General features: G+C 43.4%; 1 protein-coding gene across 2 annotated transcripts; it reads left to right on the top strand.

Annotated features, from left to right (window-relative positions):
• The first annotated feature begins 33,198 nt into the window (after positions 1–33,198).
• On the top strand, positions 33,199–67,356 carry PTHLH (parathyroid hormone like hormone). Of its 2 annotated transcripts, none has more exons than XM_029599987.1 (6): positions 33,199–33,521; positions 35,625–35,679; positions 35,994–36,089; positions 36,219–36,341; positions 60,356–60,772; positions 67,199–67,356. In XM_029599987.1, exons 4-6 carry the CDS (start codon positions 36,241–36,243, stop codon positions 67,206–67,208), a joined length of 528 nt encoding a protein of 175 aa, XP_029455847.1. In that variant the 5' UTR covers positions 33,199–33,521; positions 35,625–35,679; positions 35,994–36,089; positions 36,219–36,240; the 3' UTR covers positions 67,209–67,356. The 2 variants fall into 2 exon arrangements, with proteins under 2 accessions (XP_029455847.1, XP_029455846.1); XM_029599986.1 differs by having other exon boundaries at positions 33,199–33,544.
• The last annotated feature ends 4,733 nt before the right edge of the window (positions 67,357–72,089 follow it).

Here is a 72,089-nt window from a genome sequence, read left to right as displayed (position 1 = left end):
ATCCAAGATTGAGACAGGCAACAAGCAGATAGGAGCAGTATCTAGAACCAAGCACAGTGCAAACGAAGCGCAAGCCAGGAGCAGGCTGAGAAACCTATTGCCAAGGTAAGGACCAGGCAGGATAAGTAATCTTAAGCATTGACATCACCATCAAGGCAACTACCCGACTCTCTAACCAGAGTGTGCAGAATCGTGCGCACAGATGTGCATGCAGGTCCTATGCATCTTTTTGCCGGGTCCTGGTAATACGCGTGTCAGAGCATGCAATGGCGGCTTTCTGCCTTGGTGTGAGGGTCCAAAGCTGGGGAGTCTGGAAAGGCAGCTGAATTCTAACACAGTGGTCTTTCTCCTGCCTTTTTTATGGTTTTAATTAGGGACCTATAAATTTCAGGCCAGGGAGGGCTGTCCCTGTCCTGGTCCATATTTCTGGGGGATGGAAGAGACCCAGGGAGACACCGTGGAGGCCTAGCTGGATAGGTCTGGGCTGCAGGCTATGTATTTAAGAAATGGGAGCGAGATCATGGGGGTCTGGGGAAGCCCCAGCTGGACCCAGCTTAGCCCAGCCAGATAGACTCAGGACCCAGTGAAATATTGCGGGATGAGAGGTAGAATGGAGGGCCTTTGGGAGGCACTTTATTAAAAAAAAACTTTGGCAAAAATGAAAACACTTGAAAAGCTTTGGGTATTTTTGTGAAAGGCCATTTTCTGAATGGAATGAACCGAAAATAGTCTCATTCATCCCATTTAACATTCTTGTGTTAAATGTAGGCACATCCTTATTAACAGAACCGGAGGTGGAATTAGTCACATATTCAACTTTAACTGTAAATTTTGCCTTGCAGTCAGATGCTGATTCAGTGTTTACGTTTTTTCTAAGACATAAAGATGCCCTGTTTTATAATTCCAAAATTAAGGCTTTTCCTGACTTACTGAAAAAGAAAAAGCAGTCTTTCCTACTATGCAAGCCTACTGTATAGCAGATTGGAGCTTCTTTCTATTTGAAATATCCTTGCAAATGTGTAATTATTTATCAGGGCATGAGATTTGTTTTGATGTACCCTCAGCTCTCTATGTTTCTTTGTGACAAGATTCCAGCTATTAGCCCTCAGGTCTCTTGGTAATGTGATGCACTGTAATTTTAACCTACTTCTTGTTCTGCCTTTTGTTCCCTTTTTCCTTGTTTGATTATCAATTTTTTGTTCCTTCTCTTCTGGATAATGGTGTATTGGATCCTCCCCTCTTTGTAGACTAAACTAGCAATTAATTGTTATAATTTCCTCGTTATGCTTTTTATTATAGTTTTTTGATGTCTTTAACTGCTGATTGCCCTTCAAGATGTATTTCTTATAATTATATTAAAATGAACAAATATAACATTTTAAAATGAGGTTTTCACATTGTCTATGTATTTCAGTATTTAGCATGTAGCCCTCATTTAATCAACTAGTTTATTAAATCGAACCATGTAAGGGGCATTTCATTACCTCTGTTCTCATTCAAGGTCTATTTCAATATTGAAAGCACCTATAATAGTTAACAGCATCTCTGCTGAGATTGATCTAATAGAAATATCATTTTAAAAAGGGATTGACATGCATTTTTGTTAGTAAAATTGTTAACTGCAAATGAACCCTGTAGTCACAGATCACTTATAGCAGGCTGCAATTTTGGGAAAACTTGTTTTAAAAATCAGTCCTCCCTTTTATGTATTTTTCAAAAGAATGCTTTGTCACTGATTTCAATGGTGCTATGACTGTTATTCCTACAGGAACAGAGCTCCATACGAGGCCCTATATTGACATCATTGTGCAAATGTCATCTACATTAATATTAAAAGCCAAGTTTCTAGTATTGCAGTGCTATATTAAAAATGTAAAAAAAAAAATAATCACAGCATCTTATGGTAATTGATTACAGGATTCATTTAAAGTAATATTCTGGGCCACGTGATGTGGTGAGCCGCGGCAGACCTGTTTCTCCAGGCTCCAGGTGTCCCACTCCCAAATCACTCTAAAATTGCTATTTTTGCGATTGCTCCTGCCTATCTTTTTTCTCAATCGTTCCGAGTATATGTCAATCGTCCCGTACATGCAAAGATCACTGCTGGGAAGGCCCATCAAGGGAAATAAGAAAGACAAAGAAAAACCTTGCGTGATGGAGTCCAAAATGGCGCCCCAGCCTGATCCAGCAACAGGGAAAAGCCTGAACGAGGACATTGTGGCAGAAATCAAGGCAGTGAAGCTGCCTTAGATGATAAGCTGTCGGGTCTTTCGGCACAACTCACAAAGGTAAAGTCAGCTTTCACTGACCTCAATCCACGGCTCGAACAAGCTAAAGGCTGTGTCTCTCTTTTGGAGGATGGTTCCTTGGCTTTTACTGCTAAAATTGCGGCCCTAGAAAAGACTGTGGCCGAACAAACGGAGAAAATTGATCTTGAAAACCGTTCTAGGAGATCTAGTCTCCGCTTTCTGGGTCTTACAGAAGCAATTGAAGATACAAATCTAGGGGCCTTTCTAGAAACCTGGCTACTGGATGCCCTGCATGATCCAGAATTGAAATCAAATTTTCAAATTGAAAGAGCGCATCACCTAGGCCCTCGGAAGGAGTGCGACTCTCGGCCACGCATCATCATTGCGAAGCTTTTGAACTTTTCTCACAAACAAGTTCTTCTGCAAGCATATCATAAATCTGGAGCTCTATTATAACTCGTACAGGGTGCAAATATTTCAAGACTATTTTGCTCGAGTCTCTGTGCTGCTTCAGAATTTCTCGACAATCTGTACTAAGCTTTTCCAGAAGCAGATCAGATTCACCCTTCAGTACCCAGCCAAGCTAAAAATTTGGCATGCAGACAGAATTCGTGTTTTTGAATCCATGGAAGAGGCTCAGAAGTTTGTAGATTCGGTGACCCAGTGATACCTGTTGCGTCGAGCAGTGTGGTTCTTGGCCCGAGGTCTCTCTCTCAATTCTGGAAGGCCATTAGAGGGAGGCCAGAACTTGGTGATACAGGGTTGAAGTTTTGTTAATCAACCGGCCTCAGATTCCACGCAGGCCATTGGTTTTATCACTTGTTAATCGGTTTGGAGGGACCCATTGTTAACATGCTTTACTATATTAACTGAGTTTTAAAGCCTGCGAAGTACAGATTGCACTTCTTTCAACCAGGTGATGGTCTTTAGCCTCCGGATGGAAAGGAAGCCTTGACATTGTGAAATCACCTTCAGCCCAGCTGCTGAAGAGAGTTCTTCTTACACATATGTCCCTTGGGCATCACTTTTGAGCAGGGTCGCTGAAGGGACTGAACTCCACTGTTATGTCTTTACAGCTTGATATGAGCGCTAGGACTCCACAGACCATAATTTTGCATATTAGAGCAAGTTTTTCTTGTTATCTGGCTATTGCCTGACTGTCTAAGTATTATTTAAGTTGGAGTTATTTCTGTACTAGTATTGGGATGGGACACCCATCCACATTCATATTCAGACCTCTACTCCCTGTTTTTAGGGAATGCTCGGGGGGTCAGGGGGAGGTGGTGGTGGGGGGGACGGGGACGGACAAATAGGAGTTTGGGAGATCTTGGGTGGTGGGAGTTTTGGTATTTGGTTAGAGTTTTTTCTTGAATCTACTTTGGGAATGGAGCTTTGGATCCTTTTAGGGTGGGGAGAGCCTATATTTGTTCTCTCTTTTCTTTTTACCTTACCGGTGTATACATGGTGTTTTATTACAGAGTCTTTACAGTTACCTTGGGGTGGGAATGTTAGGAACCTCACTTTATTCTCAATTATTATCTTTGCAAAGTGGAATGCAGGGCTAGCTGGGGGCTCTGCATGGTGGTATCATTTCTGCTCAATCCCTTCCTACTTTTCATATATGGTATTGCCAGGTGATATTTCCTGGGTAACCTCTTGGAATGTGAATGGGCTTGGCTCTCCCATTAAAAGGCAAAAGGTGTTACAATATTTGAAAAAGTGCAAAGCTGCTGTTGCTTGCTTCTGAGACTCACTTTACAGATGCTGAAAGTAAGAAGTTGCAGAGGGAATGAGTAGGTGCCTGCTACTATTCCACTGCCAAGGGAAAGAAAGCAGGGGTGGCCATTTTAATTAATAAAGCCACTAATTTTCAGGTGGAAAAGGTTTTTCAAAATTTGGAAGGCTGATTTTTGCTTCTCACAGGAGTCTTAAATGGGAAAGCAGTGCCTAGATGCTGCCTCTATGCCCCAAATAACTAGTATCATGATTTTTTTTCTCTATGTGTTATCTCAGTTAACACTGCACATCAGGGACTCTTAATTGTAATGGGGGATTTTAACTATGTTGCCGACCCATCTAGAGATAGGTGCCCCCTGGACCCACATGGATTATCAAGTAAGGCTAGAGGGGTGACATTTCTCTGCGCTGAATTAGGGGTGCTAGATGTTTGGCGCATCATGCACCTGGAGGAGTGGGATTACACTCACACATCTAGAGCTCACGCATCTCTCTCATGCATAGATTACATTTTGATAGCCCATGATGGCTTTTCTATGGTTTTACAAGTGGAGATTGGTCCACAAGTAATCTCCGATCATGCAGCTGTGTGGGTGGATTTACAGTTTTCAATTCAGGAAAGGGACATTTGTATTTGGAAATTCCCCAGCTTTCTTAAAAATGACATTGATTTTCATTCACTTCTGCAGAAGTGGGAGGCTTTTGTTTCTCATAATCGGCAACATCTGGAAACTCCTCAGCTATTTTGGGAGGCCAGGAAAGCAGTTTTAAAAGGGGAGTTGATCTCTTACATGGCAGCTAGAAACCGTAGGATAAATGATACCATCCTCAAATTAGAATCCCAGCTAATCTCGGCCAAGTGGGAATTTATCACCCATCCTTTAGAACAGACTCGAACTACGTTCTATGCTATCCTGGGAGAGTTAAATGTTTACCTTCACCAGTGGGCACAGAATCCCTGCAGGTTTTGGAGCACATCTTTTTCCGTTTTGGCAACAAGGTGGGAAAATGTTGGGCTCATATGGTTAAATCTCGTAAGGGAAAGACGTTTATAGATAGTATGAGAACCCCTCAGGGACAGATTGTCTCAAAGAAAGCTGATATCTGCAAAGTTTTTCGCACCTTTTATGAAGCCCTTTACACGGATGATATTTTGGGAAGGAAGCCGGAAGAGGAGGCTTTTTTTCAGTCTCCCTCTTCCGTGGTTGACAGAAGTAAAACTATCTTTTCTAAATAAGCCCATTCAGCCTTATGAAGTCTTGAACGTAATTAGTACCAGTAAAGCAAGGACGACGCCAGGCCTCGATGGCTTTTCATACGATTTTTATAAAATACTAAAGACTCAGTGAATCCGTTTGCTTCCTTTTATAAAGATACCCTACAACGTGGCTCCTTCCCAGCTCACTTTAACACAGCCCATATTACTGTGCTCCCCAAACCTGGGAAAGACCTGTTATCCCCCGCTTCATATCGACCCATTTTGCTTCTCAACTGTGACATGAAAATCTTGGCTAAAATAATGGCGGACAGGATGGGGATCATTTTCCCTTCTCTCATATCAGAACATCAAGTAGGATTTGTTAAAGGGAGGGCAGCTAGTTCTCATATTATCAAGCTGATCACAGCCATTTCCACTTGTAGTTATCATCATACCCCTGCTCTTTCTATAGGGTTTGATTTTGAGAAGGCGTTTGATCGAGTATCCTGTCCTTACATTTTTTCACTTTTGTCAAGATTAGGATTTCAGGGAGATATAGTCTCCTACATCTCTGAGTTATATTGTACCCCTTTATCATTTATTTTAGCTAATGGGCACCGGTCAGCTGGGGTTCCCATTCATAGAGGGGTACGGTAGGGCTGTTTGCTCCCCCAGTTGCTTTATATCCTAGCTAATGACCCCCTGTTAAGGAAGATAGCGATGGCACTAGATGTAACAGGTTTTTGTGGATGGCAGTATACTTTTAAAGTTACTGAGGTTGCAGATGATGTCTTGGTTTCCTCACAGAACCCATGAATTCTTTAGCTCTCTTGCTGGAGCTTCAATTAGCTTCTGGCAGCTTTTCAGGATTCTGGATCAACTAGGATAAGTCAGAGGCACTAGATGGGTAACTCAGGAAATGAAATATTTAGGAAACCGGAACCCATTGAACCGCAACGAAATTTATTCTTCCAATAACTGCCCACTATTAGGTAGTACCTCTCAGTTCCTAAAGAGATGGCAGGGGTTGCCAATATTGCTTTTTGGTAAGATACAATTACTGGAAATGATGATTCTGCCTAAATAGCTTTACATTTTTCAGATGTTGCTTATCTGGGTTACAAAACAGGATCACAAGGTGGTAGAGAAAATATTTTTATAAGTCTTTATAAAACGGGAAGAGGGCTAGGATTTCTCTGAAAAATCTTACCCAACCTGTGGCCCAAGGGAGTTTGGGGTTCCCTAATCTGAGACTATACAATTTAGCATGTATGTTGTTCCTTAGGGACTGGATTGTGGGAACCTCTCATTTTGTTCCTTATTCTCATTTTCTTGATTGGTATAATTTACCCTCTCTGAATAGTCTCCTTCAAGTAGCACAAGATTTAGTTGGACTGGAACTCTGCTCCCACATTATGGTATCCATTAGCCGGAGTGCCTGGCTGTATTTCTGTTCTCTATTTACTCCTTCACAACGATTGAGTCCTTTTTAAAGCATCTGTGCTAATGGACCCTTTATTCCAGGGATTGGGAGGTCAGTTTTTCACCGTTTGAAGGATCAAAGTCTGATTTATATCTACCAATTTTTTTCTCAAAGCCTGGGATTGTGTTTTAGTTTTCAAGAGCTGCAATCACAATTTTTCTTGCCAAACCAAGATTTTTATGTGTATTTACAGCTCAGACATTTTATAAAGACCTATGATGTTCCTCTCTGTCTTCTCCTTCTTTCTGGTCATTATATAGTATTCTCTTAGGTTATGGCAAACACAAATCTTCAGTTATCAAGTTTGTTAAGTCTATACAGGTCACCCTTCATTCACAAGGACTTAAGGTTTTGTATGAGAAATGGGGTAAATAAATAGTCATAGTTCAGATTGTCTTTCTAAGAATTTGTGACCTGTTTTACTGAGATCTCCACCTTAACTGAAAATAATCTCCTAAAAGAATTATAATTCAAATTTTTGTGACATATTTATTGGTCCCCAGACAAAGCATATTTGGGCCAATGCAATAAAAGACGTGCAGAGAAAATGTGTTCATTACGACTCACGTGGTTTTAAGAGACAGGTTGTGGTCCCTAAGGAAGAGGACAGTGAGAACAGCTTCAGCAGCTACTGCTGCTTCTGGTGTGGCCTGCAAGGGAAAGGAGTAGGAGAACTGCTGGAGACAGTAAGTAAAGGTGGCTTTTTAAGTTCATTTTTCTTGATTGACTACCATTTTAATTATTGGGTAGTATGTGATGTGTCTGCTGTTTGAAATATTTTATTGGTGTTTGGTAAAGCTTTCAAAATTTGCATGAGTCTTTAATTATTGGATATTCTATTCATCAAATGTTTTGAAATTATTTTATTAGTATGATTTTACTATTAATGATTTATATATCTTGATTTTATTGATTGTTTCATGAGGAATGGTGAATTTTTGGTTTTCCATTGTTGCACTGTATAGAGTCTGGTGTGATGCGTTTTACAGTTCAGTAGTTGTCTGCACATTTCTATTTATACTTTATGTGGCTTTATTCTGTATTTGGTGTGAGTTTGTGTTCTGCATGCAAAGACTGAGATAAAGCATTCTTTTAATATGTGGTTTCTCTGAAGGGATCTGTAGTAGCTTTAGCTTGGCCTGTTCTATTTTCCTGATAGAAGTGTATTGATATTTTAGATTCTGGTGTAATATTTGTGGTATTCTTTTTCATAGGAAGGGTTGTTATTCTTTGAGTGTTGGCAGATAGTACTGTGTTGATACAGGAGGACCATGCCAAAATATATCACAATAAGTATGATGCAATATGAATTCCAAGATGCAAAGTTTTCTTGTTGGCATCACAACAGTGCATGAAATTATCATAATAATGTATAGATTAATTTTACCTCAGAATATCACTTTTCATGTAAAATATGTGTTAAATGCATAATTTAAAATTGTGTATGGGAAGGTGGGGGTAGGGTACCAGGCTGTAAGTTTTGCCTAGGGTGCCTAATACCCTTGCACCGGCCCTGTGCACGGCCCTGTGCACAGCAGCAATGCTCCACCACACCCAGGCATAGTTCATCATGTTTCAAGTCCTAGCACGCGTGTTAGACTCCTTGGTCCGTGTTTCAAGACAGGTCGGGTGGACAGTATGCTCTGGTTGACAATCGTGCCACATGCTGAGCCTCGTCTTGTCTTGCCTCCTTGTCTTTCCCCTATTAACACCACAGCGACCTGACTACCTCCGCTCTGCCAGCCTGTGTTGCCCCTATCAAAACCACAGGGACCAAACTACCTCCGCTCTGCCATCCTATCTTGCACTTATCAACTTTCTGCCACTCTGCCTTGCTGCCATACACCTGATGAGTCTACTCCTTGTGGTGTTCTTGCCACTATCATGGTTCCTCAGTGTGTTGATGCTAGTCTTTCTGCTGCTTTGTCCCTTTATAGGCATCTTGTGGTTTTTTTTCTTACACCCATTCTGTTTGCTATGTTCCCCCTTCATTGTGCTGTAGGGTGTTGATGCCACTTGCTTGCCACTTTGCCTGTCGTGCTGCCTTCGAGGGTTCAAGCAACTGTAATTGGTGCTCTCTTTTGAAGCTGTGCTGTGTTTTTGACACTGTCGCTGCTGCTTTGCACCTCTGTTAAAGCACTCTCCACTCCTGGTACCCCTTTATAGTGCCTTAGGCTATTCATGCCACTTTGGTGCCACTTTGCCACAGTCTAAGTACCTTGGAGCTCTTTTCTTGTTCTGATGATTGCTCCCCAGACGTTTCATCAGAATTGATAAGAAAACCCCAATTCTGCAGCCAAAAATAGGCTGCAAATACTTCCCCCATTGACTTTAATGGGAAAAAGGAAAACGAATAAAACGAATCAAATGAATTGGGTTTTCCCCATGAAATGAATGCAATGCATTTGGGTCCTGGCGAAACAAATACGAATCGAAACACATTTTTTCCTTCTGCACATCCCTAAAATGAACGACCTTGAATAGGACATCCATAAAAAGCATTCTACCGCTCGACATCTGATGATAGAGCTCGTACCATATGGATTGAAGGATCGATGTCCAAGAATACCAGGGGTCCGGGATGCAAGGACATTGAAAAAGTAGATAAGAATGTTTTCCAACTGCCCGGCGGCCACCTGACCACCATTCATTATCTAACTTTTTTCAGTGCCTTTACATTCCGGCTCCTGGAAACTGATTTACCAATGCCCAAGTCTCGAATGCCAATCCCTTAACGAGTTATTGACGCTTTATTATCAGCCATCGATCGGTAGATTGTCCCTATAAATGTTCCGATTCCTGGATGTGCATTTTCATGTTTGCTTTCTGATTATTTAAATGTTTATTTCAGTGTATTTTTTTTCTCGGCATGTAGTAAATGGATATCCTTGAAAGTGTCCACAAATGGTTTATATCGACATCCGATTCCTGCGTGTCTGTCTTCCCACCACTGCTCAGGACTTCCAGTAATCGGATGCCCATAAAAATGCATTCTACTGATCGATGTCTCAGTTTATAATACTGAAGGGCCGATGTCCAAGAATTGGGTGTCGCTAAATCAACATCAGGAGGCTGGGATGCAAGTACATTCTGATTCCGGAATCTAAATCATGGGCAGCCCGCCTCCTGGCGCCAAAATTCTTATTCAGTTTTTGAACATCCTTGCATTCTGGCCCCTGGAAATTGATATAGTGATGCCTTGCTCTTGTACTACAGTAGAATACTAGTTAAGGACATCTGTAAACAAGCCTTTTTCTTAAAGGTTGCCCAATCCTTGTACGCCAGTCATTTTATATTTTGGTGCCATTAAAGTTCACCTTTTTCATGCTTCCAGGGGAGCCTTTTGTTGTGACCGCGGGCTTCGAATCCTGATGCAGGCGCAGCCTATGGCTGGTGATGAGGATATGGAGATGTGGTCGCTAGCTTATGGGAGAGCATGAGCCCCTGAACCACGGCACGACTCAAGGAGGAGCCCCAAGGTACACCGTGGGAGGTGAGAGTATGCAAGCACGGGCGGAGCAGGAACAAACAGAACTGAAACTGAGGCAAGGAACTCAGAACAGGAACCAAGTAGGATCAGACCTTCTCTGGACCTACATGCACCAGTGAGACCCAGTAATGCAATGCTGGACTCAGGAGTAGCCCTCCGGCCACTCGAAAGCCCTTACAGACCTGCTCTGAGGGCAGGAACAAGATGAGGACTTGGAACTTGGAACTTGGAAGGACTCAGATGAGGACTTGGAACATGGAAAGACTCAAACAAGGAGTTGGAACTTGCAAGGACTCAGTCAAGGACTTGGAACTTGGAAGGTTCAGGTGGGTACTGTCCCTCAGGGTGCCATACACAGCCCGTCATAGGCTGGTCACGGACCACCCTGTCCACTTGCATGCCCTACACAACCTAGGAAGGCTGGTTGTGGACCATGCGGGAGTGAGACAAGCACCAGAAGGGGACCCAACCAAACAAGCCTCCAATGACCGGAAACAGGAACTGGATCCATACGGATTAACCCTCAGGGTGACCATCTGGAGGACTCTTAGAGCTGGAAGACTCGGAAGACTCAGAACTTGGAAGACTCCGAACACTCGGAACGTAGAATACTCAGAACTTGGAACTTGGAAGACTCGGAACTTGGAACACTTGGAACTTGGAACACTTGGAAGACTCAGAACACTTGGAAGACACAGAACTTGGAACACTCGGAACACTCGGAACTTGGAACACAGGATCATCAGGACTTCAGAATGACAAGACATCTGGAACATCTGGAACATCTGGAACATCAGGACAAGGCAATGAAGGAGCTCCGATGAGGAATTTATTTATTTATTTATTAGTGGTTTTTATATACCGCTCATCGTTTGGAACATCTGATCGGTTTACATTGAATGAGACCAGGAACAAGAAGACACAGAACAAAGAACCATCTCAGACACATGAAGACCATGGAAGACCTGGACCGGCAAGGAAGAACATGGACAACCATGACGTCTGATCCGAAGGCCTTGAGGAACTGGAAGTGAGCCCTTAAATAAGGCTGAAGCAGGAAATGAAGCAGCTGAAGACTTCCGGTGGGGCTGTGGGCTTTTCCCGCTGCTGGCCCTTTAAATAGAGTGGAGAGGCGCGCGCCGGCGCCTAGAGGAGGGCCAAGGAAGCAAGACAGCACCATGGACAGCGGTGTCCCTGCCACGTGATGAAGAAGCAGGCAGAGGTACTGGCGGTGGTGCACAGGCCGCATAGGAGCTAGCGGCAGCTTCCTGCTGCCTGAAGGCATCCTGGCAGCATCTTCCCCCGCTGAAGGCAGAGTCAGTGATGGCGGCTTGAGCTGCAAAGATGGAGGCCTCCTGGGAGTGGCAGTAGGCCGTTAGGAGGATGTCAGTGGCATCCGTCTGCACAGGCAAGGCCCCAGGGAGTGATGAAGGACAGCAAAGCCGCGGCAGCGGCAAACCGAGGTGGCAGGACGGTCCGGAAGTGACCTAGGCCGCACAGAACAAGGCCCCCAGGTGAGTAGTGGGTGGTGAGTAGTGGAGAGGCCTGCTCATGGGGTGGGCTCTGCGAACAGGATTGTAACACCTTTGTAATTCTGGGAGGCCTTTCTCTCTGGCTATGCTCTCTGGAAGGCCTGTGTTTTTGTCCTTCCTATAGTCTATTCTTCTTTCTCTGGGAGGTCTTTCTCTCTCTGTCCATGTTCTCTAGAAGGCCTGTGTCTTTGTCCTTCCTAGATTTAGTTATTTTTATTTATATTCCACTTTTTGCACTTTTTTCAGCACTTCAAAGTGGATTAAATTCAAGTACTGTAGGTATTTCCCTATCCCCAGAAGGCCTACAATCTAAGTTTGTACCTGATGCAATGGAGGGTAAAGTGACTTGACCAAGGTCACAAGGAGCGATAGTGGGACTTGAACCCAGTCTATTGCACCCAATACATTGGGCATCCCAGCTATGTCAAGGAATACATGCCAGATCTCCTGCAGTTGCCCTGGGTCCACTGGGAAATAAATATACTATTGCATACATTTCCTCATAGCCCTCAGGACTTGTCCAAAGTGCCGCGAGACTGAGGACTGATTCATCCCGCAAACCAGTCCTACTGGTTTCTGGAAACTTCCTGTCGTAAAAAAATGCAGGGTGCACAGAGGATTCACCAGCCCTGGACCTCATGGTTGCGAGAGGTGATGGGATCAATATTATTGCGCAGGTCCTCATACAGGGTCTCAATTGCTCTAGAGCTGAGACAGTATCCTTGTATCACTTCAGATTCAGGTAATCCTAGGAGAGTTGTGCATGGCCGAATTACATGCTGCCTGCAGGCTCTATGGATGGCTCCGGGCTGCATCTGGAAAAATAATAGCATAAGAAATATAAGACATATCATACTGGGTCAGACCAAGTGTCCATCAGGTGTTCTAACAATTAGACCAACCACATCCTCAGCTTATCACAGCTGTGTAGCTGGCGGGATAGAAAAGAACACATTTTTAAACAGACCCAAAACTAAAGGGTTCCAAAAAATGCCCTTTTGATAGTTAAAGAGGCCTGAGGCCTGAGGCCTAGGACTAAGGACTTTGACGTCCATTATTCTAGTAATAATGAACATTCATCTCGCCAACATCCAAGTCCAGGGTATCCTGATGGCCCTGGATTTGGACGTGCAATCGCCAGGTTTTAATAAAAATTTAAAAGGATTAAAGTAATTTGTTAACCTGTGGCTGCGCCGAATGGTCTGCATGGTCCTCTGGTTTTCTGTTGTTGGCAGGGTTATTTGCTATCACCTGTGTAGCTGTCCTAATTCCATTAGAAAAACCAAAAAGCAGGAAACCCTCAGGAACTGCCAGCTACCACTAGCTCCAGTGCAATAATGCCAGTGTAAAGCAGGTGCAAATTTTGAATGCACTAAAATTCACTAAAGAAGCACAACATTTCAGTGCACGTTACAGCATCAGGTACTAATACCTAATTGGTGCATTTAAATATGATTTGCATGCCGTTGGCACTATTCCCTATGCACAGATTTTGCGCGTGCATTATGGACGCGCTAAATCAGATATTGCATTTGCGTTCCCTTTGTGCTCGAAAAATGTGCATCCAACCGCACACTTACCGTTGCACTAAGCAGAATGACCGATATTGCATTGGCCCCCATTATGCTAAACTGTCTGACAGTAACCAGTTCTAAGTGTACGATCGTACCTGGTGACTACTTCCATTGTTTCTGGTCTTGTACCTGTATTCAGGCCTGCTGGGCCCAAGTGCAACAAAGATGTTTGGATATTTTGCAAATGAGCATCCCTCTGGATCCTGTACTGTGGTTGCTTGATCTTATCCTGCCCTTGCTTCAAACAGCCACAGAGGGGAATCATACTTTCCTTAAGAAGGCTGACCTGATTAGGAAAAAGGTCATCTTAACTGCATGGGTCGGGTCAACTAAACCCCAGCATTCCCTGTGGTTTAATCAAGTTGCTCACTTTTGAATTCCTTTCTGCCAAAATGAGCTCCCCTAAAAGATTCCAGGCTATGCTGGACAAATGGGGTAAATTCAGAGACTTTCTTTCTCCAGGTTTCTCACTAGCAAATAGGTGCTTTCGGGACCGAGACATGTTTCACAGCAAGGACCAGATGGACTCTACTACCTGGACTATGGAGGCTCCAAACACTGCAACATTGACATAATGAGTTTGTTTCTCTTGTTTCCTTTTAGCTACATTCCCCAGAGGAAGTGGGTTAGGGTGGGGGGAGGTTGGGGGGAGGTTGGGATGCAACTAATTTGTATGTCATCGTTGTGAATGTTAATTAGATCATGCCTTAGATAGTTGTCAATGCTTGACTTTATTGCTGTTGGGATAAAACACTAATAAACATATTGAACATTAGGGATGTGAATCGTTTTTCTGATGACTGAAAATATTGGAAGATATTTTTAAACTCGTCAGAATTCGGGGGGCCCCCGAACCCGATAGGAAAACTCCACAAAATTTTTCGTGGGGTTCTCTTATCGTTTTGGGGGGGGCGGGCAGAAAGGGCACTTAAAAATAAACCCAAACCCACCCCGACCCTTTAAATTAAATCTTTCGCATCCCCCACCCTCCCGACCCCCCCAAAATTTTTTTTAAAGTACCTGGTGGTCCAGCGGGGGTCCCGGGAGCGATCTCCCGCTCTCGGGCCGTCGGCTGCCACTAATCAAAATGGCACCGATGGCTCTTTGCCCATAGCATGTGACAGGGTATCCATGCCATTGCTCCTACCATGTGACAGGGGCCGGCCAATGGCAAGGATACCCTGTCACATGCTAAGGACAAAGAGCCATCGGCGCCATTTTGATTAGTGGCAGCCGACGGCCCGAGAGTGGGAGATCGCTCCCGGGACCCCCGCTGGACCACCAGGTACTTTAAAAATTTTGGGGAGGGTGGGGGATGCGAAAGAATTAAATTTAAAGGGTCGGGGTGTTTTGGGTTTTTTTTCGGCATAACACAGCCGATTAAAACAGGTAAGAATCGCGGGAACAAAGATTTCCCGCGGTTTTTACCCAAACTCGATACCGGAAACGAGTCCGGTACCGATTCACATCCCTATTGAACATAAGGTAATATTCTGAAAAAAGTTTGAGTAAAAATATGTTACTTTCTGCTCTACTTTGTTTACAAGTGCATCAGTGTAATATAGAATTTATCTTTAAGTTAACTGTTATAATAAACAGGGAACATGTATATGTATTAGGAACCCTGCAGCATGTCTTTGATCTTTTTCTTCTATTTTACACAAAAACACGCGTTGTCATAATGAAATTTGTTTCTCTTAATCTTTCCTGTGAGAAAGATGTCTGACAGAGCAGGGCATTGCTACAGACTCTAGAGAGTTGTACATTTTTTGTGACAGTGAGCCCACAGCAGTTGCTTGCTTATTCTTTCTCATATTTTTTTTTCTGATAAGAGTTTGCAGCACTGTTCCAGGGTCTATTGCTTTGGTTTAGCCATGATTTGGAGCTTGTAGCAAGCCAGCTGGTGGTTTGGATGAAGCTTTGTGGTTCATCATATGTTATTTTTTTCTTTTTTATTTCCCACCAGTCTGACTCTGAAACTGGCTGGAGGCAGCAGTTGAGAGGCCCCAGTGCTTCGAGTTCAGGGCCTTCTCCTGACAACCTAGCAGCTGTTGGCCTGATAGACCAGCTCGCCCTGAGACACCTGAGCAGAAGACGGCACTGGGAAGGTCTGCAGCTTCAAGAGAATAGCAAAATGTGCTGAGTCGGAAAGCTTATTCGTACAGGTGCCTCTTGCTGCTATTGAAACTGCTTTTCTGGAGTGTCTGCTTTGAGGTGGTAAAGAGCAGAAGTGTGGAGGCTACTAGGGATGTGAATCGTTTTCCATATCGTCTTAACGATAGAAATCGTGTGGCAGGAGAAGAAAATCGTGTTTGGCACGATTATTTCATTGAAAAATCGTTAAAAATCGTTTTTTCCGATTAGTGCGCACTAACTCGAGTTAGTGCGCACTAACTCAAAATGATACAAATAGACACTTTCCAGGTCACTGAAGGTCAGTTAGGAATGAATATGTGTTCCTATTGGCTGGCAGCCCTCTTATCTATTGATGTTACCAAGGTTTCCACTGAGGTGATGGTTGGGGGGATGGGAAATGGAACTGGAAACTCATGAACACCAACAGAAAATGAAACAAAGTGTTCACACTTCCCAGGTCAGTAAAGGTCACTTAGGAATGAATATGTATTCTTATTGGCTGGCTGTGCTCTTATCTATTGATGTTACCAAGGTTACCACTGAGGTAATGGTTGGGGGGATGTGAAATGGAAACAGTTGGAAGCTTGACATGTGATGATCAGCACTCACGTGACTAGAACTTCTTTGTTTATTATTTTTGTTAGCAGGCACCTGAAATGCTAGTGCATGTTGAATTTGCCAATCACTGTGCATTTTAGAAAGGTGGTCCTGGCTGGAACTGTACACAGTTCAAATATATGTAATTGATTGTTGGTAAGTGTATTTTTTAAGTAGCCACACTGGCACAAGTATGTTTACATTTCCTCCTACTTAACTCACTAGCTCAGCTTTGTAAGAAGGGCTTCTCTGCTTGAGTGAGGGTCAGGCAGCTCCCCCCTGTCTGTGAAGCCAGCCTCTCACTAGTAATGCAGGGAGGGAGCTGTCTCAGACTTCACCATCCTCCCCCCCCCCCCTCACCCACACACCATTCACTAGCTGGGACATGGGGGAAGTCAGGAGTGAGGGTCAGGCAGCTCCCCCCTGTCTGTGAAGCCAGCCTCTCACTAGTAATGCAGGGAGGGAGCTGTCTCAGACTTCACCATCCTCCCCCCCCCCCCTCACCCACACACCATTCACTAGCTGGGACATGGGGGAAGTCAGGAGTGAGGGTCAGGCAGCTCCCCCCTGTCTGTGAAGCCAGCCTCTCACTAGTAATGCAGGGAGGGAGCTGTCTCAGACTTCACCATCCTCCCCCCCCCCCTCACCCACACACCATTCACTAGCTGGGACATGGGGGAAGTCAGGAGTGAGGGTCAGGCAGCTCCCCCCTGTCTGTGAAGCCAGCCTCTCACTAGTAATGCAGGGAGGGAGCTGTCTCAGACTTCACCATCCTCCCCCCCCCCTCACCCACACACCATTCACTAGCTGGGACATGGGGGAAGTCAGGAGTGAGGGTCAGGCAGCTCCCCCCTGTCTGTGAAGCCAGCCTCTCACTAGTAATGCAGGGAGGGAGCTGTCTCAGACTTCACCATCCTCCCCCCCCCCCCTCACCCACACACCATTCACTAGCTGGGACATGGGGGAAGTCAGGAGTGAGGGTCAGGCAGCTCCCCCTTGTCTGTGAAGCCAGCCTCTCACTAGTAATGCAGGGAGGGAGCTGTCTCAGACTTCACCATCCTCCTCCCCCCCCCCCTCACCCACACACCATTCACTAGCTGGGACATGGGGGAAGTCAGGAGTGAGGGTCAGGCAGCTCCCCCCTGTCTGTGAAGCCAGCCTCTCACTAGTAATGCAGGGAGGGAGCTGTCTCAGACTGGTATCAGGGTTAGGGCACTGTGTGCAGGAAGATCACAACACTCCTGGTATTAATAGGGATAGGGCACTGTAAGAGATGACTGTAGTAGATTGAATAAAGATCTGATGTTTCTGCTCTCCTCACACCAAACAAAAACAACACACAAGCAGAGAAGCCCTTCTTACAAAGCTGAGCTAGTGAGTTAAGTAGGAGGAAAAGTAAACATACTTGTGCCAGTGTGGCTACTTAAAAAATACACTTACCAACAATCAATTACATATATTTGAACTGTGTACAGTTCCAGCCAGGACCACCTTTCTAAAATGCACAGTGATTGGCAAATTCAACATGCACTAGCATTTCAGGTGCCTGCTAACAAAAATAATAAACAAACAAGTTCTAGTCACGTGAGTGCTGATCATTACATTACTTTTTTTGTCAAGCTTCCAACTGTTTCCATTTCACATCCCTCCAACCATTACCTCAGTGTTAGCCTTGGTAACATCAATAGATAAGAGCACAGCCAGCCAATAGGAATACATACATACATATTCATTCCTAAGTGACCTTTACTGACCTGGGAAGTGTGAACACTTTGTTTCATTTTCTGTTGGTGTTCGTTAGTTTCCAGTTCCATTTCCCATCCCCCCAACCATCACCTCAGTGGTAACCTTGGTAACATCAATAGATAAGAGGGCAGCCAGCCAATAGGAACACATATTCATTCCTAACTGACCTTCAGTGACCTGGAAAGTGTTTATTTGTATCATTTTCAGTTAGTGCGCACTAACGGGGAGTTAGTGCGCACTAACTCGATTTAGTGCGCACTAACACGATTTAACGATTTTTAACGATAAATCGTTAGAATTTCTATTGTATCGTGTTCTATAACGATTTAAGACGATATAAACATTATCGGACGATAATTTTAATCGTTGAAAAACGATTCACATCCCTAGAGGCTACTAGCCTCCACACTTCTGCTCTTTCATATACAGGCATATACATTTCATATACAGGCACTCCACGTGCCTGTATATGAAATGTCATCTGATCTGAAATTTCCGCATGTCATTTTCCTTCAGAGATTAATTTGAAAACTGTACTTTGGGCAATGCAGTGATCGAGAAGTCAAGTTAGGTAAAAGGATTGATTCAATGAACAAAAATAATTAAATGGTACATCAGATCAAGTGTTTAGGGCTGGTCAAGCGATTAAGAATATTAAATCAGATATTCAAGAGGTGAGGCAGAATACTCTAATAAACCATTTTCAATCAGCTTTAATAAAAGGAAACTTAAATCTCTAACAGCAGAATCAGGCTCTTATTCTTATTAATATCAGAACAGAGTATAAGGATTTGCGGATAATCAGAAGGTTTGTTACAGTAGGGCAGTAAGTATATCACTCTTCTATTCAAGGTACTGGGTGAAGAATTTTTACTGTTAAAATAAGGTGAACAGAATTAAAGATTTCAGGAAAAATAATTCTTATATCTAATGAAGCTGCTACAAGATCTAAGAATCAGGACTCTCTTCTGGTGCTTAGTCTCCAAATTTTATGTTCCAGAGGCTGAAATGATGATTATTTCATTTGATGCAGAAGGTACGAAGGAGTTCATAATGAAAGTTATTATCTGTGAAAACTACAGGATATATTTTTCATATGATATTTCCCAATTAACTCAGCAGCAGCACAAGAAGTTTTAATCTTTATGCAAAGACTTTCACGTCCAACCATATATGTCATAAATGACGTGATCGGGAGCTTTGGACTCCCATGATAGCATGGCTAATTCAGCCCTGCTATCGACGGGAAAAAGCAAGTTTGCTTACCGTAAATGATGTTTCTGTAGATAGCAGGATGAATTAGCCATGCTGACCCACCCTCCTCCCTGGCAGTCACCAAGTCTTCGACTACACTACAGCTTTATTACAGACTGAGGAGATACCATTACTTTCCTGCGCGGGAACACACGTGCAGCCGCAGAGAGCAAAGCTCTGTTCTCTGCTTTGACAAGCTCCGCCTCCCGGGCCTGATTGACAGATCCCATGACAGCATGGCTAATTCATCCTGCTATCTACGGAAACATCGTTTACGGTAAGCAAACTTGCTTTTTTCCTCCCAACCCACCTCATTTCTGGTTTTCCATCTTACTGTCAAGGCTTGTCTAGGCTTTGAGCTGTTTGGAATTAAGGTACTCTGAGCCTTGGGTGTTTAGTCACCTTTGTGCTGTTCATGATGGACTACACTCTAAGCCTTGGGACTTGAGACAACTTTGTGCTATTTGTGATGAGACTGCACGCTAAACCTTAAGGGTTTATATATCTTATGCTATTTGTTAGGGACCACACTCCATGCCTTGAGGGTTTAGATATATTTGTGATCTTCATGATAGACCATACTTCATGCCTTGTGATTTAGAAATCTTTGTCCTGTTTGTGATGCATCACTCTAATATTTTGAGGTTTAGACGCTTTTGTACTGTTGACATAGTCTTGATGTGTTTTTTGCCTTCAGCCTTCTGATTATATCTATTCATCAATTTCATTAGAAATGATTAGCAAATCTCAATGTGGGAGCCCAAAATAGTCTGCATTGCTTCTCTTATTGACTATAATGATAAACAAATTAATGAATAAAATGAGCAAATAAAAAAACATTTAATTTGAAACAAACCTAAGGAATGATTGTGGCCTACAAAAGATATTTTGTGACTGCAAATTCCTAGTGGACAGTGGACATCTGTCAGTTTTATCTACCAAGTGATTATATTAATAGTTTTCCAGTGGTTATGACTTTCCTTTACTAATGGCCTGAAGCACATGTAAATTTTGTCCTTGAAGATAAAAACATTCTCTATCCATGTGCATAACCATAGTGGAATGGTGTATTATAAACAGGAGCTTATTACAAATGTGTTTGACTCTATATAGGGATATGAAAATTATTGTCCTTTTGATCATATAAAAATGCTAAGGATGGAAATTATACTATTAGCAGTATTAGATTGAGATAGCTTGGTGCTCATACTTTTGCCATATTTCAAAAATGTATTTCTTTACATTCAGAATTATCTATCCCCTTTGCCTGATTGTTAGCATTGCAGATTATGCTAAGAAAACCTACTTTCATTAATGTGATAAAAGTAATGTAGTAACTGCATGCATTGATTCAAAGTCAATTATAATACCCATGGATCTTTCACCAATCCACATGTACTTTTCCATTGAAAATTATCTCAGAAAAAAAAAATTACTCTAGTATGAGATTTCAATTACCCCAGTATTTACTGGTTAATGTTTCTTTGGGACATGCCAAAGAGGGTAAATTTCTTGATGCCATAAATTACTGTTTCATGGAGCATCTGGTTCTAGAATTGATGAGAGCAGGAGCTACTTTAGATCTTGTCCTCAGTCGAGTGCACAACCTGGTGCAAGAAGTTACTGTGATGGGACAACTTATCAGGAGCTATCATTATGCACTCAAACTTGAATCACTGGAGAGATGACATTAAGTAAAACTACTTCTCTGGCATAAAAAGAGAGACTAGGATGGAATGAAGAAATTAGTTAGAAAAACACTAAAAAAAATAGTATTGCCAAGGTTAAACGTTTGTATGAGGCATGGAAGTTGTTAAAAATGCTTTCTTGGAAGCTCAGATAGAATGTATTCCAGGTATTAAAAAAAGATGAAGGAAGACCATCTGACAGCCAGCATGGTTTAATAATTAAATGAAAGAGGTAGTTAAAGCCAAAAGGTCATCTTTCAAAAAAATGGAAAGCAGACCCAATTGAAGAAAAAATAGGCAGGAGCTTAAGAACTGGCATGTTAGATGTAAAACAGGCCAAGAGAGAATTTGAGATGCTTGCCATAAAGGCAAAAACTAATTTAAAAAAATCATTTCAAGCAAAAAGCCTGTGCAAGAGTCAATTTGGCCACTAGATCAGTGTCTCCCAACCAGTGTGCCATCAGTCCAGATCAGATGTGCCTGATGCTCAGATTCAAATTAGTGTCTAAGCTGCACTCTCAGTACCTCACAGCACAAAGACACACAAGCAGTGGCTTTTCAATGCGCAGGAGCTTCTTTCCGAACAAACATTTAGTCAGCCATGCCACTCCCTTTTATCTTCAGCAGGAACCCTGGCATGTGGGAATTAACAAGCAGCATGCAAGGCATGGATAACCAGGCCATATTTTGTGCAGCACACACATTGCACATAGCGCCTCCTCCTCTTCCTCTTCTTTGAGTTCTTTTGGATGAGATGGGGAGAATATGCACTGAACACTGGATGTGACTTATTGAGGAGGCAGCAGCAGAGGAAGAGCTCTGGCAACCAAGGTAACTCTGCAGTCAAGGCAACTAACCAAGCCAGCTGCCTGCACCAATCCAAATTCTCCCTTCTCCTGCCCTTGTATAGAGAGCCAATCCAGTCCAGTGGCTTTATTTGTGTCGCCACTCCTTCTCTCCATTTGTTTTAAAATTTGGGGGAGAGACTAGTGGGCTTTCAAGGTTTCCCTAGCTCTTGTTTAGGTGTCCACACTACCTGTTCGGTGGAGGATGATGTACCAAACAATATTTGTGTTAATGTAGGTGGCTTTGGACTTAAAAAGCTGGAGGTCACTGTACTATATGATCAAGGTGCAAAGGGGATGCTCAGGGAGGACAAAGAAATAACAGAAAAACTGAATGAATTCATTGCCTCAGTCACTAAGGAGGATGTTGAGAACATAGCCACACTAGAAACATTATTTGATTGCAAAGATTCTGAGCAACTAAAGCAAATCTCTATGGTAATGGAAGATGTAATAGATAAAACTGACTAACTAAAGGATAAAAAATCACTAGGACTGAATGGTATTCATTCCAGATTTGTGAAGAGACTTCAAATTTCAAATCTATTACTAGTTATCTATAGCCTATCTTTTAAAGCAGAAACAACCCCTGAAGACTGAAGAGTGGCCAATATAATGCCAATTTTCCAACAGGGTTCCGGAATGATCTGGTAAACTATAGACCAGTGAGCCTAATGCCAATGTTGGTGCCAGGCAAAACAGTAGAAACTATTCTTAAAAACATACTGGTTTCATGGGGAAGAGTCAACATGGTTTGCCTTACAAATCTATTAGTTGTTTTTTTTAATGTTAATAGACATGTTTATGAAGGGAAACTAGTTGATACTGTGCATTTGGGTTTTGTGAGACTAAGACACTGGGCATCTGAATGTCAGTTGAAATTTAATGTGGAAAAGTGCAAGTTCAAGATTTTTTAATATTCCATCTTTTGTGACTTCAAAGTAGATTACATTTAGGTATTGTAGGTATTTCCCTGTCCCCAGAGGACTGAAATATAAGGGTGTCATTTACTAAGCTTCATTAGGCATTTACTGGACCACCACCAAGGGCTCTGGATCCAGAGTTGCTTTGATCCCAAATTATGCCAGCTAGCTTGGGTCAAATCTTTATCCCATGATGTGAGACTGTTGTTAAAAATGGGAGAGGTTTGGGAAAAGGGTGGGGCCTGTGATCATGGACCCAAATAAGAGCAAATTATTTGGATTTTACTTTGACTGACTCCTCAGAGGCAGCAAGGGGGGGGGGGAACAGGTGGTCTCAATTATATGGAGGCAAAAAAATATTGTTTTTTTTCCTCTTGATATCATTTTGTTTAATGTTATTTTTGTCTCTCTCCTTTGCAGAAATGAAGTAAACATTTTAAAAAAACAAAACAAAAAACAAAAATGGGACTCTTTGGGTCCCCCTGAGCCCCATCTCACTCACTCCCCAAAAATTATCAGGGCCAAAACATAGGCCAAGTAACATGGCTTGACCAGTCCCAATACTGAGGCCTCAACTTAGGCACAGGCCCTGGCTTGGCACTAGTCCCAGACCCAGAGGCCAGGAACTGTCACCAAGGCCCAGGCCCAGGCCCAACACTAGAGCACAGGCCCGATGCCAGGTCTGGCCCAGAGGTTAAGGACCAGCCTCAGGCCTTATATTGGGTCTCGTTGCCAAGGACAAAGCCCAGGCCTGAAGTTGAGGTCCAACCTGAAGGCTGGGTCCTGTTGCTGAGGCCTTGGTTTAGGTTTAGGCCTAGCCATAGGCCCAAGCCCAGATGCCTAGACCCAGGCCTCCATATGTCCTCTTCTTTCTGTCCATTTCAAATGATGCCCTCTGCATGAACGATGAGTTGAAGTGACATCACCCTGACATCGGACCTGAGCCTGGGCCTGGACCTAAGCCAATGCCTCGGTGATGGGCCCAGCCTCTAGGACAGGTCCTGGCATTAGGCCTGGTCCTGGGTCTAGGCTGAGCCCATCACCGAAGCATTGGCTTAGGTCCATCTAGGCTGAGCCTCAGCAATTGACCTGGGCCTAGGCCATGGCAATGGGACACAGCCACCAGACTAGCCCTCAGCATCATGGGCTTTGAAAATCCGCCCGTCTGTGTTATGTTTGAAAATCTACCCCTTAGTCTATATATTCAGCATTGTAGCCAGGTTGCTGAGTACATCCAGCTATCTTAAAGTTAGCTGGATATGTTTATTCATCTAACTTTAGGATAGGGATGACCAAAGTTAGTTGGATAAGTTATCTGTCTAACTCCCCAAAACACCTTTAAGTTATCTGGCTAAATTTTAAGATAACCAGCTTACATTTACCCAGATAATTTCTGAGTTATCTGGTTAAATGCCTCTGAATATGACCTCAAAGTATACATCTGCAAAAAAAAAGCAAATAGAATGTTAAGAATGATGCAAAAAGGAATGGAGAATAAAACATAAAATATCATATTGCCTCCGAATCAAGTGATACCTTGATTATTTGTGCAATTCTAATTGCCCAATCTCAAAAAAGACATAGTGGAACTAGAGAGGTGGGTGACACAAATTATATTGGGAATAGCTCTCCTATGTTGATAATCTATGCAGGCTAGGGCTATTCAGCTTGGAATAGAGGACATCATAGAAATGTATAAAATCATGAGTGGGATATAATGGGTAAACAAAAGAAGGCTATTTACCCTTTCAAAAAATGCTAAAACATGGAAACACTATATGAAACTAACAGTCAGCAGATTTGTAACAAATAGTGGAAAGTACTTTTTCAGTCAGTGCAAAATCAAGCTATGGAATCTGTTGCCAGAGAATGTGGTCAAGGCAAATAGCATAGAAGGATTTAAAAGAGGTTTGGACATCTTCTTAGAGGAACTGAGCATAACACATTATTAGCCAGATATCCCCCCGGGAGTGAGTAACAGAAATTAGATCTACTTTATGGGATTTGCCAGGTATCTGCAAACTGGATTGGCTACTGTTGGAGACAGAATACAAGGCTAGGCATTTCTTGTGTTTTCATGCCCACGGTCACTAGGAGTGTCAGCAGGATTGGACCTAGAGCTTTCCTGGTGTACAGCCTGCTGCTCAAACCACTAGGCTACAGGTACACAGTGCTAGGATCCTTATTAGGAGTCACCGCCTAGGAAAAGGACCTTGGAGTCTTTGTAGACAATACATTAAAATCTTCAGCTCAATGTGCAGCGGTGGTAAAAAAAAAAATCAAATAGAATGTTAGGAATGATCCAAAAAGGAATGAAGAATAAAATCAACCTTGAGCACAGCATCATTAAAACCCTCTATTTTGACCAGCTGTGTCTGCATGTGAGTATGGCACTGAGTGTACAGGTCAAGGATAACCTGCCTGCTGAATGTTGTTTGGGAGGATGCACTAACTGGGGGCTAACAGCTGCAACAGCCACTTAAATCACACATTCTCTATCATCCATAAGACAGTTCTTCCAGAGCAATCATTTCTAGGGATGTGAATCGTTTTAGGACGATTAAAATTATCGTCCGATAATTTTAATATCGTCTTAAACCGTTATGGAACACAATACAATAGAGATTCTAACGATTTATCGTTATAAATCGTTAGAATCGTGAGCCGGCACACTAAAACCCCCTAAAACCCACCCCCGACCCTTTAAATTAAATCCCCCACCCTCCCGAACCCCCCCCAAATGAGTTAAATAACCTGCGGGTCCAGCGGCGGTCCGGAACGGCAGCGGTCCGGAACGGGCTCCTACTCCTGAATCTTGTTGTCTTCAGCCGGCGCCATTTTCCAAAATGGCGCCGAAAAATGGCGGCGGCCATAGACGAACACGATTGGACGGCAGGAGGTCCTTCCGGACCCCCGCTGGACTTTTGGCAAGTCTCGTGGGGGTCAGGAGGCCCCCCACAAGCTGGCCAAAAGTTCCTGGAGGTCCAGCGGGGGTCAGGGAGCGATTTCCCGCCGCGAATCGTTTTCGTACGGAAAATGGCGCCGGCAGGAGATCGACTGCAGGAGGTCGTTCAGCGAGGCGCCGGAACCCTCGCTGAACGACCTCCTGCAGTCGATCTCCTGCCGGCGCCATTTTCCGTACATATGGCCGGCGCCATTTTCCGTACGAAAACGATTCGCGGCGGGAAATCGCTCCCTGACCCCCGCTGGACCTCCAGGAACTTTTGGCCAGCTTGTGGGGGGCCTCCTGACCCCCACGAGACTTGCCAAAAGTCCAGCGGGGGTCCGGAAGGACCTCCTGCCGTCCAATCGTGTTCGTCTATGGCCGCCGCCATTTTTCGTGCCATTTTGGAAAATGGCGCCGGCTGAAGACAACAAGATTCAGGAGCAGGAGCCCGTTCCGGACCGCTGCTGTTCCGGACCGCCGCTGGACCCGCAGGTTATTTAACTCATTTGGGGGGGGTTCGGGAGGGTGGGGGATTTAATTTAAAGGGTCGGGGGTGGGTTTTAGGGGGTTTTAATGTGCCGGTTTTGCGATTTTTAGATTTTAGATTTTTCACGATTTTTCACGATTTTTCACGATATTTTACCCCCCCAAACGGCAACAATACGATTCCCTCCCCCTCCCAGCTGAAATCGATCGTTAAGACGATCGAGGACACGATTCACATCCCTAATCATTTCCTAGATGCAGTGTGTGACCACTTTTTTGGTGTTGCCTGCCTCCTACTATGGGACAGCGAGATGGTGGCACGCCTTATCTGTTCCATGGTGCCAGTGGCATACCTAAAGTATTTGGCACCCGGGATGGATAATTCCTTTGGCACCCCCCCCCCCCCCCCCAGATTCACTTCTCTGTCCCTCCTCCCTCCTCCCCCCTCACTTCTCCTTCCCTCCCCCCAGTGATCTCGGGTTCCCCTCTCCCTCACACAGGCTCCCTTTCTCTCTTGCACACACTTTCACAGACTAGACATGTGAAACGTGTGATCGATCGTCTTAACGATCGATTTTGTCTGGGGGGGGAGGGAATCGGATCGTTGCGGTTTTGTTTTTTTAAAATCGTGTAAATCGTAAATCGGGGGAGGGCAGGAAAACCAGCACACTAAAACAACCCTAAAACCCACCCCGACCCTTTAAAATAAATCCCCCACCCTCCCGAACCCCCCCCCAAAATGCCTTAAATTACCTGGGGGCCAGAGGAAGGGTCCCGGTGTGATCTTTTACTCTCGGACCTCCTGTGCGTTGTAGAAATGGCGCCGGCGCTACCTTTGCCTTGTCATATGACAGGTCAAAGGTAGCGCCGGCGCCATTTTGTTTTTTGTCCCCCGACGTCAGGAGCATAGGAGATCGCTCCCGGACCCCCGCTGGACCCCCAGGGACTTTTGGCCAGCTTGGAGGGGCCTCCTGACCCCCACAAGACTTGCCAAAAGTCCAGCGGGGGTCCAGGAGCGACCTCCTGCACTCGAATCGTATTGCCGTATTGCAAAATGGCGCCGGGGGACAGGAACCAAAATGGCGCCAGCGCTACCTTTGCCCTGTCGCGGCAAAGGTAGCGCCGGCGCCATTTCTATTAACGCACCCGTGGCCCGAGAGTGGAAGATCACACCGGGACCCCCCCACTGGACCCCAGGTAATTTAAGACATTTGGGGGGGGGGGTTTGGGAGGGTGGGGGATTTATTTTAAAGGGTCGGGGTGGGTTTTAGGGTTGTTTTAGTGTGCCGGTTTTCCCGCCCTCCCCCTTCCCCCGATTTACGATTTTTGACGATAAATCGGGGGAATTCCTATTGTATCGCACCTCTAACGATTTTTGACGATTTAAAATATATCGGACGATATTTTAAATCATCAAAAAACGATTCACATCCCTATCACAGACCCCTTCACACTGGCTCTCTCCATTTCTCTCTCTCACATACACACCCCTTCACATAGCTCCCTCTCTCACACATAAAACATGCACTCTCACTTCCATAAACATACACACACACACACAGACATGCTCTAACAGACAGACTCTCCTAGACACACACATAGAAATAAACACTCTCTAACTTCCTACCCCGCTCCCCATCAGAAGCACAGCAGCAGCTTCCTCCTTCAGCTCTCGTGACAGACGGGAACTCTTAATTTTTCTTGAGGCGGTACAGGGGCTGGTGCAGCTCTACTTCCTGCATCTGTGGTGGTGGTGGGGGCAGAACTATTGCTCTTACTCCTGCTTTAGGCTGCTACTGCATAACCTTTCCTTCTTCCGGCCTGTGTGGACCCATCACTTCCTCTTCCTCTTCTGAGGGGGGCGGGAAGAAGACAAAGCTATATAGTTGCTGGCTCCAGACCCATTGTTGGAATTTGTTGGAGGGAGCGCTCCCAATTCTGGGGAGACGTGAGCCCTTGAACCACGATGCGACTGCAGAGAGGAGCTCTGTGGAGGCACCGGGGCAGGCAAGACGTGTCCAAGCATGGGAGGAGCAGGCTGGCCACCAAGCCCTAACCTCTGCTGAACCTGGACTGTAGCAGGCACCGGCAGGGATGGCCTCCCTGCAGGCTGAAGACCCCGGCCTAATGGGAACAGCTGCGGGGATGGCCCCAGCTGATTCAGGGAAGCAGGAGCGGCAGCAGCAATCCCCAGCCACATGAGGGAGCTCCCGGCGGCCCGACCCTGCCACGCAGGACCGGAGGCAGCCAGGGAGGGGTCCCACGACGGCGGCACACCCACTGCAAAGAAAATAGTGTCAGCGGCCCGACTGGCCGCGAGAAGGTAAGAGCCTGCCTGCGCTCCTCGTGGGCAGGATCGCAACATAATACTACTTTTCGCAATCAAAATCAACTTAAAATACTCAGTATTTGCTTTATTCCATTGCCCCTTATTTCACTACTTCCTTATTTCTTCCATGATCTTTGTAACCTACACCATCTTTGTAACTGTGCCAATTCCTGAGTATACCAGGAAGATTATCCTGTCCTTTTACCTGTGACTTCATTCTACCATTCATCAATAAATCATCCCATGTCTCAGCCAGCCTATCTAAAACCTATCAATCTCATCCCAATATTGATCGCCTAGTTTCTCTATAATTCTCTCTAAACACGTCTGAATTAACCTTGCCCCATAATACCCTATTATTTGATATATAACCATCTTTCATTGAAACATTAGAATGCCAAAAAGAGAAATTAACCACATGGCTATACTACTTTTTCAGAACTCCAAAACTGCAATGTATCCAATTGTATAGCTAATCTAGAACCAAATTACCAAATCCAAGGAATGAACTTCTTCATGAGTGGGTCTCGTGATTCTTTGATGCAAATCACTGACTTCTAACATAGCTTCTAACATAGCTCAGAGTATCTAAAACCTGAGCACCTATCCATGTGTAAATTTAAAATCTCCCAATATTAAAAGAAAGGAAATGTTATGGCGCTGCACTAACAAAAGTTCCATTACTTCCTCCATTCTATCCACTGATAAATTTGGAGGACAATACCATAATAAGAGCATTAAGGGAACTGAAAAGTTTAATTTCAATAACAAACTCTCACAGCCTAAAACTGGTTCTCTCAGAATTTGCTTCAATGGCAGTGCATCCCTATAAATATAACTACCACCCTGCCACCCCTTTTTCCAACTCTACTATTAAACACAATTTCATAGCCTTCCAAACAAATTTCTGAAAAAGCTGCCCCCTTTCTCCCAGACACCGATGTTTATGTGACGCAAACCATATTTAACTTTCTTTCCATAATTATATCAAGGATTCCCAACCAATTGTTTTGAATAGACCTTGCATTAATGGAGGCACCATTCAATTCTCCCTCGCAAATGGTATCCCTCTTAAATGTATCCATTCCACCTACACTGATGGGTCCTAACCAACATCTTCTCGCACTGCTTTCCCTTTAAATGAGCTATATTGCCCTGCCCATACCGCCCCCTTCCAGTTGCTAATTCAATCTTTTCCATTTCTTACACAAAAATTAATACCACCTAACCGGCTCCCTCAGAGGCTCCCCATGAGGCCCCCCCCCCCCCCTCTTACACTCGCCTCTTGGCGAGCGGCTGTGGCGAGACACCACGTGGCTCATCTCAGTGGTTTAAAGACCCCAAATGATGATGTGCAGAGCAGTAGGCAGGGTCTCGAAATTCTGCGTTGGATCAAGGGGGGGCTAACATGCCTGACAGTTTGTGGGCAATTGCTGAAGTTTTCAGTTCTCAGCCACAGGTATTATAATGTGGCTAGCACTTCCAAAGGGGGAAGAGATGTTCCTGGCTGATGTCCTGGGACTTCCTCTGTAGGCCTGGTGCTGCTGCTGCTGGGGGAGGGAGCTGAGGGTGGACTGAAAGGGAAAAGGCCAGCGGCATCACTCAGGACCTCCACTACCTCCTCTTCCTGTGGGTGCTCTTTGCGTCAGTGGTATTCCTTCCTTTCTGCCTCTGCTACCTGCTGAATACAGGGCAGCATGCCGGCAGATCATCATGGTTTTTGCCTTGCTGGTGTTTTTCAGTGCTGGTGTTTTTGGTGCTAAGCATTTCAGAAAGCATTTAAGGGAAGTGTTGTGGTGACTGTAGTGCGGGCAACCATTTTGGGCTCCTTGCCCTGGATTTATACTGAAATAACTAATCAAGTATTATCTGTGCCCTTACTCTGCCAAAACCAGATGTTGATGATGACAGAGAAGCAACCTTGCATTGCCAAAATGGGATAATGAGATTTATGCTGTTTTATTGATGTCAATTATGCTGTTTGGAGCCAGGTCTGTGCGAAATGTCTCACTATATGCTTATAATTTATTTGCCACTCTTTGAACTCCCAAGACAAAGCTTTGAAAGACAGGATGGTTTTTAAAACATGTTCCTGACTTTTCCACATCATTATCTTTGCCCCACCTGTCTGTCTCCCTTCAGGCTTCCAACTGGGTAAATCCACACCTTTGAGCCTATAAAGGCAGAAAGGTCTCACGTCAGAAAGCGGTGAACACCATGGACAGCTCACCGAGTGCACACACCAGTAAGTCCTGCAGAGGCTTCAAACTCCATTTCAGCCGCAACCTGATTTGCTTTTTCTATTCTTCTGGATTTTTGCCAGATTCCACAGTCTGAACCGCCGCCGAATGTCAACTTTAGGCACCATGGAGCTATATATAACAACAGGCTTTATGAATTAATAACTGACTCCTTGCCTTCAGATCGAAATTAGTCATACTCGTGTGTCTACTAGTTTCTAGGAACCAGACGGTAGAGTTGACAAAACCTCCTTCAGTTTCGCCGTTTTTGCTGAATCTATTAAAAAGAAAAGTATATTTTCTTTAAATAATAAACCCTAGCTTTATGCTAATGGCGTGGCGGCGGAGTTCCAGCTGAATTTGAAAGCCGAGGAAGCAGCGTGCGACTCGGAAATCAAAGCAGGCTTGCGCCGTTAATTTTAGAGATAGACGTCCTGTTTTTGCCGGGCTTGTTTCTTACAGTACGTTTCACAGCAAGGAAAAAGGGATTGGGGAAGATGAAGTCAACTATAACAGTGTGCGCGAGGGTGTGTATGTGCGTGTGGGATGCCTACAGAATTAAAGGAGTATTTGGAAACCTGATTAATCACGTTTGCAAACTTTTTTATGGAAAAGTGCCCTAGGAGCTATCCTGTGAAAACACCAATCGCTGCCAGCATTCAAAATATTTAATTCATGTTTGAAACAAGTGAAATACATATTTAAAAAATACATGTGTCTATGTTTTGTGAATTTGACAATCCAACTTGACTTTTTTTTTTTTTTTTTTTTTTACTGAGTCTCTTATTGTGTGCTTTGTCACTGTCAACAAATGGAAATAAGATGTTTGTAGATTCCCAGAGTAGACACTTTCACTGTTTCCGATCGCTATCTGAACTTTAGCACTGTGGGTACTGGCGCAAATGCTATTACACAAATCTTTCATTAAAAAAAATAAAAACAAAAACAAAAAACAAAGGAAAATGCGTCCTGATTGAGAAACAGATACAGAAACTTTATTTCTAAAGAAGAAATAAGTGTTGGCGTCTGTTAAAAAAACCCCCAAAAACAAACAACTTACTTTATCGTATTAAAACCTGGAGCAAATATATCTTAAGGACGTTAACTCAAAGCAAAATGTCATCCTTTTCATCAACATTCAACAGTTTTAATTACGCTGCATTTTTAACCCGCCCGAAAAAATTTTTTCTTGGATTGGACTTCAAAAAGTTAGTTTTCTTTGACAACTTCCTACTTTATGATTCCCATCTTTTCTTCTCTCATCCCCAAAAGCCAGCTTAGCTTTCTGTACCGGGAGATATAGAATGAATATCTTGGTGCATGCTTTTTGCTATTTGGCAGATGATGACACTCAATCACATCTGAATCATTAACCTTCGACGCTGGAACCGAGACTCGGCTTCAGATTAGGTTTCCTAGCCAGGTTTCCATCTTTTGTAGATAATCGACTTATGCCTAGTGATACATGAGGAAAGTGAGTGGCAGAGAAGCAAAATGCAAAGACATTTTTCTAAAGCTTTGTATCCTGGCATGAGGCAAAACTTAAGAAAATTTAGCTGATAAGTAATAGTTATCTGCACCTTTCCACGAAGACTATTTTCTGCTGACTGTGCCCTGCTACTGAAATACTGGCATGAATTTGAAAGAAGTAATTAATGACCATTTCTCCATTAAATAGCAGTTGCAAGTAGGTGTACAGTCATACTTGTAATTCTTCCTTTAAGGAACAAAAAAAGGATATTCAGTAATCTTCTTTAAAAGCTGATCGTTTCCATTTCCTCTAAATAGCTACTGTGCCTTTAAAGGCGGGATTATTCGCGCAACACGTCTGAGGCCAACAATTCATTTTCTACCTTGTATCTAAATGATGCTTATTAAATCTCGTTTGTTGTGGATACACTTTTAGTCGTTAACGCATGCCTTAACCTACTCTTGAGTAAAACGCAGGAAGAGGATAATGAGCATTTCCTATGTGAATGTTTAAGAGCTACAGTAATTTAAAAAAGTAACTGGTAGAACAAATACTTCTGTTCCATAAAGCATGCTGTTAAGTATATCCAAAGCAGGAAGAAATGTTCCAATAGCTATTTAGTTAATCATCTGTTACACGTTTTCATAAGAAAGAGCATACACTATATCTTGATTTTATTTCTGCAGCCCCTACTTTGAAAGTGATAGATTTAAGTACAAAGTATCATTAAGATAAGAACTTTCTTTGAACTTAAAACTCTAAACACCACGTCTTTTGGATTTGAGTTTGGAAACCTGCAGGCACATAATGTAGTAGAAATAGTTTCAAATCTATGGAATATATGATGATAATCATTATAATGTACCTATTTGGGGGAAGCAAAATCCTTTGTGAAGTTACATTGGAAGGCACGGTTTAGTGTGGGATTTTGTTGAAGGAAGAGAAGCGGAATGAGGGGTATGAAGTTGACACAGGAAACGACGCCCTGCTTATATGGAAAAGTATTTGTGTAGGTGGAATGGGTTATACAATATCCAGACAACCTTTGGACAGACATACTTCAGATAGATGACACATCTCCCAGCTCTGCTATTTGCTACGTGAGAAATTAGCAAATATCCAGCCTTCTTGGCATATTTCCCTTATTCAAGGCAAAAAAAAAAAAAAAAGAAGCTGTGATTTGCATAGTCATGTGTCTCCAGCTTGGTTTAACCAGAGATGGATGGTTAGTTAAAAGGGGAATGTGGATTATGACGTCAGACGGCGCCCCGTCTAATAAATGCACCAAGCGGAAGGAATCCTTCTTATAAGAAAAAGAGAGGCGGCTGCTGTCCCATTACTGGAAAAGAAGAGGCAAACCAAGCACCTGCTTCACAAGAGGGAGAGAAAGAGAAGGACGCTTTCTGCAACGAATTTGCACTGCATCAGAAAACAAAACAAAACCAAGCAACCTGCTGGATTATACGAAACCTCGTTCCAGGCAGAGGTCTTAAACTAGTTTGAAAGTGATTTGAAAGAAGCTCGGTCTCCTGGATCAAGGGGATTTCTGACAGGCGCAAGAGGGCTCGAAATCCAGGAGAGGCGAGGCAAGAAATTGTGAGGAAACTCCGCTATTCCAAGTTAATAGAGACCATTTATTTTTCCTATGCCTGTGCGTTTCTTTTCTGAGGGGGAGAGGAAAATTAAAAAAAAATATATCTGATAGTTGCTGTGCCATCGTTTTTTTTCCCCCCAGTGAATCGAAGGGTAGCCTAAATTAAGATAGTCTATTTTATTAGTCAGTTTATACCACTCCAGGTTAACGTTTCCAACTTAATGGTAACTTCGTTCTTCTATTCCGTTTTCTTGGCTACAGATCCCTGGCTTTTATGGTGGAAGTAAATATTATCATTTTCTGCCGATACCAAACGGTTTATTTTTTTTTATTATTGTACATTTTCTAGCAAGTTTTGAAAAGAAAAAAAAAAGATAAGATCATGCAGAGGCTTGTAAGTCTGTGCTGAATAATGAATCTTTGCTGAATGAGTAAAGGCAAGTAGTGTAACAAACGTCACCAGCTGAGCTGACTCCTGTGGAGTTAGTTTATTTCCTCTAAGTAATGCAAACTGTGTGCAAAAAAAAAAAAAAAAAAAGGAGGCTTGGAAATACATATTAAAGCATTCTGGGACTCACAACTAGCAAAGGTTTCAAAGCTTCCAGCTAGCAGGCATGAACTTATTTGAGCTGCACTTAAAAGACAGCTTTTAATGATGGGATATCTGAAACAGGATACTGCCCATACAGTTCCAACAAAAAAAAAAAAAGGCGCTGAGTATCCTAGAGCAATTTGCATGGCATTTACTGAGGCGTTTAGCGTGGCCGTTACAACAAATTGCCTTCCTAGCGGTAATTCAGGGGAGGCTGCGCACATTCATGTTGCAAAGAAAACGTAGAACTTGACGACTAAGCTTGGTGGGGAGAGTTGACGCCTGCCAGAAAACTTGCTGAAAATTGCAATTAGTCAGCCCGCGCCCCCTCAGTCAGATATTATGCTAAAGAGGAGCGGAATTACCGAACTGCAGACAATTACTAAATATTCTATACAGGGGATAAGCACTTCCTACTTTGGGGGGGACTGGGAAGGGAGGAGTTGAAACCGCTGTTAGGGAGAATTTTACTGCGTTGTTTCCGTTTCATGCACAAATGTTCCCGTGCTGAAGGGGGAAACAAAAATAGCGCACAGTTCATGTGTTTGGTCAGGTGCGATTGGAGAAGGCGAGGATTGATTATTGTTACGCATTTCCCAAACGGTGTTGGAGAAAAGGGGGGTTCTGCCTTTTAGGGTGGCAACCCACCTTTAGGAGACGGGCAGACGTGCTTGCAGGAGTTTGGACAAACTCCAGATTTTCAGCTGTTCTCGGGCTAAAGTATCAAGACATATATCACCCGGAAATGGGAGCATTTTCTCTGACTTAGTGGCGGAAAGCGAGTTCAGTTTCTCACTACCTTGCAAAATCTTTTCTATCAACACCATAACACTTGGGGCTCTGAAATCGCTGACATAAAGAACATTTTTTTTTAATGCACTTTACTTCTCTGGATAAATCAGTCCGTGCCCTGTATGTGCCTTCCTGTCCCGGGCGGGGTGAGTGGGAAAAGATAGCAGCCCCACATTTGTTACATATAACCAATCCTTTCGCGTTTATTTGAAATGCACGGACTTTTAATTCCCCCAGGCTGTGCACGGCAACCTAAAGGCACATAAAACACGGACCCTGTACGAGAACTGTAGTTCATCTCAAGCTTGCAGATGCGATGGGGGCCGATCCGCGCACAGGGACGATAAAGAAACGCTGTCCGCCCGGGAGGGGGGGGGGGGGCATTGCGCATGGGCTCTAAGCGCGCGGTTTCCTTGCTCCCTCTTTGCTCTGCTCTTTGTTAAGCGCGTAGGAAAGCCAGTGGCGTCAGTGGCCCGGTGCTGGGCTCTGAGCTCTGCTCCGTGCCGAGGGCGCCACCTCTCTGCGCAGTCGACTCCTCGCAGCAGAGAGAGCGAGAGCGTGTGAAACGCTGCGAGCCCGGCTCAGCCCAGCCCCAGCCCAGCGGCGAGCAACCTGCGCGCACACACACCAGCGAGCATGCTTTCCAGCAGCCTGTGATCCTTCCCCTCTCCAGAGAGACCTTACACTCACCTGCAGTCTTGTGTTGCTTTTTCCTACACAGTGCTGGACCTGAGCAAACTTATCCGGAGCCAGAGCTGAATCTGGAACCAGAGGAGGTACTATAAACGTATTTACAAATATATTTAAAAGTTTGTCCAGACGTAATGCGCATATGCACGCTGTGTCTAGGCAACTGTATCATGCATCTGGTAAATAAAAAAAAAAAGAAAAGTTTTGACTTTGTCAACTCGCTAACTTTTTTGGAACTTTATAATTGGAAAAAAAAAAAAAAAGGGGGGGGGGGGGGTTGTCCTGCAGCATGGACCCAAGGGAGAGGTGCTTGCCAGGTAAATTAAACATTGCTATGGGAGACATGTATAAACAGCACTCAGCTAATTCGTATATACTCTACTTTTTTTTTTTATTTTAGGGGAGGGAGTGCCTCTGTGATTCCTACTTTTTAATTTCTTTGCCAAAGAACAGACACTGACCACCAAAACGTTTGAAGCAGCCGGTCTCTAAAGAGGTGAGTGCCACACACACACACTGTCTTCTCTGAGTTTGTTTTCCTTATCTGGTCCCCGGGAAATCCGGAAGATGCTAAAACGAAATCCAGGCGTGCCATCTTGGAGTAATCTTCTTCATTTCTTTGCAGGTCCCCAGACCCGGAGGAGACGATGTTGAGGACGCTGTTCCAGCAGTGGAGCCTCGCAGTGTTCCTACTCAGTTACTCTGTGCCCGCTTACGGAAGATCGGTGGAAGAGATCAGCAGCAGAGTGTGAGTTATTCCCTTCTTTGTCTTTCCCTCTCTCTAGCCTCCTGCAATGATTAGTTTGTGTAAATATCCATATCTATATAAAGTTTTCGTCCTTATCTTTTGCCTCTGCTTTCTCTGCTAGTTATTGTTTACGTTCAAAGAGTATAATCCTCTATGGGATGAATCTGAGACTGATTGTCATTCAATTGGTAGCTGTGCTTTGAAACTTATAAGGTGGATGGAGCAGTTTTGTGATTTATCAGAGCTTTGCCTGCATTTGTTGGTACTGATCAGAAACTTGCAAAGTAGACCTTCTGTGACCAAGTGAAGGAGCTGAAGTCATATCTATCTATCTATCTATCTATCTTTATATATATCCTACACTCAGGCACTCTCTGTAAACTAGAATTCAGTTCTTTCACTTGGTCACAGAAGATCTTTAGTAGAGGACAATTCACCAGCACTGAGTTTGCAATCAGTTCTGCTCCTCCATAGGAATTCAAGTTTTTGATCAGTAGCTATATATACACACATACCCATACATGTATATATCTTACTGGCATAGTTCTAAAATTACTTCTTGGGCGGCTTAGTCAAAGATGCAGGCAGTAGCTGGAAACATAATGAATTTTAAGTGAGAGGGATTTTCTTTGGAATTGTGCCATTTTGCAATAGTTGTGAATTGGAGTCAAATATTTTACTTGGAAACTGAACGATTTTTATATTTGGTAGGTAAGGCAAACTGGCTTTTGCAGGGAAAGTTTATTTTGAATTATTGAAAAAAAAATAATGTATAGATGACAGGGTAAAAAAAAACAACCCTTCAGAAAAGGAGTCACACAGGTGGCTGTATTCAGAATCCACTCTGATGGGACTGGCTCCTGGGGGCGGGCTGCTTGTCTTGCTCCTTCCTGTTAATGTATGTCTCTGCCTGTCTTCGGAGATTCCAAAATTGTAAGACTTTACGATCTTTATGGAAGCGTGAGAAAACGCTAATTACCCCCCTTTTTGGCTTCAGAAACTAGAATGGGTCTCTGTGGTTAAACATGAACATTTTTAACTGTTATTTATATACACATATATAAAAAAATATATAAATCACTCAAAATACCGCAGTGTTTCTGTCAGTTTCAAGTGGTTACTTGTAGCTGATTAAGTGTATACAGGATGCTATGATATATGTCTTATGTTGTTTTTTTCCTCCTAATGTTATAATAAAAAATACTGTATGAAAAGAATTGAGACATGCCTGAACTTTGGCACAAAATGAAAATATTAGTTTGGGTTTCCTAAGGCAATTTGTAGAACATTGCAAAGAAAGGAAGATAAAGTTAAACTCTGCTTTTTAAAGCTTATGCTGAAGTTCTCACTAACCTTGCGGTGCTTTTATCTGGACATTGTTCTATTCAACTTAGCTATATAGAGAATTCAAGACTGAATTTATGCAAATTGGAATATTCAAACATTACTATATATAAAACTGAACCTCCGTAGCTAAAATAACTTTGAATTGGAGTCCAGCCAATGTTTCCATGTGGTTAGATTTAATAAGACATATCTGTTTTCTCTATCAAGGGGCATACATCCTTACCACATTTATTAAATGTGTCAAGATTGAATATCACTTTTCTTCAACTTTGACTGTACAAAGGGTGCCAGATTGTCCAGGATATATATCTTTCACAAACAGTTCTAGTAAAGAACTGAAAGAACAGTCATTTTGTTGCTGTGTTATTCATGTCATAGTAACTGTGCAGAAAGGACTTTTGCTATTATCAAAGAATAGTAGGACAGGCTTTAATGCCTTGGTTTCTGTAATTACTCCAAATATGTTTAGGTGGTGAATGAGACTTTGTGGTGGAGGAGCAGCCTAGTGGTTAGAGCAGCGGGTGGAGCACCAGGGCTGCCAGGATTTCAGTTCTGAATCTCCCACTAATGGTCCTTGTGATCTTGAGCAAGTCACTTCGCCCTTCATTGCCTCAAATACAATCTTAGATAGGAAGGTCTCTGGGGCTGTACTTGAATTTGTAACTCACTTTGTGCCAAGGTTTGGAAAAGTGTCCCAACTCTTGTTATCATTCATGACATGACAATACCTGCTATTCAGAATCAGTGCTGAGTTGTACTAACCCTAAATGATCTCAGGGGTGCCTTCTGATTGCTGAGCTAGTAAGCAATGAACTGACCTTGCTGTAATAGCAGCACCTTCTAAACTGGTTCTCAAGAGCCTCTGAGAGGTCTGATTTTTCAGGCAATCTGCAATGAATATTTATTAAATAGTTTTTGCCTATATTTGGTCTAAGAGCTGGCTTAATTTCCATACTTATTTATTTATTAATAAGACATAACCCACTTTATCCAAGGTTCTAGGTGGGCAACAGATTAGCATACATAATTCATTAAAAACATAAAAATCATACAATACAAACAAAGTAAACTAATGCAAATAAACAAGTAAGACATAATAGGTATATATAGGTTACTCTGAAAACCGGAGGCTCTTGAGGACTGGATTTGAGACCCTTTGCTCAATGAGAATCTATGCTTCTTCAAACTGCTTGTTTCTCTCTTGAAAGATACCATGTGGATACATTCTAGGTTGCCAACATTCTTTGAGGTATCATTTGCTTTAAGAAACTGAAACAACTCTTAATATAAAATATGCATAGCATTTATTTCATTTTCTTTCTTTTTTTTTAATTTTTTCAACCTGGCAGTTTTCTGCTGCCTCTTTGGGCTTGAAGGACTATCAGTACTGGCCTTTACTAGGCCTAGAGTGCATTAGTACCACGAGCCTTTTATTCACAATGACCAAAGATTTTTCCCACATTTAAAGTTCATGACCTCCACCTTGGCCATCTCAGTACCAATTCTTGACCAAGAGCTACAGATCATGGCTCCCTCTGGAACACTGGTACCTGTGCACACTTGAGTCTGCCCCATGGGTGTGACTATTGCACACTCACTGGGATTCCTTCCCAATAATAATTCTGAACGCTTCCTCTGCAGCATTCCCCAGTACTAGAAGTAGACGGACTCAGGAACAGAACTCAGATCTCCTATATGTCAATGCACACAGCACTGCTTCTGAGACAGTGGACCAGCCCATATTGTCTGAGAACAATTTTGAAAGCAATTTGCCTGGGTAAATGAGCAGTTACCCTGGTAAATGCTGAAAATTATCCTCCCTTCAGTGGCTTAATCCTATCACTGAGTTCAACAAGGCAGCTAGATTTTTCCATGAAGAAAAGGGGCAGATAGGGAGTGAGAGGAGAACAAAAACAGGAAAAATATACATAAGGATTTTATTTTGAAATCCCTAAGTACACCTTGCACCTGCAGTAAAGTAGGTGCAGACCATGGGAGTCTATAGGCAGTTTTGTTCCCATAGTTTATTTGCCAGCTCAAATTTTCAACCAGAAACCCTATTAGGAGTATCCCTTTGAAAACTAGTTTGCACATCTACAGGTACAAAAATCCACAGATTCATCAAAATGCTATAAATATAGCAGAAATAGCATCTATGATTAAAAAAAAAGGGATAGGTAGAGACATACTGCATTGCAGGTCATAACGAGAGAGACAGAACCTCTGTATAGATTCAATGTGACATGTAAGGGTACACTTTGAACTCGGAGCAGGTTTGGGGAATTGCTTTTACATACACAGTCAGAGGAATTAACTGGTAAATGCTGCATTGAACAAATCAACTCCTCTTGGTACCTTTCATTGATTCAAATGATGATAGAAATATGTCAGTCATATCTAATTTGCAGTTACTTCATCTGACTGTGTATGTAAAAGCACCCCAACCCACCCCACTCCCCCAAAACCAATCCCAAGTTGAAAGTGTACCCTCTTAGTGGTATATATGTATGTGTGTGTATGTATATATATATATCATGGAACTTTCCCCACCCTAACTCCGCCCCCTCGGAACACTTACCACGAATGCAAGAGAAAAGTGCACATCATCAAGCTGATGTGTACTTTTTCCCATGCCCACCTCCTCTGGATAATTTTCAAAAGCCAATTTGCATGCATCAACCGGGGTTCATGTGCTTAACTTCTTCTGAAAATTACCGCCTAAGGGCCAGATAGTCGTACCTACGCGTGGGCGTAGATTTGTGCGCGCAACCCGGCGCGCACAAATCTATACCCGATTTCATAACATGCGCGCGCAGCCGCGCGCATGTTATAAAATCCAGGGTCGGCGCGCGCAAGGGGGTGCACACTTGTGCACCTTGCGCGCGCTGAGCCCTAGGGGAGCCCCGATGGCTTTCCCCGTTCCCTCTGAGGCCGCTCCGAAATTGGAGCAGCCTTGGAGGGAACTTTTCCATCCCCCCCCCCCTCCCGCCTTTATTTTTTTATTTACGCCTGCCGGCCAAGAGCCGGCGTGCGATCCCCGGGCTCAGCAGCAGTGGAGAGGCCTCTGGCCACGCTCAAGCCCCGGGACTTACACGGGGCCTGGGGCTTGTGTGCGTCGCCAGGCCTATGCAAAATAGGCTTGGCGCGCAGGAGCGGGTTTTTGGGGTTACGCGCGTAATATTCGTGCGTAACCCTTTTAAAATCCGCCCCTAAGTGAATAAGCAAGGGAGGGGAGGAAATTTTTACTGTCTTCATCGGGACAAAGCCCAGGCATATTTTTTACCTGCAAGGTTTGCATTAGTTCTGAAAGTGAAAGTACATGTTTCCTTTTTTGCTTTGAAACGGGCGTCATGGGGTCAAAATATGCATAGTCACTTCCAGCTGCCTTTTGTGCAGATCAAATTTGCCTGGAAAGATACACACAAAGATTTGAAAATGTCATGTACCGTATTTTGCGCTCCATAAGATGCCCCTGACCATAAGACGCACCTAGGATTTAGAGGAGGAAAATAAGAAAAAAAAATTCTGTCCCCATGACGGGCTCTGTACAGAGCTCTCCCTGGAGCGAATGTAGCGTCTCTCCCTCTCGTGCACCGTCCCCCTCCTCCTCCTCCCAACTCAGCCCAATCAGTATGGTGGCGCAGGTCAAATGCATGAAGCATCTAATATATCTAAACAAATGAGAAGGAAATGGCCTGTACTAACTTTGATGCCATGTGTCGTCTTCTGCCGGCAGAGCTTCAGCTCCCTGCCGGTCTGCTGTTCCCGGGGTGCCGCCGACCTTCGCAGTAAGATGCACCCCGGGAACAGCAGACTGGCAGGGAGCTGTTTGAACTGGAGGGGCCTCCGTAGCACACGCGGTTCAAACAGCTGATGTTTGACCTGCGCCATACTGATTGGGCTGAGTTGGGAGGAGGAGGAGGGGGACAGCTCGCGAGAGGGAGAGCTGCTACATTCGCTCCATAAGACGCAGAGACATTTTTCCCCCCACTTTTGGGGGGAAAAAAAGTGCGTATTATGGAGCAAAAAATACGGTACATATGTACTTCTCCCCTCCCTTCCCACCCCCGACCTGACCATGCCCCTGGGACCGCTCCTTTCAATGCAGTTAAAATTACGCCTGCTGTGGAAACAACGCACAAACTTTTTACCCGTGTAAATCCATTGCAAATTGCCCTTGATATGGTATAATTGGGTTATATTATTCCTGGGGTAATGTCAGTGGAGGTAGAGGAGCAGATGAGAGAGAGAGAAGGGGAAGTATAAATAAGTGCACTTTAAAAATACTTTATGTAAAACGGTGAGGTCCATATTCAGCTGCTGCGTAGTTATATATAACCAGTTATCTAGTGCTGTCTATTCAGCGGCTGTGTTATATTTTTGTAAGGATGTGAACCCTGGCCCGAGATCAGAGGTGTCTCTGCCCATAGGGAGGAGCCCTGTGAGCCTCACCGTTGGTGGGCGTGGTCTCAGCGGTGTAGGACACAGCTGTATGATAGAGACTTTATTATGAAGGAAGGAAAGGCAGAACCCACAGAGTGGGACATGCAAATAAGTACAGTTCTGAGCAGTGGGGTATACCCAGGGTGATATCACTGATGTGAAGATCCGGTAGTGGCCCGCAGAGCAGGGTACACCAGGAAGTCCCTTCAGATGAGTAGAGATTACCTCAGAAGTGCAGATCCGGTAGTGGCCCGCAGAGTCGGGTACACCGAAGATGTCTGTACTAAAGATGATGATGATGAGAAGACTGAGGTGAAGGAACCCGGAAGTGGATCTTGTAGCTGGTGCAGCAATACCCTGAGCTGCAGGGTATACTGGAACAACTTCTACTGAAGAGGAAACGGTAGTGGCCCGAGGCACGGGGTACACCGCAGAGAAGCTTCAGTAAAGCTGGTATCGCTGAAGTCTGTAGTCAAGTACTCACAAGTGGTAGTTCCAGGAGAGAATCCTGAGAAGTGGGTCAGGTAGATTTCCAAGGCAGGAAGGCCCTCTGAGGAGTGGATAGCCAGGAACGCGGAAGGGCCCCCGAGGAGCGGGTACCCAGAGCGTCCACACGCCAAGAGAGGAATCTGGAACTGGAAGTCCAAGAATGGGGCGGATTCAGCAATGAGGGAACTCCTTGCTAACTCGTTGAAGCAAAGGGCCGGTCAGCTTAAGTACAGCAGTGAGTTGACGTCATCTGGAGGGGGCGCCCCTGATGTTCCTGCCATGACGTGTACAAAGGAGGCCCTTGCGTGCGCGCGTGCCTTAGGTGATTCTGGAGACAAGATGGCGGTCGGCAGTGCCCATGCCGTCCCGGGGACGCCGGGGAGGTCGGCGTTGGTTGGCAGGGGTGGCCATTCTTCCTAGGATTGATGGTGCAGGGAAAAAAGGAGGTGAGCATGAGAGGTCGCAACTGTCTGTGACCGACGGGCATAACAGGCTGGCTATCTTAAAGTTAACCGGTTATGTATAACTGGATAACTGTAGGTCAGCCCTTTGGCCCAAACAGAGTTAGCCTGTTAAATCAGTCCGCTAACTCTGATTATCTAGTCAGTTAATTTATGTGGCCAACTTGTCTCATCTCCGATCCACCCAGTCCCTGCCCCTGACTTGTCTGGCTAAAATCTTAGCCAGCTAAGACACGGGTGGCTAAGTGGCACCGCTGAGCGTAGCTGGATATTCAGCGGCGCCGCTTAGCCGGCTAAGTGTCGTTATGAATATCAGACTTAAGAGTGTTTTGGCCAAGAGTAAAATTCAGAAATGAGGCATTTTACAAGTATAGGTTTCATGTTATTCAAATTCCTAACTAAAAAGAAACTGAAAATGACAGCACGGAGCACTTTGGCAGCCTGTAGTGATAAGAAGTGACTGGAGCAGAAGTTTAATTTTATCTTTAGAAGCCACTGCCTCATTGCTCTTCCATTGGGGAGTGAAAGTTATTCGCAGTGTGACTGTGCAAACAAACAATTAATTCCAGATGTAGAAGGCAATCTGTTATTGTCTATAGCACTATGAATTACGCTGATGAGATGGCGCATTAATGTGAATAGTTCATGCTTGGCACACTTGGAGCATTTCAAGCTTTTTTTATTTTCCTTCTGGTGAGATTCCTGCGGCCAGAATGTGACACTACAGTTGAACAACATGTATCTATGCTTTTCATGTATAAATAGACATATTTACAAAACCTTAGCTAGATGATAATGAATCTAATTAGTGGATTCCTTGACAAATTACAGAGATCAGGTTTCTTTATTCCAAATTGTCCTGTCATCATGGCAACTATTGTTTAGAAGCCAATACCTTAACCAAGTGGGTAAAGCAACATAATATAATCAAACTTCCTTTACTTTGCATTTGTCTGAAGAGTTTCATAGACCACATTGAGATAATCATTTTCTCTTGAAGCAGAAATGTCTTGTGCCATCTGTTGTGGGAGTCTCAGTTTCGTGGACCCTTGGGCCGACCTGCTGGAGACTAGGAAAGATGGTCAATGTCTCTAATGGACTGGGAGGCAGATGTTCAGGCAGGACGTAGATGCTCTTCACCCTGGAAGCTGGTACTCCCCCGGGGGGAGCCCGTAGGACCCCAACCGCTGGGACTTAGGTGGCTTCACCTTTGGAAGCCGAAGCCCCCCCGGGAGGAGCCCGTAGGGGCCCGGCCGCTGGGACTTAGGCGGGTTGTGGATCAGGACAGGTAACTGGAACCAGACTAGGACAGTAGCAATACTGTAACTGGGATCGGGTTCTGGAACCAGGCAGGAACTGTAGCAAGACTCGGGTTCTGGAACCAGGCAGGAACTGTAGCAAGACTTGGGTACTGGAACCAGGCAGGAACTGTAGCAAGACTCGGGTACTGGAACCAGGCAGGAACTGTAGCAAGACTCGGGTTCTGGAACCAGGCAGGAACTGTAGCAAGACTCGGGTACTGGAACCAGGCAGGAACTGTAGCAAGACTCGGGTACTGGAACCAGGCAGGTACTGTAGCAGGACTCGGGTACTGTAGCAGGCAGGTACTGTAGCAGGACTCGGGTACTGTAGCAGGCAGGTACTGTAGCAGGAACGGAGTGACGAAGCAAGGCAGGTCACTCCGGGGCACAGCGCAACAGGGAACCGGGAGGCAAACCCGTTGCAAGGCGAGGACTGGATGGCCGCGGCTGGCTTATCAAGGCCGCGGCGTCTGATGTCAGGAATTGGGCGGAGTCACCACTGGCGGGAAACTGCCTAGAAAAGCACCCAAGTGGCGCGCGCGCGTCTAGAAGGAGGGCATCCACGGGAGACTTTGCGGCAGCGCAGCCCCAGCGGGGCTGCGCCGCCAAACAGGCCGCAAACCAGGTCTCTGGAAGCGGGAGCAGGTCCGGGAACCTGGAGGTAAGGGCCTAGCCGCAGTGCTCGCGGCCAGAACCGCAACACCATCAGGTAACAATTACTTTCATAGGCAATGTCCTCATCCTGAAGGTCCAGGCAATATAAATCTGTCTCAGAGACAGTAGGTTTTTGGTATATAACTCAATGGCAATACATGATTTATCTGAGCATTGAATAATCTTATATTAATAACCTCCCAGGAAGCAGGGATTACATTTTTTTTAGGAAGTTGTTTGATTTGAAACTGGAATCTGATAAGAAATTGCTCATTTGTCTACCAAGCGAAGGGATGAGCTGACACAGTGGCCAATAACTGCACAAAGGCATTAAGACAGTTGCTAGCAAACCAAAAGTTGTCTAAAACAAGGATGTTGGAAGCTAATTAAAAATCTTTTAAAATAAAATGTTATTTATATATGGCAAAAGCAGAATACAATACATTGCATACTGTTTTCATTATATATATGATTTTTTATCAGTGTTGCTTTGTGAGGAGAAAACATTCCAGCAGTCAGAATAGACAGACCGGTGGATAAAGACACGAGGCAGGAAGTAGAATAAATGATCATTTATGGTTTGGAAAGCATGAGACTCTTACTCTCATGGTTGAATTTGGCAAACCTATGATTGACTGTGAGATTTAGTTGACATGCTTATAATTTATTTTCAGTGTAGTCACTTACAGCAACCAGATAGTGAAAATGTTACTGTTTGTCAGTGCATTAATATAAGAGAATGGATTAGAGGAGCGAGAAATGAAAAACACCACAGTGTCTGGGATTCCTCACATCCCACAGAAAACTAGGTGAGCACAGAAACATTCCTGTAATAGTTTGATTTGGGTATAACATCAAACAATATAAGAAAGCTATGCAGACAGCTTTGAATCCAGTATTATTACCAAATTATTTATAGAGCACCCTAAATCATGGCTCTTTACAACAAATTGCATTCAAGTACGAGTCCATTCCCCAAAGAGCTCTTAAAGGTCTGGTGATACCATAGACTACTTGAGATTTGCTGTACACAGACCCTCTGTGTATTTAGATTCTTGTAATTGAAGCACATATAAGAAGGAAAATAGGAGAGGAGTCTGGTATAATACATGATATACATATATTCTCTAAACAAGCATTTGCATTTCTATAGCACTTTTCATCCAGACTCTCCATGCACTGAAAATGCATGCATGCAGACACCTCCACTTAACTATTTACATTGGCCCTCACACTACTGACAGCTTCCAAATATCCTATTATTGCTCATATACAGATGGCTAGTCTGCGGCCTTACCACAGTCACAGAGTCACTGGCACACTAGAACCCAGGAGCCCTAATTCTCGGTTCCCTACAGCTAGTTAACCACTCTTTCCCATAAATTATTACATTTGTCTTATGCTAGGACATCTACAGAGCCTCAAAAGAATGAGAACATGGCATAAAACTATGAGCACAGAGCTTTCCTATTTGCCTGCAAGGATGCTGTGCCTCCATCAGCAAGCCTTGCTAGCATAGCCAGGCTTGTGGAAGTTAATTTATCTTCTACAAGAGAGAAACCTTTTTATTTTGAACTGGTGCTTGGGAGCGCAATGCAAATTGAATTGCATTCTGAATAGAGCTACTTGGCCTTTCACAAGAAATTAAAGACATGTTTTTGTTTTCATGTTTTTTTTCCCTTAAGTGAGTTTGCCTATATATTATAATCCTAAGAGTGATGGATTTTAGATTTGGGTCATTTTGGTTATTTGGCTGGGGGAAGGGGGTTAGGGGTTGGTGTTATTTTTTGTTAGGATGAGGAATTTGTATAATAGCTAAGAAAGAATGTGATTTGTGTTTGTAAATGATCTAATGTCTTATGCTATGTATTTGACTTTCATGGCATTTTGTGACTCGCTCTGAGCTCTATGGGTAGGGCATGAAATAAGCTTTTAAGTACTGTATATACCGTATTTTTCGCTCCATAAGACACACTTTTTTTCCCCCAAAGGTGGGGGGGGAAATGTATGTGCGTCTTATGGAGCGAATATAAAAAAAAAACCAAACAAAAATCTAACAAACCCCCCCCCCCCCGACTCCCCCAAGACCTGCCGACTTAATTTCCTACAACCCCCCACCCTCCTGACCCCCCCCCCCAAGACCTGACAAATTAATTTCCTGCAACCCCCCACCCTCCTGACCCCCCCAAGACCTGCCAAATGTCCCTGGTGGTCCAGCGGGGGTCCGGGAATGATCTCCTGGGTGTGGGCCGTCGGCTGCCAGTAAACAAAATGGCGCCGACGGCCCTATGCCCTCACTATGTCACTGAGACCGACCGCTGCTATTGGTCGGTCTCAGTGACATAGTGAGGGCATAGGGCCGTCGGCGCCATTTTGTTTACTGGCAGCCGACGGACCTATGCCCTCACTATGTCACTGAGACTGACCGCTGCTATTGGTCGGTCTCAGTGACATAGTGTGGGCATAGGGCCGTCGGCGCCATTTTGTTTACTGGCAGCCGACGGCTCACGCCCAGGAGATCGTTCCCGGACCGCTCCTGGACCCCCGCTGGACCACCAGGGACGTTTGGCAGGTCTTGGGGGGGTCAGGAGGGTGGGGGGTTGCAGGAAATTAATTTGGCAGGTCTTGGGGGGTCAGGGGGGTGGAGGTTGTTAATTTAAAGGGTTGGGATGGGTGGGGTTTTGGGGGTTCCCAGAGAAAGAAAAGTTTTCTGATCTGGGGAGTGGACCGAAATGGCCCTCCCCAGACCCGAAAACAAAATGGGGAGAAAAAAAAAAGCTATGCAGTCCCCTAATTTGCTCCATAAGACGCCCAGACGCAGAGCCGGTTTAGCACAATTTTTTTTTTTTTTAATTTTCCCCCTCTGAATCCTAGGTGCGTCTTATGGTCAGGTGCGTCTTATGGAGCGAAAAATACGGTACTCGTCTATAAGTCGATATCATGTATAAGTCAAGGGTATTTTTTGGGCCCCCACAATAAAGAATTATCTGTCACCTGTGGATAAGTCGCATGTAAAACCAAGGGGGGTTATGAAATGGTGAAATTATACTAAGAAACAAACTGGTAACTTAAGAAAATCACTTTTTTATTTATTTTTTAAAAGCAGAATAAAACGTCTCATAAGAAAAATTATCATTTTAACAACTTAAGAAAATTTTATTTAACGGTACCAATAGTTATTAAATGAAGAATAAAGGGCCTCATTCAAATCCTTCCAAGTCTGATTCTTCATCATCGGAATGCCATCAGTGTAAACATTGTCTTCGCTGTCTCCATCTGTTGAATCATCATCCAATGCTTATTCGTCTTTGTCTTCATAGATGGTGTCATCTTCTGATCCATCCATAGCATTGCTAATACCGCATTTCAAGAATGACTTCTTGACCATTTCTGGTGAAATTGACTCACAGGCATCCTTTACCAATTTCGCTACCAGATCAATGTCTGATTTCATCAGGCTCCCTCTTTTCATTAATTTTGCTTGACCAGAGTACATCCATTGTTGCCACATAATGTCACAAATGGACCTTTAAAGGTTTGTTTAGACAGACATCTAAATGCCGGAGTATTGATGTCAGACCTCCTGGAATCACTGCTAATGTGGTTGCATTCACATCCTCTGATAAATGTACACAGAACATATCCCACACCAATAGTGACAGTTGTTTTCTTAGCCCCGTATCTGGTTGCCTACCCCACACATCGCACAGGCACTATTTCATTCCTTCCTCATCCATCCAACCTTTAGGATGAACCCGAACAGTTACACCTGCTGCAATATTTAGGTTCTTGAGCATCATTTCCCTCTTGAATATTACCACGGATGCAGTTTTATAGGGATGTGCAGAGGGACCGCATACGTTACATTCGGTATTCGTATTTATGGGGGGGCAGATATGTTGCATTCAGCAAGGGGTGCCCCGATCCATTCATGCATTCCATTCTTATTCGTTTCCCGACTAAAATTTAATTAACTACAACCCCCCACCCTCCTGACCCCCTCAAGACTTGCCAAAACTCCCTGGTGGTCCAGCGGGGGTCCTGGAACCATCGGCTGCCGGTATTCAAAATGGCGCCAATAGCCTTTGACCTTACTATGTCACAGGGGGCTACCAGTGCCATTGGTTGGCCCCTGTCACATGGTAGGAGCAATGGACGGCCGGCGCCATCTTGTGCTCCTACCATGTCACAGGGGCCGACCAATGGCACTGGTAGTCCCTGAGACATAGTAAGGGCAAAGGCTATCTGTGCCATTTTGAATACTGGCAGCCTACGGCCCGAGTGCAGGAGATGGCTCCAGGACCCCCGCTGGACCACCAGGGACTTTTGGCAAGTCTTGGGGAGGTCAGGAGGTGGGGGTTTTGTTTAAAATCACTCCTTTAGATGGCCAAATAATTCGGTGAAGATTTGTTGTATTCATGGGAATCGCGTTAAGTTTTGCTTTCCCACGACTACAACAAATATGGCCCTATACGTTACGGATTGTCAATACATTGCAAATGAATGCACACCCCTACAGTTTTATGCCATCTGCCAGGCAAGACAGGACCACCGTAAAATGGGTCTTTTCATGACCAGTTGTTTTTACAAGTATGGTCTTCTCATCAACACTAGCTACAGTGCAATTGCTAGTCATATCAAATGTCATCAGCATTTAATCTATATTACCAATGTTATTCATATCAAAATGATTCCTTATTCTCTGCTGAATAATGAATTTGTGGAACAAACAGATTTTTTCATCAAGCACTATAAGCAGTTTCTGTGAAATCTTTGTGCACTGATGAAGGCACAATACATATCGTTACATGAACCACGAACATCAACTAGATGGTGCTGTGAATTCTTTAAGACCTTTGGTCGCTGAATAATTTTTCTTCTTTTGCCATTTGAAGGGCACGAATCCTAATGCTTGAGCGAGTCACAATGTAGCCATTCTGTCTGCATTCCATTCAAATTCTTTTCAGTTCCTTCAAAAGATGCAATTTTGAAATGTAAAGCTTTCTTAGACTTTGGCATTTCTAGCAGTTTTTCCTCATTTTTTCTACAATTTCTGACAAGTTTTTCACCATTGTCAAATTCTCTTGCAGCTACACAATTATTGGCCTCGTTTGCATGTTGAATAACCTTCAGTTTCAGCAATGCAGTGTAAGATGCTCTCTTTCTTCTCAGAGCTCATTTTACTGAGGTCATTATTCTAATGGCTATACCTGATGTTTGAATCCTTCTTTCCCTTGCCCATGGCTGTCTCTCCTGTTTGAATCCTTCTCCCTTCTTTCATGGTTTTCCCTGCTCTCTGAATTCCCTCACTTCCCCTCCCGATCCCTTGACTCACCCACTACTATCTGGATAACGACAGCACTTACAGTTGCTCAGGAACGTCCTCCCTCCAGTGTGGCACTAGGACAGCTTCTCACCCACAATGCTTGCAGATCCCTTAACTCAATTGCTCACTGCTGCTATGAGGATGACAACAAACTTGCGGTCACTCGGGGTCCCAGTGGTGCGCTTTGAACCATGTGGTTCTAAGTACACCAATCAGACCCTGGCTCCGGAGGAGGGAGGACATGCCTGCTCAATTTCAAGTCTCGTCATTGCTCTGATAGCAGTGAGCGGGTAAGTTAAGAAATAGGGAGATGTTGCAGAGGAGGAGCTATCCGAATGCCTCAATGGGACACCACGGGGGAGGAGGGAGGATGTGCCTTAGCAATTGTAAGTGCTGTTGTCATCCTCATAGCAGTGGGTAAGTTAAGGCAATGGTCCCCATCCCTGTCCTGGGGGCCCACCAGCCAGTCGGTTTTTCAGGATATCCACAACGAATATGCATGTTATGGAGGCAGTGCATGCAAATTTTCTCTCATGCATATTTGTTGTGGATATCCTGAAAACCCGACTGGCTGGTGGGACCCAAGGAGAGGGTTGGGGACCACAGAGTTAAGGGATCAGGAGGAGGAGCATGTGAATGATTCAATCATACATCTCGAATTACCAGTATTAATTTGGATTGACCCCATGGATAAGATAACTGATTTTAAGGACTGATTTTTGGGGTAAAATGTTTTAGCTTATACACAAGTATACATGGTAATTTATGTATTTATTTATTTTAATATGACCTCATTTTCCCATTTTTTAGAATTAGGTATTCTTTGTAAATATTGTGGTAATTTACTAGCATTTCTAGTCAAATTCTGTTTATGATACTAACAGCTGCCAGCTACATTTGAGATTGCGCAGTTTAGCTTATCAACATGGCTGAAACACGCTCAAGGCAAGAACCAAAGATGATGTGGCTAAGCATTGCTACTTATGTGCTAGAAAAATGAGATATTCCAGGACTGAATAACAATAAGTTGTATACTGCTTCTAGCTGACCACTATAGCATATAATGTATCATGCGTGCATGCCTTATATTTTAGTATTAGGAGCCATAGATACAGGGTTTTCATGTTAAAATGCTTATAATCATTTTCTGTTGGACAAGGTGAATAAGACACTTAATGTACTCTTATCTATATAAGATAATTTCTGTTGTGACACACAGAACCTTGGTATCTTATTTTTGGGCTGACAGCGGGGCCATCAGATAAGCCTGCATATTTGATTAAAAAGGAAGTGTAGTTGCAACCTGCCTTTCAGTTTATCTTCTAACAGTTTTATATTACTTCCTGGCTTTGTAATTTAGAGCTGACTTTAGGGTCCTTCGGTTAATTTCCCCACTGTTCAGAAAAGGAACTTTACAACGATATCTTTCGAATTGCACAGCAAGGATAGTCTATAAAATTGTGCAACAATCAGTAATAGTTCTATGGAAATTCATCAATTTATTAAAAGGGCCCATTTTTAAAAAACATGTGGAGGGTGGGGCAGGTGAAATGTCCACAGGTACATTTAACAGTGGACTTTGCACCAGTTTGGAAAGAGAATGTACAATGCGTACATTGACTTGGAAAATATCCCAAGGAAAAATTACGCTCAGTTTTTTTTGCATCTTTTGTTGTGGAAAATCCAAGATCACACATGCTGTTGCCTCCTCCAACCTAACCCCTCTCTTACACTGCCTGCACAGAAATTGTGGAACAATACACAAACTTTTACCCACATGCAGAGTGGGCAGGTTTTAGGCAGCCCGTTTACTTGGAGAAATAGCCATTTACACAGGGAAATGATTTTTGAAATTGCCATCTATTTGTTTATTTATTTATGTATTTATTTCCACTTGATTCCATTTGATTACACACTTCCACTTGATTCCACACTTCCACTTGATTCCACACTAGACACTGTAAGCCCCCAAGTGGGTGACAGTAAAAACAGTCAAACAACTAAATAGCAAATAAATAAATAAATGTCCCAACCCCATAAGAACACACTAATAGTAATAACAAATATTCCTAAAAATTCTATATTAACAAAATAAGGGGTGCGCGCAGTTCCCGGTGCATGCAAATGGGCACAACAATTTTTTATAACATGGCGCGCGATGACCACACACACATACGTGTGCCGGATTTTAACATCCATGCACGCGTATGCAGAGCGTATTGGGAATGGACTGGGAGGGAACTTTCTTATCCCTAACCCTACCCTTCCTACCTATTTCCCTCTCCTCCCCAACCCCTAAACCTACCCTAACTAACCTACTTTTTTTTAGTTTTGAACTTTGAGCAGTAGTAAATTCCACACGCCGACCGGCTGCCAGCACGCGCTTCCCCGGGACAGCGGTTAATGGCGCTGTCCCGGCCCGCCTCTCCCCCACCCTGCCCCTTTTCCCTCGGCAGGCACTTCTGCACCTACCGGGGTTTACGTGCATGGCCGGGCCCATTGTAAAATGCGCGTGGCACGCAAAAGGTCCCGGCCACATGCGTAAACCCCTAAATTTACGCACGTGGTGTTGCAGCCTGGGAAGCTGCAGACTGGATGTGAACCCTTGAGCCGAACTACCCTGAAGGCAGAGTAGGTCGGGAGGCGGAGCCACAGGCTGGCGTGTTCACCCGGGAACCAGGAACCCCCCAGGAGGAGCCCGTAGGGTCCTAGAACCTTGGGACTTAGGAGCACCGATACAGTCTCTATAGAAGAAGGCCTGGGCAAGGAGTAATCACAGAGTCAGTAACCAGGAAGCAGGAAGGCCCAGCAGAGCGGGGCGGTCAGATAGAGTCTCTGGCTTGCTGAATAGAAGCAGTCTGCGAACAGGCCCGGGGTCTGTAGTATGCCGTGGAGCGGAGCAGATAGATAACAGGAACAGAGTCTGTAGCGTATAGTGGACTGTGACCAGCTGAAGGCAGGACTGGAGTCTGTAGCGTGCAATAGAACTGGAACGGGTGGTGAGTAGAAACGGAGACGAACCCAAGTCAGGCTGGCAGCCAGTAGAAGCAGTCTCAGGAACAGGCAGAGGTCGGAGGCTGGCGGCAAGCAGAAGCGGAGTCGGGCACAAGCTGAGGTCAATGGCAGGCGGCAGGCAAAAGCGGAGACAGGAGCACGCTGAGGTCAAATGGCAGGCGGCAGGCAGGAGCGGAGTCAGGAACAAGCTGAGGTCAATGGCGGGCGGCAGGCAGAAGCGGAGTCAGGAGCAAGCTGAGGTCAATGGCGGGCGGCAGGCAGAAGCGGAGTCAGGAACAAGCTGAGGTCAATCGGAAAGCAGAACTGGAGAAGCGCAACTAAGAACTACCAACAGCAGTGACCCTCGTTGCAAGGCAATGAGAAGGCAGGCGAATGCTGGTTAAATCAGGCTTGGGGCATGGCGTCGTTAACCCAGGCGGGGCCAGACTTCCAGCGGCCGTGCGTCCATAATGCGCGTCCTTGCGTGCGTGCGTGGCAGCAGCGAGATGATCTGGCAATGGCGGGCGCCCTGAGGCCTAGCGGAGCCGCGGGAGCGGCGTTTCCCCCATTGGAGGTGAGTACCAAGCACAGCAGACAGAGGGGAAGCGGTGGAGACCGCAACACGTGGCTCTTTTAAAATCCGGGCTTAAATAAATAATCCTTTAAGAGGACATTTGTCCAAAAAGTACTGTATCAAACAGAACCACTGTTGGGAAATATATACTGTAGTAAAGATCTTATCTAATCAAACCCTCCATACAATAGAAAAACTGTCCTACAAGCAATAGTAAAAATCTCATGTACTAAACTAATTGTCACTGTGTCCATCTGTTTTCAAGACTGTACTATTACTGAGTAGGTTCTCTTTAATATAAAATCATTTAACCAAACTAACTCAAAGAGTCAGGCTTTGACTTTATTTCCTGAATTTTGGATAATTTCCTTCTGTTCACAACTCCAAAGGAATTAACTTCTGTAATTTGAGGCAATAACAGCTAAAGGCTTGGCTCCTTGTAGGTCCCAATCTGGCAGACAATAAAGATGGCACTTCTAATAGCAATTACTATGAAGATCTTAATGTATGAGCAGGTTCATAATGAACCAGCTGGTCTGTAAATATGCGGGTCAGCTAAATTAAGGCTTTTGTGAATCAAGTAGAGAAATTTTAACTGGATTCAACTTTTGACAGGGAGCCAATGCGGAGTCCTGTAACGATCGGTGTAATATGGTTCCTTCTGGCACCCCTGCCGCCCCCCCCCCCCCCCTCCCCATTAGCAGTCTGGAAGCCGTTTTTTTGACAATTGTGAATGGATGGAGATTAGCCACAGCAAGAAAATGGTGTGAACTGTATTTGTAGAGAAATACCTAGGCACAGTATGGGCTACATTTTCAAAGGTTTGTAGTTGTGCATTTACATTTTAAGTTGGATATCTAAGTTTAAATGCATAAAAAATGGAGCGGATTTGCAAACACCATTTGACATTCAGTCACGATGCTGAAAATGACTCCATTTAAATGCATGATATTTTAGAGCTTTAAATGAGAAGTAAGCTTTTAAAATGTTAAATGCATATATGTTATGCATTCACTTGAATGAACTAACATGTCCATGTCTTTAAATAGCATATTTTATGCATTTATAACTATGCATTTCATACTAAACCTAATATGGTCAAAAACATATAAACAAAAGTTATGGATTATACAGAAAAGACAAAGAAAAAATACCAATATTAAAGAATATGATAACTTATAGCCACCTTGAATAGCATAAATGTGTACTTCATGCCACATTGTCTTAAGAATGCTAGGAATCTGGACACAACACAACATCCCATAGAATACTTGGACATTTTGTTACTTGGTATAGGATTAAATGCCTGGATGGCTTTACATTTAGATGTCCAGTGGTTTGAATATTATATCTTAACATTTAAAGAAACTAAGGGGGTCATGAGATAGCATGCTGGGGGCGGAGTCGGGTGGCGAGGGGAGGAGTCGGGGTGGCGAGGGGGCAGACTCGGCGGTGTCTTCACTGGCAGCGATAAGGTTAGTAACGTTATCATCACCAGTAGCACGCCCAATAGCACCACCTTTCACAGTGGTGCTATTGGGTGCGAAAGCCGGCAGGAAAACACCGCGGTGGTGCGAAGGCTGCCGGCTTTCACAGGCCCGCCCCCCTGCTCCCCGTTTTCACTGGATTCACCATTGTGCGATAGAATGGTGAATCCAGGCCTAAGTGTCCAGTATGACTAAACTTAGACACACAACAGGAGGTATTTGAAAATTTGTTAGACATTTAATGCCAGTAGTGACCTAAGTTCAGATTTTAGATATCTTCTGTAAGCATTTCAAAGATTTAGCCTTATATGTGCCACTTAGCAAGACTATATAGTGTAATATATTATATAATAATATAATTATTGGAAAAAATTATTCTAAAGGAAACCTAGCGTATTTAGCAAATATACTGTTAAGAGAAGATGCATGGTAAGGAGCATTACTGAAGTCTAAAAGCATGTCATACAATATTTGAAACTACTATCCAAGTGAATGGAATTCATTCAGTCCAACAGGTTGGGAAATGGCCAGACCAATAATTCTCAAGCAATGAGAGTTTAACATTCAGGTTTAACATTAGAGGTTAAGTTCCTTTCTGATTCAGTATGACATTTTATTAGGAGTACATTCATGATGGAATGCTAAGGTGCCAATCTGAACAGTGCCTATGTGCATATCTGGGGATTAAGAAAGATTAAGAATCCTTCTTGACAGTATCAGTTAACTTTTGATAACTAGACTGAAAGGGACAGAAAACCTTTGCTCTTTTTCCAAGACCTACATTAAACTCAGAAAATCATAGCATTATTGCATGTTTTTTTTTTTTTTTTATGACCCAAGGGAATGGAATGATAACTATATTTCCCAAGAAAGTAATGTAAATTGAGAGTTTACTATGAATCACATGGAATAGATGACACAAAACAGGATGGAATAAAGCCATAGAATGAATGGAGGTTGACAGTTTTTTTCTAGTACATTTTTAGGGTAACAGTGCACAAAATAGACAAAAATAGAAATCATTACTAACAGTTATACACACAGAGGCACAGTTTAAGATCTACGCATGTGCGCATGTATGCTGGCTTGCGCACGTGAACGTGGCAAATTTATAACATATGCGCACATATGTTATAAAATCTGCTATACATTCATACATGTGTGCTCAATTTTATATAGATGCACATGTGCACACTAATGCTGCGTCTACCGCATAAGTGGGAGGAATTTTATAAGGGGTGCGCGCTGAGGCTACTTACTATTTTCCCAGTTCGTTCCTAGTTTGCCCATAGTTTTAAAGGCTCCCTTCCCCCCTTTTAGACCAGACCCTTAAAACCACACTAACTAGCCCTGATTTATTTTTATTTTTTGACTTACATACACAGTGGGGGCCTACGGTGTGCGCTTGTATGCGTATGTATTTACTCGCACCTCCCTCGTTCTTCCCTGACACGCCCAAGCTCTATCAGACCACGCCAACACCCTGCCCATTTTTTGAACTTTTGGATTTATGTGTGTATCTCCTGGCTTTTGTGCATGTAGGGCTTTTAAAATTCACCAGAAAGTGCATACACCAACTTGACTGGATGGTATGAACTAAAAGGCATTCAAAAGGTTCTGGTGTCAAGGAGCATCATGCAAATTTAAAAATGTTTTAGGGAAAACGTACATTGAGAACCAAAAAGCAAGATGGAGAGAAGATATTTAGTAGATGAAAATGTTGGCAAAATTAATGCATAAATCTATAATTCCGATTATTATATTTCATAATAATCTACTGTCATAGGTTGCGTTAAAGAGAGACCAAAAGCCTATTTGTCTGAACTTCCTTTGTTTGCCCAAAAAAGATTGATTCTTTGTTCATGTGTATGTTTATATTTTTAGAACATTTTTAATATGTGTATGCATGCTATTATTTTGGATGTTTGTTCCTGTTTGTCTGTGAAATTGCTTCTTTTGATTTCATTCCTGAGATGATTTATTAAGATGTGATTGGTAAGCATCCCTTGCCAATCCTGGTATTCCTGACTGTAGTAGTACCATCCTCTGTAAAGTAATAGTAATAGGTGCTGTGAGAAGTCTATTGTAATGAGAGATGTCATCTCACATGTTTTGGGTGAGAGAACTTCAAAGTGGAATGGGTCTTTTGCTCCCAAATTTAAGAAGACATTTCTTAACAGAGGAGACAGTACCTACTATCATAGGGAGGAATGGCCTAGTGGTTAGAGTAGTGGGCTGAGCATCAGGGAAGCCATGGTTCAAATCCTACTTCTCACACCAGTGCTCCTTGTGACATCATCCTCTATTGCCTCAGATACCAACTTAGTTTCTTGCCCCATAATGCTAAGTCTATCTACTATTCCTGAATTATAGCTCACCTTGTGCATAGGGTTGGAAATAAATGTTTTAAGCCAAGTAAAGAATTCACATAAAATATTTACTGGAAAGTTCAGTATCATTTTACTGCATGAGACTACATTATACCCAGGTCCTTGGTGAAGCCTCATTTGGAGTACTGTGTTCGGTTCTGGAGTCCGTATCTGAAGGGAGATAGACAGGATGGAGGCGGTCCAGAGAAGAGCGACCAAAATGGTGGGGAGTCTATATCAGAAGACCTGTGAGGAGAGCAGAAGGATCTGAATATTTAAACCCTAGAAGAGAGGAGGTGCAGGGGAGATATGATAAGAACTCCAGATACCTGAAAGGTTTTAATGATGCACAATCATCAAACCTTTTCTGTTGGAAAGAAATCAGTAGAACTAGGGGTCACGAAATGAAACTTCAAGGGGCACGACTCAGAATCAATGTCAGGAAATATTTCTTCATGGAGAGGGTGGTGGATGCCTGGAATGCCCTTCTGGAGGAAGTGGTGAAGGCAAAAACAGTGAGAGAATTCAAAGGGCATGGGATAAAGACTGTGGATCCCTAAAAACTAGAGGATGGAAATGAAGAAAAGAGTGCATGGGGGTTACTTGTTGCAGCAGTTACTATCCTTAACCAATAAGCCTTGATACAGTTAATGCAACTGCCTCATTGCTCTCTGCTTCAGTGGCAGGGGAAAAGAGGAATGGGATACAGACAGCAAACAAAAAGGGCCCCAACTTTTACGGTCCGGGGAAACAAATAAGCATGAGGGTAACTTGCTGGTGCGGATGTTACTACCCTTAACCAATAAGCCTACATACTGTTAATGCAACGCCATCATTCCTCTCTGCTTCAATGGCAAGGGGTAACAGGGAATTGGATTCAGACAGTAACCGAGGGCACTGACTTTTATGGTTTGGGAAACTGATAAGCATGGGGTAACCTGCGTGGAGCAGCAGATACTACTATAAGCTTGCTGGGCAGAATGGCAGACCATTTGTTCCTTTTCTTCCATCATTTCTATGTTTCTGTGTTTATATTATATATCATTTGTGGGCTGGAGAAAGAGCTTTGATGTCCAAGATTAACTCAAGTATTTTTGTAAACCTGTGGCTTACTGGATCAAATTCCAGTCATTCCTCCTTCTGAAGTAGACAAAAAAAATACCAGTTTTAATTGGATAGAAATAATTTGCATTTTGGAAATAATTTTCAGAGTTGCATGGGGGTTACGCACATAAAATTAGGGTGGTGGCGTCTCTCCGCGGGCCATGCGGAGAGGACCGACAAACAGGGACATCCAGGCTGGCAGCAGCGTGGCAGGGCCGGAGGCACCAGAGTTGACAACTCTCGAGAGTGTGTGCATACTTGCAGTGTCACGCATAAATGTGATCAGGACAAAAAGGAGTGGTTTAGGGGCATTCCTGGGTAGGATTCGGAAGTATGTGCATGTTGCTATTTTAAAAGTGGTAGACGTGCATGCATTTTCTAAATTTGTACACTTTTATACCTGCTGATTGACTCATGCAATTGAAATCCCACTTGCTTTTGTCTGTAGTTTTTGGGTCAGAGTTCTGGGTGTAATGGTGGAGGCTCAAGGTGAAGTGCTGGAGGGAAGAGGTGAACTGATGGAGCTAAGGCAAACCAGTGTTTTAAAGTATGCACACATGTATGTATTTTCAGAAACAGAGTATGCGCACGCTTTACAAAAAACCTGCCTCCAAGTTTAGTTCTGGTCACTATGCGTGCATTGATATAATTATAATTATTATGTTTATAAAATATATGTGCATAATTTTATAAAATGGGAAAAGAAAGTATGTGTGTTCCTGCATTACAAAATATACATGTGTATGGAAACATATGAGCGAACTTGCAGGGCAGAAATATGTGGTGTTCTATAAACCTTGCAGCTCCCGCCACACAGTTTTTAAAATACTAACCTCAAGCTCTGCAAGTCCTTACACTTGCAAATAGTGAACTGTGGACTGTTTTGAAAACTGGGCTCTTAAGTCTACAAAGACTCCATATAAGAGCAGTATTATTATTATTGTTAGCTTTTTCCACCCATCAAATTACTCCCCTCATTAATGTTAAATGCATACCTGTACACATGCATTTTAGTAAGAAGGCCTAATAAAAACAGAACTTCAGAACAAAATGATGGGAATTCTACTTTTTAAAACAGTACTTCCTGCTTGTTAAAAAAAAAAATATGAAATGTACAACAGGTAGGAAAGCAGCCTTGATTATTACAAAGAAGGTGAATCACAAAGGCTGTTAAAATGATACTGAATTATCTGGGATTCAAGAAAATGACCAATGTGTGAACAGTCTTCCTTTGCCTGGCATGGCCTTTACTACCAATGGATGAATCACTTCTCCCTATCTCTTTCTCTGATGTTGGTAATAAACCCAGAAACAGCTTTTGTTTCTTCCTCCTTTCCTTGGTTTGATAAACTAAAAGCTTAGGGTCCTGGGAAGATGTCATATTTACAGTAGTTTCAGTCACAAGCAGATAACTGAATTTTGTAAAGGGAGAATTTGTAATTGTTTTGTTTTTTTTCACCTGCAGAAAAAGGGCAGTGTCTGAACACCAGTTACTGCATGACAAGGGGAAATCAATTCAAGAGCTACGGCGAAGAATCTTTCTTCAGAATTTAATAGATGGGGTTAATACGGCTGAAATCCGAGCAACATCAGAGGTTTCGCCTAACCCTAAGCCTGCTACCAACACAAAGAACTACAATAATATCAGGCTTGGTAGTGATGATGAGGGCAAGTACCTAACTCAGGAGACAAACAAAGCTCAGCCATACAAAGAACCTCCCCTGAAGACACCAGGAAAAAAGAAGAAAGGGAAACCCGGGAAACGCAAAGAACAAGAAAAGAAAAAGAGGAGAGCCCGCTCAGCATGGGCAAGCTCTGGGAGTGGCGTTGAAGAGGTTCCCATTTTGGACATCTCTGGCTTTAGGCAGATTCTTAATTTAAGGTAATGATAGTTCTACTCAAACTCTGTATAACATGGACAACTTGGTAGATTATCACTGTGACATAAAACCTTTCATTATTGTGTTACCTGTTCGGAACCAAGTCAACAGATCTAATGACCTAAAGTTGCTGCCGTCCAATGACTGTTTTCATATGAAATCAGATAAGAACATAAGAAAATGCCATACTGGGTCAGATCAAGGGTCCATCAAGCCCAGCATCCTGTTTCCAACAGTGGCCAATCCAGGCCATATGTACCTGGCAAGTACCCAGAAACTAAGTCTATTCTATGTTACTGTTGCTAGTAAAAGCAGTGGCTATTTTCTAAGTCAACTTAATAGCAGTCACAGGTAATGGACTTTTCCTCCAAGAACTTATCCAATCCTTTTTTAAACCCAGCTGCACTAACCACATCCTCTGGCAACAAATTCCAGAGTTTAATTGTGCGTTGAGTGAAAAAGAACTTTCTCCGATTAGTTTTAAATGTGCCACATGCTAACTTCATGGAGTGCCCCCTAGTCCTTCTGTTATCTGAAAGAGTAAATAACTGATTCACATTTACCTATTTTAGACCTCTCATGATTTTAAACACCTCTATCATATCCCCCCTCAGCCGTCTCTTCTCCAAGCTGAAAAGTCCTAACATCTTTAGTCTTTCCTCATAGGGGAGCTTTTCCATCCCCTTTATCATTTTGGTCACCCTTCTCTGTACCTTCTCCATATCAACTATATCTTTTTTTGAGATGTGGCGACCTGAATTGTACACAGTATTCAAGGTGCGGTCTCACCATGGAGCAATACAGAGGCATTATGACATTTTCTGTTTTATTCACCACTCCCTTTCTAATAATTCCCAACATTCTGTTTGCTTTTTTGACTGCCGCAGCCTACTGAACCGATTATTTCAATGTGTTATCCACTATGATACCTAGATCTCTTTCTTGGTTGGTAGCTCCTAATATAGATCCTAACATTGTGTAACTATAGCATGGGTTATTTTTCCCTATATGCATCACCTTGCACTTATCCACATTAAATTTCATCTTCCATTTGGATATCCAATTTTCCAGTCCCACAAGGTCTTCCTGCAATTTATCACAATCCGCTTGTGATTTAACTACTCTGAATAATTTAGTATCATCTGCAAATTTGATGACTTCACTTGTATTCCTTTCCAGATCATTTATAAATATATTGAAAAGTACGGGTCCCAATACAGATCACTGCTTCTACAAATCCAAAATAGCTACTTTTCAGTGATGTGTGGGGGCCACAGGAAGAAATAGCATCCCGTGGTCACAGAGGACAAAAATTAACCGAGGGGAACCATAGGACCACAGCATTTTAAGAAAAATCATGCGTGCACAGTAAAAAGTCATTGCTTATCCCAAAAAGCACTGGAATACTCATGTCTATTTGGTACTGAGTACAGTCATGTGACCCACCTATGTAGCTTGGTGAACTGCTTGCCTTCAGAGAATGCTGTTTATCTCCCTGCATGACAAAGTTTCAGTAGAGACTGAAGGATTTTGAAAAGAAAACCTATAGAAGTTCTCTTCATGTGAAACCAGTTCAGTGTAAGTGAAACAGCCATACACTACTCTCTGTGAGACATTTCCTTGTTAGAACCCTTTATGCATATAGTCTGACTGTATTTATAGCATTTTACTGTCTCATGGCATGAAGAACACAAATGCCAGTAATATCTACAGACAATGCAGCCTAGTCTTTCATGAAAATAGAAAAAAGTACCTTCTCTATCAGGAGGACCTTTATATTCCTCTCTGTCTTCTTGCCAGCCAGTGAGATAATTACGTTGCTGCTGAAAAATGCAGAGCATTACCCTTGGATAGACAAGTTTCTCTCATACATGACAATGAATGTTTTTAATGGCAAGAAATGAAAGCTTCAATCATCAGTGCGAGGAAAACACTAGCTTTGTTGTTCTTGTTGTTGGGAAGGAAATGTTTGGGTTGGGGATGGAATGAGAGTGAAAATATCAGATGAAGCCTTGGTCCGGCGCTGATTATTCCTGCATTTTAAAATAAAACAAGGGCATAAAACATGAAGTGAAAAAGGTGATTGCTTACACTTCCAAAACACATTCTTTCACTCAATTCTGAAAAAAAAGGAGATTTGCTTGAAAGAATAACTTTAGCAAACATTTACCACCGTCTCCTTTTCCAAGTTTAAATATATATATTTTTTTCCAATAGGAAGTTCCTTTCTGCTCAACATAGCTTTAACAATGAGCTTAAGTATTACTGTGTCTGCTTTTGGTTCAGTTACTTAAGAAGAGCCTGTTCCAGATTGACTGTCATCAAATATTGGTTACCTCCAGGAGCTACAGAAAATGTTATAACATATTTGGATGATTGAAATAGTTCACATCAACAGCTGATATTTTTAACTCCATTTCCCCCTCAATTTTTAAATCCCTCCCCCAATTCCAGAAGGCATGCCTGAGTGAACACAGGAACCCTTCCTGGCCCTGAGAGCTGTAGAGAAGTTTCTTAGGTGCACCTGATCCCTTCCAGCCCCCGCCAGACAGCAAACCTGGACCTGAGTCTGCTGTGCTTCAACACTATAACCTGAGCCATGGGGCTGGCTCCATCTTTAGGGGCAGATTTAAAAAGCCCTACGTGCGCTGAGCCTATTTTGCATAGGCCCGGCGACACGAGCAAGCCCCGGGATGCGCGTATGTCCCGGGGCTTTGTGAAAGGGGCGGGGCAGGACCGAGGCCTCCGGCACAGCGGCCGTGCTGGGGGATTGTGCGCCGGCACTTGGCCAGCGCGCGCAACCTACGCCTGCGTGCGCAACTTATTAAACAAAGGTTAGAGGGGGTTTTAGATAGGGCTGGGGGGTGGGTTAGGTAGGGGAAGGGAGGGGAATGTGGGGGGCGGAAGGAAAGTTCTCTCCGATTTCGGAGCGGCCTTGTAGGGAACAGGGAAAGCCATCGGAGCTCCCCTAGGGCTTGGTGCACGCAAGGTGCACTAGTGTGCACCCCCTTGCGCACGCTGACCCTGAATTTTATAACATGCGTGCGGCTGCGTGCACGTTATAAAATGGGGCATACATTTGTGCGCACCGGGTAGCATGCACAAATGTACCCCGTGCGCGTAGGTTTTAAAATCCAGCCCTTAATGTATTATAAGACCTCCCCCTCTCTCCATATGCATATATTTTATTTATATATATATATATATATATATACACCACAAATACATACATATCCATAAATTTACAAAAGTATTTTACCTTCATATCTTTTTTGTTTTATTAATCTCTCCTGCAACCCGTAGTGCCTTTTGTAAATATGAAGCAGAGAAATTAACTGTGCTTTCGGTTTCATTAGTTCATATTTTAATGGATGTACAGGTATATGTCCCTGGCATGTTTAGTATAAATAGAGGCCTTTGACTCACTGTCTTGGCATGGCATTTTAGCCTCTGATTACTTTTAGTCTACTGTACTGGGGACTGTGTATATAAGATGCTTTCTAGTAAAGCATGTTTTCTAGGGCAAGTTATTCACTTAACTTTATATAATATATAGCAGTGACTTTTCTTTATACCCTGATATATTCCCTTCCTCTTCCATATCACTTGACAGTTAATGTACCTTTTGGTTATAATATTAAAGGGTTTATTATTAATATCTATTGCAGACTTCAGAATACTGCAGTCCCCCTCACTCTTTATGGGTAATCTGTAGCCAGACAGAGGAATGCTTAGTGCTTTACATAGATTAGCCACAAATTGTCCGCCACCTCCCATGAACTCCTCTGAAAATCCATACAGTAATCTTCAGCTTTTAGGCAATTTTTATGATGTCTCATCATCAATTGCTTAGGAAAGAAAATTAGCAAACAAACTCTTTAAAAAAAGCTCACAGAAATGTTTTAAAAACATTGCATCTGCCATGAGTCCCCATTCGACTACTAGTCCTGTTTCAACAATTCATGCAAACTGCATGCATCATGCACTTTTTCAGCCTGTGGAGTGAGTGTGTGAGAAGCAAGAATTTCCATTGGGACAACTTCCCAGGAGTTACCCATTCCCTCGTATAACATTTCTTATATTAGTCCTCCAGCAATGCATGCCTGCAGCATAGACCTCATATGCTTCACAAACATACCAAAATTGGTGGCATAAACACCACTTACATAGACTTCTAGACAGTGGCCTCTATTCTGAGCATAATTCATTATCAGCATCATTATGGTATGCATGAGTCCTTCTCCCTCCTTTTCTTTTATGGAGTTGTTCTTGACAACATCTGAAACAGAGCAGAGGAAGCACACTGAGCATGCTCCCCCTGGGTGTAAGCTCAAACTAAGGCAAGAAGCCCAAAATGCTTGCCTACACTTCAGCCATCTCACTGCTTCCTTGGAATGTGCTTGAGAGGATTTATGCAGCCCTACTCCATAAGAGAGAGAAAATAAAAATGTACAGCTTTCATTTATGATCATAAAAACTCTTATCTGTTGTAATATTATTTGCATTTTAACACCAGCAATTTATAACTCATCATTTGACTCACCTAATTGAGAGTTAATGGTACACACTATTATGCGATATACAGATGTTCTTAAAATTACAAGGAAGTAGCAAAGAAATGGGGGGAAGAGGGGGGGAAGAGGGGGTGACATTTTCTCTAATCTGCCCAGGTGCAAGGTTTGCAGGTATTTTTGTACCCACTTACCCTGTAGCTAATTTTCAGTTTCAAAGTTTCTCTTTGATAATTAGCCACAAGTTATTTGAGTCCAAAAGTATACCTGTACCTTACACCTGCTATTTCTGTGGGTTGAATGTGCGCTGGGAAATATATTTGTATGTACATAGATAAACGGGCGCTTGTGAGTATGCCTGCTTGGAGAATGGCGGGTGTAAGCAGATTATCTATAACTGCTCCTCCTCCTGGTTATCTAGTTTCATGCCATAGCAAATATTTAGGGGTTTTGCCAAATATTTCCTGAATAGCTGCTTTTATGACAGTTGGGTTCTTTCCACTATTTGCCCTCCAGAAGCCATAAAGATTTGGGGTGAATTGAGCCAGGAATAGTTTTCTTTAGGGATGCTTTGCAAAATTAATGCAGCAACTCTATTTGTTTTAATGGCATCTTTCTCAATAATAAGGAACAATTGCATTTCACATCTGTAGCACAAGGCACAAATAGATCTCGTACCATAAACTTCCTTTTAAGATATGAAGAAATCTCCCTCGCCCAAGCAGTAATTCACTGAGAGCAGAACGAGTTAATGAAATGGTACCACAGGAATTATTTGACAGCAGTTGGAATGAATGTACCGTGAGTCCTTATATGAAAGCGAATGCCAGGTACATCTAGATTTGCTTGGCTATGGACTTCCAGAATAAACAAAACACTGCCTCAGTTCACCTCTTTTCTTGTTCAGATTTGTTTTCGTATTCCCCTTTGTATTATTGAACTTTAGGTTGGATGTAATACCCTTGCTAGAACAGAGGATTTTTCAGTTGCCAGACTGATTTGGAACAGACTGATTTGAAAAGGGATCTGCTATATCCGGTGTTACTAGTTTAACTGAGAGGGGCGAGGCATTTTGCCAGTTCAGTAAAGAGTCGCAGTTTGGTTTTCCATGGCAAAAACCTTCATATTGATGGGACAGTCCATCCTGGTATGATCTGCATCTTGACTTCATGCCTCTCAGATTGGAAAATATGACAGCCACACTTCTGACTGCTGAAGAAAGTGTCTTCAGCATCTGAATTTGAGCTAGGAAGGAATGGGTTAGTCGGCCATGACCCAGATCTGATCCTCTAGTGAGGAAGCGCATGAAATTCAGTAGAATTTGCCGGTTCAGCAGCTCAGATTTACCCTCACCCTTACATTTACGAGGTGAAACCTTTTGGTGTTGCACCTGCAACTTGCAACATCGCTTGTGAAGACCGAGACAAGTTGAGTCACAGGGGGATTTAGATGGAATCTAGATATGACCCAGGAAGGCTTATTTCTTCCGAGTATCAATAAAATAAAATCCTGAGAGAGGGCTGGATAAAGTACAGAGATTTTGAAATACGATGAAAACAGTATCTTAAGTCAACATAGAAAAACCCACTGGAAAGCCCTGAATTGGCATCACTGGTACAAGTTGTAGATAGATGGTGCCAGTGAGGCAGAGGACGTCAGACTTGGAAATATCTCTAGGGTCATTGTAGTGCATAAAATATCATTCAAAATAAATTGTCTAATAAACATTAAGATAATCACGCTACATCTGTATACTAACCACATCAACCAATAAAAAATCCAGCTACAAGAGCCACAGTGTTTAATACTGTATTTCTTGCAGTGTTATGATTGAGTTTAAAATTAGTTTTTTCAGGAAGGGGAAAAATAATGCTTTATTTTCTTTGTTTTTTTTTTTTCTCTTGCTCTCTCTTTCAGGAGGCGTTGAAATGTTTCAGCTGGGACTTTCAGAAAACATGTGGCAGTATTCTGTAATGGTGAACATATGGAAAGTATTAGAAATATTTATTGTCTGTAAATATTGTGAACCCATCAGAATAAAACCTTTCCCCCTTCCAGTGCTCTTTGAAACTGCACATTTGGTCATTGTGAATATTTTTGCCAAGGCTAAGTCAATTTTTATTGTCACATTTATCATAATTTATTTTGTTGAATGGTGTATTTATTTTGTAAATGTATCTCGGTGCTGCTGACTTTCTATATTTTTTTTGTAAAATAATGCACTTTAGATATATACATATCAAGTTCTTTGATAATTGATATAATATGTTCTTATTTTGTGGTTGGTTTTAATGAATACATAAGTACAATTGTTCTGATTTTCTTCTGTGCTTGTAAAAATAGCAGTATTTTAAATTTGTAAAGAATGTCTAATAAAATATAATCTGATAAGATAATGACTCCAGGAAGAGAAATATGTGTTTTAGGATTTCTAATCGACAGACTGTCATATAAGATATGGATTAATTTCTGTTGTTCATCTCATAGTAGCTTTCAGTTAACAATCCTTTAGGAAATATTTGTCCAGATTCTTTGTTTCAGTTGAGGATTGTCTTAAGACTTTTAACCTGGTCATGTGGCTTTGTTTTAAAAATTGCGCACTAGGGGACTACTCTTGGTCCAAACAAATACGGGGGGTGGGGGAATTTTAAACTCCCTCCTAGGTGCAAAGTTTACAGATACTTTGTACCTGCAGCCCCTGCGCCCAATTTTCAAAAGCAAAATACGTTTATTCATTCCCTATGAAACTTGTATTCAGGTACAAAGCACCCACAAACTCTGCTTCTGCTTTCTATGGCAGTGAAATTTAAATGGAAAATAATGTATGCAGATTTGAAAATACAATTTGCAAGCATCATTTCTTCCTTCAACCTTAACACTCCTCTGGGAATGCCTCATCCCCACGTGGCTAAAAGGCTGTGTGCCATGGAAGGCTGGGCATACTTTTAGGAAGCCTGAGGGAGGACAGTTTCCAGACAAAATCACTATTTACCTGGACAAATGGCTCCGAGAATTGTCCTCCCCATTTGTCAATAATCCACAGTGTTGAAACTGAGAGGAACTGGCATGACGGTGATCATATATGACATAGGACTGAATTTATTAATACCGCTGGGCTCTTTGAATCCCGCAGTAATGGGGGGCAGAGGGAGTGAAACGGGGAGGGGGGGGGGCGGTCCTGCGAGAGCCGGCAGTGATCGCACCTCCGCGGTGCGATCGCTGCCAGCGTCGCGCCAAATAACTACACCATAAAAGGTGTAGTTATTCGGCGTGAAAACGCAGCGTACCGTTTGCTGTTGGTGAAGTCTTCGCGGTGTCAGCTCTGGTACCGCCCCGACTCCTCCTCTTCCAGGGCTGTCACCGTCCCGACTCTGCCCCGATCTTGGTATCGCACGCAATAAGGGACTTTTCGCGTGCGATCCGCTTGAAAAATGACCCCCATAGAGAAATGACATGATTTGACAAGAAACCTGAAAGGCAATTCCATTTTTTTTTTTTTTTTTTGTTAATAGTTGATATCTTCTTATTTCAGAGCTTCTTCTAGGTCAGGAGATGTAATTTCAGCTGTCCTTTGAGCCTCTGCAGGGAAGTAATACCCAGTTTAGCCTCTGGTAGGATCTAACTAGGAGTTAAACCCTTGTAGAAGAAGGAAATTTATATTTCCTGACCATCATTTCTCTATGATTATAGAGAAAATACTTTTTAACAAAATATTTCTAGTTTTATTGAAAACATTTAGCAAATAGCAAATGTATGGTGCAGAGTTATAGTACTCTATTCTATGAATAAACATATACAGTTAATGAGCCAGCAAAATAAGCACTTCTGGTGCATCACCTTTGCTATTTATTTAATTATAGGTCCCGAACTTATTATTCTTTATGAATTTTTTGTTTTGTGAATAAAAATATTGTTAAACCTTCCTGGTGATTACTTATCTTAGCAAGTTTCAGCAGCCATTGTGTTCTTGGCATGTTTCTTAATCAAAACACGTGTTTCGAACCACCAAATCTGCGTCAGTGTTACTGATTGCTTATTTCTTCAAATTTGTAGGCATTCCAGAGTAGCGAAACAGAGCTTTGGCGCTGAGATTGAATCCTGCTGCCTGTTTATTCATAGAATAGAGTACTATATTGTTTAAAGAGTTGGTCCAGAATTTAAAAGACATATTTGTTTTTAGTAGCAGAAGTATAGTAGCCATATTGGTCACAGGGAAGCATAAGAAGTTTTCAAAATGTCATGATTGAGCTTTTAGAACCACTTGGGACCCTTTTTCAGGTATCCATCTGAAGCTGAAATATGGCATGACCGGGTCATTTAAAATGGAGGTGCAGAAAGCAAACCCTTCCTTTTTGAAATTAGGGCTGAAATGATTGCACTTCTCTAACCGTAAACCATAGCATCATTAAAATCATTCTTATTCAGAACAATTTCTCCACCCTTACTTCCAAATCTAGCACATCCACATGGCAGAATGCATGGAATCAACAGCTAACAATTGAAACTGTACGGCTCATGATGCAGTTTCTTGAACTAGCGATAAGCAGATTTTAAAGGCTTTTAACCATTTAATTAAACTAATTTTGAAATTAAGCCTCATTTCACCAGAATCACTTTTGGTCTCTGGAGGGTAAATAATAAAAAGGGAGAAAAAAGCCAGCCACATCATAACTGTTTTATTCATGAGCTTATTGTAAAACTAAAACAAAAAATACTTGGCAAGACTTGGAGCATTGAGGAGAGGGTGGCACACTAAAGACTTTCCATTAATACTCTCCATTCTGCTCACAGATATGCCAACAAAGACTGATTCACCAATACATACATGCCTTTTAGTTTCCTCTGGCAATCCTTCAGCTTATTTACTCCTAATAGAGAAAGGAGTGACTCCAGCTGGCGTACTATTGCACCTGTACAGCACCTATTTATGTCTTGTAGAGAAATTTTCATACAACTAATAACATACTACATATTGGACAAAATAAGGGAACTAGATAAAACAAAGCTGTTATGCTTCGTGGGTTTCGTGGACCCTTACCCGAGGTGAGGGTTGTTACCACCTGTGGGAAGGAGCCCCACAGGTCCTCACCATCAGGAGGCGAGGTCAGGTGCAGCAGGAGCTTGTGGAGAGAAGTCTGTGGGGAGGTCCAGAGGAGAGGGGTGAGACCCAGAACAGAGGGATCCCACAGTACACAGGTTGGGCTGGAGAGCAGTACCTGAGCAGAGGCCTCCGAGAGAGAGCGGTGCTAGGCAGGCCCGAGGAGCGGGGAGTGCGAGGCAGGAAGGAGGTATGCTGCAGAGATAGCCCTGAGGGGTGGAGCTGCATAGTAAGGAAGGCACTAATGCTATGACGTTGGCTATCCCGCTGAGCGGGGAAGCCCAAGTCGAGGCTCCAGACAATGACATAAGCAACCCAGAGGAGCGGGAAGGAGGCAGGAAGGAGGTATGCTGCAGAGATAGCCCTGAGGGGTGGAGCTGTGTAGCAAGGAAGGCACTGATGCTATGACGTAGGCTATCCTACTGAGCGGGGAAGCCCAAGTCGAGGCTCCAGACAATGACATAAGCAACCCAGAGGAGCAGGGCTGCGCACAATTAAACCTCGGTAGAGGAATGGAGACACCACCCTGAGAAGCGTGTGATAGTACAGTCACAGATGCAATATGAAGGCACTGCCCTGAGGAGCAGGGAAGCACAAACAGTCTCTGGTGTAGAACGTAGGCACTGCCCCGGTGCAGGGAAGCGCAGACAGTCACCAGTGTGAAACGTAAGCACTGCCCCGGGGAGCGGGGAAGCACAGACAGTCTCAGGTGTAGAACGTAGGCACTGCCCCGAGGAGTGGGGAAGTACGGCGATGAGTCTCCAGTGTAATGAGGCAGTTCTCAGAGGCATCCACGAGGAGCAGGGAAGTCAATGGGTAGGACCTCTGGAAGGCGCAGGGTTAGCCTGAGGAGCGGGGGAAGCCAGGAGACCAGGTCTCCGATCGGAGCGCAAGCAGGCACCCCAGAAGCGGGTATCTGAGCCAGGGTCCAGATCCTAAAGTAGATCAGAGACAGTCACGACAGGTCTGAGGAGACAGGAGCAAGCAGAATAGCGATGGAATCCGTTGCCAAGTCAGTTTGCATAGGCCAGAGGAGATGCTTAAATATCTCCAGGAAATAATGTCATCAGTTGGGGATGGCCCAGGAGTTCCCGCTATTGGCCCTTTAAATAGAGCCTAGGGAGGTCCGAAGTCGGAGCGTGGATCGGTGGCGGCATCTTTACCACGACTCGAGTGCCTCCCCTGTCGTGCTGTAGAGCTGGGAGCTGCCCCCAGCAGGGCGGTGAGGAAGATCGATCGTGGGTTCAGCGGCCAACCGACATAACAGTACCTCCTCCTCCTCTAGACCCCCCTCAGAGGGTCAGAGTAGCCCAGGTGCCAATTGTTCTCCAGGTCTTGCAGATTCTTGGCCTGAAGTCCCATGGAGCACAGAGGGATGACCATCTCAAATTACCTTGAGGGGCGACCGGGGGCCTCAACAGAGTCGAGAGAGCCACAGGGAAATGCCCTTCTCCCTTTTCAAGCTGCAAAAGAGCATATAAATTCTGGATTTACTCCTTGTAGGTCAGCAGGGACACAAAACATTTCATGGCTTGATTGTGCTTCCTTACAAGGGCTTCGTGTTTGGCCGTCTTGTGCGCCAGCTGCTCCTTCAGCTGGGTGAAAACAACCCTCAAGATGCTTTTCTGGAGAGAAAAAGGCCTGGTCTGAGACTCGGGATTTCTTGCAGGGAAGAATGGGATTAGGAAGGGCGGTGGCCACGGTTAGGGG

The sequence above is a fragment of the Rhinatrema bivittatum genome, chromosome 4 (assembly GCF_901001135.1).
Source record: "Rhinatrema bivittatum chromosome 4, aRhiBiv1.1, whole genome shotgun sequence".
NCBI lineage: Eukaryota > Metazoa > Chordata > Amphibia > Gymnophiona > Rhinatrematidae > Rhinatrema > Rhinatrema bivittatum.
This window is presented reverse-complemented; position numbering and strand designations above follow the sequence as displayed.

Coding starts and splice junctions, on each gene's coding strand:
- PTHLH (XM_029599987.1), top strand. CDS start 36,241: ATGTTGAGGACGCTGTTCCAGCAGTGGAGCCTCGCAGTGTTCCTACTC. Junction 36,342..60,355: donor GAAGAGATCAGCAGCAGAGT/GTGAGTTATTCC, acceptor TTTCACCTGCAG/AAAAAGGGCAGTGTCTGAAC.